At 40.7% G+C, this 66,885-nt stretch overlaps 1 protein-coding gene and 2 pseudogenes across 1 annotated transcript; all 3 read right to left on the bottom strand.

Moving 5' to 3' along the window:
* Positions 1 to 3,348: 3,348 nt before the first annotated feature.
* Positions 3,349 to 4,301, bottom strand: LOC113900784 (annotated as a pseudogene).
* Positions 4,302 to 31,034: 26,733 nt separating this feature from the next.
* Positions 31,035 to 31,971, bottom strand: LOC113900867 (annotated as a pseudogene).
* A 9,024-nt stretch (positions 31,972 to 40,995) lies between these two features.
* Positions 40,996 to 65,678, bottom strand: LOC113900783 (olfactory receptor 1J4-like). The gene is made up of 2 exons (XM_027554424.1): positions 65,182 to 65,678; positions 40,996 to 41,935 (listed from the first exon to the last, which is right to left on the bottom strand). The coding sequence occupies exons 1-2, from the start codon at positions 65,676 to 65,678 to the stop codon at positions 40,996 to 40,998; spliced, it is 1,437 nt and encodes a 478-aa protein (XP_027410225.1).
* Between the last annotated feature and the right edge of the window lie 1,207 nt (positions 65,679 to 66,885).

Raw genomic sequence — 66,885 nt, 5'->3', positions numbered from 1 at the left:
TCGATGGACATGAGTCTGAGTGAACTCTGGGAGTTGGTGATGGACAGGGAGGCCTGGCGTGCTGGGATTCATGGGGTCGCAGAGTCGGACACAACTGAGCGACTGAACTGAACTTACTTGAGCTCCTAAACAAGAGCTCCTAAACGATATAATTCAGTTCTACAGTATTCAGTCTGAAATATAACTTGGGGTTATGAATCGTACCTTCCTCAAGAGGTTGTTGTGAACATAAATGAGATAATACACATTAGCATTCTTATCGCAGTGCCTGGTACATGAAAAAGTGCAGTAATTGTTAGGGGATATCAGCAATAATTTTTAAATCTCAGGACATTTAATTAACTTCCTGTATTCATTTGTTCTTTCTGATATATATTGACTAAAGACTTTATAAAGGTGACAAGCTAGGCTATGGAACACAGAGTGAATAAAATACAAACATACTGGAGTGAGTAGCCTTTCCCTTCTCCAGGGCATCTTACCAATCTAGGGACTGAACACAGGTCTCCTGCATTGCAGGCAGATTCTTTACCAACTGAGCCACCAGGGAAGTCCATGTTATCTGGTATAGCTTACAGTTTAAGGTGAGGAAACAAACAAAAGCCAGAAACAAAACAAGTCTACACAGTAAAACAAGAACACAAAAAATCAAAATAATACACTTTATGAATTGGCAGTTGGTAAAAAGCATCATGGTGTTAACAGATCAGGATAGGGATATGAGAAGTGATTATAAATACACTTAAGCAAAGTGGTCAGAGTAGGCGTCCTGAGAAAGTTAGATATGCATAAAAAATTGTTGATTCAAATGAGAATGTTTTCATAACCTTTAAGGAAAGGAAGAGGAAACTTCTTTCTGAGGAGGAAACTTCACACTACAACAAATAATTTATTAAATCTGTAGAGAATAGACTAATATACTAAATCTACATTTTGCCTTGCCATTCTCAATCAACCTACAGTCACAGTTGCCACCAACATAATCATTGGGATGGCTGCCTCCAGTGTTCTCCATCTCTCAAAAATGCATGATTTTCTAGGTCCTGCTCAAGGCCGTGTATCAATTTAAAAAGCTTCCCAAATCATCAGCCTTGAGGCACACATATTTGTCTCCAAATACAATGAGGTTCATTTACTCTGACCATAAAAAGTTGTATTTATGCCAAAGACCCTTTGGTTGATGTTTTCCTTTGTCCAACTGCCTAACACAGGCCTGCCCACATAGAAGGGGCTCAGTAATTGTTATAATCAGTAGATCAGCTCCCTTTCTTCAGACAAAGGAGTAACAAAGCTAAATCAAAATCCCAAACACTGACAATGCTAAACGCTGGTGAGGATGTGAAGCAACAAGAACCCTGGTTCAGTGCTAGTAGGAACACAAATTGGTACATCCACTTTGGTAGACCCCTCTTTGTCAGAGGTCTAGAGGCTAGGAAGTAAAAGATCAGGGTGCCATCTGTTCATGTGTATGTAAAAATATCTTCAATTGAACTTTTAAAAACTGTATGTCAATTACACCCCAATAAAACTGTAAATGAAAATGAAGAAATAAGAAATAAGCCAGAGTCCCCAAACAACAGAAATATTTTCCATTGAAACCTCCCCCTGCCATTATCTTAATTAACATAATTTTCACACTAGGGAATACTTTCCACACAAAGACATTTCACAAAAATATTAAACATGGAAATATATTTTTATCCATCTTCATTTTTCAAAGCAGATTCCTTTGGAAGCCTGTCTTTTGCACTCAGCCGTCTAGTCAAAGCTATGGTTTTCCCAGTAGTCATGTATGGATGTGAGAGTTGGACCATAAAGAAAGTTGAGCGCTGAAGAATTGATGCTGTGGTGTTGGAGAAGACTCTTAAGAGTCCCTTGGACTGCAAGGAGATCCAACCAGTCCATCCTAAAGGAAATCAGTCCTGAATATTCATTGAAAGGACTGATGCTAAAGCTGAAACTCCAATACTTTGGCCACCTGATGCAAAGAACTAACTCACTGGAAAAGACCCTGATGCTGGGAAAGATTGAAGGTGGGAAGAGAAGGGGACGACAGAGGATGAGATGGTTGGATGGCAACACCGACTCAATGGACATGAGTTTGAGTAAACTCTGGGAGTTGGTAATGGACAGGGAAGCCTGGTGTGCTGCAGTCCATGGGGTGGCAAAGAGTTGAACATGACTGAGTGACTGAACTGAACTGAACTATCTAAAGAGTTCAGAGTTATATCTGCTGTATTGTAATGCCTCATCAAGCAATGATTCTTTGTGTTTGGTTTTGGTCAACATTTCATTATCTACAAGGCTCCCAAGGACAAGATGTTCTTTCAGCTGTGGCAAAACTTTGGCAAAAATTTTCTCCTGGATTCTACCATATAAATTCTCTACAGAATTCCCAGTGTAATTATAGACATTTATTTTTAGAATATGCATCTTGATTCAGTTCCCTGTGCTTTTCTTAATCACTTTAGTCCAAGTGTCATCTTGGCTGTGCATTAGAATAAGCTGCCAAAAGTGTGTTATTGTTAAGATTTTGAAAAACCATAAGAAGCATTTCTCTGTCATCTTCTCCATTAGATTAGCCAGCATTTTGAATATCCTTACCTTAAACTTTGAAATTGAAATTTATAGCTCTAGAAAAAAATTATTATAAACTTTGAGAGTGAAACTAAGGAGTGATGGCTAAAATATATATTATTACTAACTATAAAACCATTCTAGTACTTCTGTCTAGTTCTGACAATTCTAGTATTCTTGATATATGCATCAGAAACTTTGAGAAGATACAGCTTTAAAAAATGTTATTTTAAAAATAATATGAAAATTTAAAAATTGTTATTTGCTCTAACACATTCAAAGAGCAAATAAATTTGCAGTCAAATTTTCTTTTTTTTAAAAGAAGGAACATATGTATCAAAGTAAGGGATCTTTTTGCCTATTCATAACTATAACTCAATAGTATAATTGTAAAAGATGACACTTCCTACTCATGACTTAAAAGACCTTTGGTGCTTTGAAGACAACTAAGATGATGGTGCTCTAGTGTATTGCCAAATTCTAAGGCTTATGAAACAGAAAGAGACATAAAATAAAGCTAAAGCAAAAAGAAGTTCGTTCAAAAAACACAGATGGTTACAACAAATAGCACTTGCTGTGTCCATGTCTGGAACTCACTGGTTTCAGGAAAAGCAAACAGAAAAAAAACAAGCAAAGCAAGTGGCTGGAAACAGGGAAGTGTGGTGGGTACCAGCAACAGGCAAGGTCTTTGGCACAGATTTCCACAGGGGAATCTCTGACACTGGTGCCATTTGGTTCTTCGGAGTGAGAAACTGAAAAGGTGAGGTATTGTTACTTAGAGAAGAAGGTCTCCCTCCTGGAAAATCTCCCAAGAGCCCCCTTCATGTCTCTGTTCCTCAGACTATAGATGAAAGGGTTCAGCATGGGCGTGACCACTGTGTACATCACTGAAGCAATTATGTCTTTGTCATTGGAGTTGTTTGATGATGGGAAAATGTACAGAACCATAATTGTCCCATAGAATAGGAAAACCACAGAGAGGAAAACCACCTGTGGGAGCCACAGGTGGACAAGGCTTTGTAAATCCCTTTGGTGGAAGGGACTCTTAGGATGGAGACCCCGATGCGGACATAAGAGACTAGGATGCCAATTAGTGGTATGATGATTCCCAGTGCCCCCACAGTGAAGATGACCAACTCATTGAGGGAGGTGTCTGAGCAGGAGAGCTTAAGCAGGGCAGCAAGATCACAAAAGAAATGAAGGATTGTGTTATCAGCACAGAAGGACAGCCGGGCCAGGCTGAGAGTGTGGGACATTGCACTGCTACAGGAGAAGATCCAGGACACAGCCACTAGTGAAATACACAGGTTTCCTCACATGATGGTGGTGTAGTGGAGAGGGTGACAGATGGCCACATACCTATCATAGGCCATCACTGCAAGAAGAAGATTGTCAACACAACCCAAAAATATGAAAAAATACATCTGTGTTACACACCCTGCATAGGGGATCGATTGATCCCGAGTATGCATGTTTATCAGCATCTTAGGGACAGTGACAGATGAGAAGGAGATGTCAGTGAGGGCCAAGTGGCTGAGGAAAAAGTACATGGGGGTGTGGAGGCGAGGGTCCAGCCTGATGAGCAGGATGATGAGCAGGTTGCCCAGCACTGTGGTCAGGTACATGCCCAGGAACAGGGCGAAGAACACGCCCTGCTGCTCTGGCCGGATGGGGAGCCCCAGGAGGAGGAACTCGGACACGCTGCTCTGGTTCTCCCTCCTCATGCTCCTCTCCTGTCTGCTGCGGATGAAGGAGAGGGGGAAAATGTCAGAAGCTTTGACCACACTAGGATCTCTAATTTATTCTCGGAGAAAAAGAATTTTCTCCTAAATTCCTTTTATCACCTAACGTTGCCAGAGCAAGCGACACATCCTCAATCATCAATATGATTCCTTTTGATGAAAACCAGAGTAAATTTATTCTTAAGTTTTCTCTTTAATTAACCATGTTTCTGGCTTTAAGCTTTTGACTGGAGATATAGGAATAAACAGGTCACACAGGACCTCTTCTCTTTGGATACTAACCCTCTAGGGAACACCTGCCAAAGGACTGACTAACATTATGGACCTGAAGCCAGATTCCTCATGTTGTGATCCTGGCCGCACCTCTTTTTAGATATATGACTTGGGATACTAAATCTCTCTTGGCCTCACATGTGCCTCTATAATGCAAAGACACCAACATCACACATTCATAGAGTTAATAAGAGCATTCTGCTGCTGCTGCTGCTGCTAAGTTGCTTCAGTCGTGTCCAACTCTGTGCAACCCCATAGACGGCAGCCCACCAGGCTACCCTATCCCTGGGATTCTCCAGGCAAGAGCACTGGAGTGGGTTGCCATTTCCTTCTCCAGTGCATGAAAATGGAAAGTGAAAGTGAAGTCGCTCAGTCGTGTCCAACTCTTTGCGACCCCATGGACTGCAGCCCACCAGGCTCCTCCATCCATGGGATTTTCCAGACAAGAGTACTGGAGTGGGGTGCCATTGCCTAAAAGAGCATTCTAATTCAAGGCATATTAATATCTAAGAACAATGTCCTACATAAAATACATACAAAATTTCCTCAATTATTTTTTATGACAGGACAAGTATCCAAAAAACTCAATATTAAATTCAAGGATTTAATAAAACAGTATTATGAGATGGTCGGCACAAAGGTCCAGGAAACTGGCCTAAAATTTGCATCTATCTGAGTGCTCACACAATAAGGTGAACTGAGTTCAGATATCACTGAGGTCAATTCTCTGGTAGAACTTGTCTTAATGCATGTTTATCTTCTGGCCAAGAAACAAACCTTCTTTCTATACATGTATTTCCATCCATTTCTGGTTTTTCATGTTGTCTCAGATCTGGATGTTCATAGGTAGGAAGACACCTGAGATCTGAGATCTGGGGTCTGAGAGCTGAGAGATACTGAAGGATGGAGAGTCTATTAGAATTCAGTTACCTGACTGACCGTTCACTATTTCCCAATATTGATCCTCACACTGGATAATTACTGACATTTAATGAACAATATGTCAGACTAATACATTTTTGGAAAATAGCCTCACTAAATTTTGTCAACAGTCCTAAGAAGTAGGTATTATTAAACTTCATTGTAAACATACTGAGAAGCAGTAGGAAGCTAGCATGATCATATAGTAACTTCTATAGTCACAATTCTCTCTTGTGTTTTTTAAAATTTATTGGAATCTCTGCTCTTGTGACTCTACTATTTCTCTTTCTCTCTAGTTAGAATAGGCAGGATCTTAAGAAATGTTATTTCAGGATTTGAAGGATTATTTCTGCTTAGATAACTGTCAACATTCATATTCCTGCAGCCCTTTAGTTTGTAAATGGCTTTTATTTGCCTTCAATTTTGTTCAGTCCATCAATGTTTATTTGTATCTGGAAAATAGAGAAGACAGTAATTTTTCCCATCATTTTACTAACAAGAGTAGTGAAATAAATTAAATAATCTCACATAGATACTGTATAGTGGAGCCTGGTCTCAAAGGTTGATTTTCTGATAATCTTTTCACTAGAGTGAGAACCCACTCATTTATTTTTATGGGTGGTAGAGAGGCAACATTTAAATGTGAAATGTGAAAAGTTAAAGTAAAAAGGTAACATATGCTTGGGAGAGAAAGATAAACATTAACATCGTGTAAGAATCTCTCACTAGATGCTTGCTCCAGACCAGGAAGTTACTTGAGGTCATTAATTGATTCAGTTCATAGGGCAGAAGAAGGGTCCAGGCTCTGGACCATTCTGCCAAGGACTGCCTTTTCCCTGAAAGTTGCTAGGTCGGACTTAACCCAGGATCACAAAGATCTCCTGGAGGAGAACCAGAGCACATAATGAAAACAAGGAGCTGGGAACAATACAGAGGTGGTGCTATGATTCCATCAACACCACGTGGAAAGAGGTGGCCAGGGAATTGCTCAGTAATAAAGAGAGAAGTGGCAATCTGGGGGATTGCAGTCTGGAGAGGATTGGGAGAGAGCCTATGGATGGGTCTAATTTTCCTGTCTTCATACCAAATTTTTTTCCTGAGAAGTAGAGAAATGGAGGGTCAGCTGTCTCAGCCTCCATGAGTCTACAACTTACTATTGAAAAAGAGCTTGCAATGTGTCTAGAATGTCTGAAGCACCTTACACACAAGATCTTTCAGCAATCATCAAGATTCCATTGACAGTAGAGGATGCTGAGCATCACCAAGGCCAAATCCAAAGCTATTAAGTGGGGAAAAGACAAAGATTTGAGTGTATACATATGTGACGCCAGAAATGAGCATTTTGTTTCTAAAATGTATTACCAAAATTGAAGAAGTGTGTCAAAAGTATTTGGTTTCCAGTACTGTTGGAATATTTACATCACTGACAAATGGATGCCAGGAGTTCCTCAAAGTGGGCTTCCTTTGGAGCTGCTTGTGTGATTCTGGTCTCATCCAAATGGAGAGCTAAAATATGAGACCATTATGCACACACACACACACACACACACGCACACACCTGTATCTTCTGTGTGAAGTAAGTCAAGATGTGGGTGTTGTTGCTTTTTTTTTTTTTTTTTTTTGCACAAAGGCACTCACACAGTATCACAGACAAATACCTGCCAAATGGATTTTATTTTTCTCTAACTTGGGCTTCCCAGGTATCACAATGGTAAAGTATCTGCCTGCCAATTCAGGAGACCCGGGAGACCCAGGTTCAATCCCTGGGTTGGGAAAATCCCCTAAAGTAGGAAATGGCAACCCACTTCAGTATTCTTGCCTGGAAAATTCCATGGGCAGAAGAGCCTGGTGGGCTATAGTTCATAGGGTCACAAAACAGTAAAAAATGACTTTGCACACACATGCACACACACACGCTCAAACTGTTAATAGGTGAATACAGTCAGGATGTGAGTCAGCTTCAAATCTATGCAAAACTCACAAACTAAATGCACATGTACAGTACAGCTACACACAGAAAACTCTCAACCATCCTATACCACAGTCATTGTAGACCAAGAAGTCATACGTATTCAATTCATGAGTTATGCACAAGGCCTTACATTCAGCACACAAGCAACGAATGGAAGTAAAAGGAGCACACACTGATAGGAAATTTCCAGCTTCTCTGGAATTCCAATTACACATACACACGTAGTCATACAACACAACACACACACAGATACATGCAATGTCTCTCATAGTCACATGTGCACACATTTACACACAGACACACATGCATGACTTGGAGATTTCTGAGCTTCTTCTGAGCTATAATGGTGCTATAAGTTCAGATACCTTCTGCTTCTTTCTGTCACCTGAATCTTCACTTTCTGCTCAAAAGACCCAGCATCCAAAGAAAAAGAGCAAACCTTGGTGGCCCGAGGACCTTTACAGACTCTCATGTCTGTTCAGCAGCCTCAAAACAACAGGCAAGAAGGTCTCCTTTGACTCATCAGAAAGAAACCCCAGAGGGAAACAGCCACCAATACCTGACTAGAGAAGCAGTCAACTGGGGCTAATTGCCCACCTTCCTCCTGGCCCCTTGATGGGGAGTATGTTTAGGATCCAGAGGGACTGAGCTATACCTGGGGCCACAGGAGATATTGTCCCTAAAGTCAGTGGTACTGGGCTTCTGGTAAAATCTATGGGTGGGAAGTGGAAGTTCCCTTATTGCGCACAGCTTCTGCGCCATGAGTTCAGGTTCTCTGTACAGCAGTATATGGTACAGACAGTGTAAGGAACTCAGCAAGCTTCTGCAGGCTTCCCAACACCTACACAGGCTTCCATTAAAACACAAAGCCCCTTAAAATATACAGAGCTTTTTGATAGCAGCCATTCTGACAGGATTGAGATGGTACCTCATTGTGGTTTTAATTTGCATTTCTCTGATAATGAGTGATATTGAGCATAAATGCTGGAAAGGGTGCAGAGAAAAGGGAACTCTCTTACACTGCTGGTGGGAATGCAAACTAGTACAGCCACTATGGAGAACAGTGTGGAGATTCCTTAAAAAACTGGAAATAGAACTGTCATATGACCCAGCAATCCCACTGCTGGACATACACACTGAGGAAACCAGAATTGAAAGAGACACATGTACTTCAATGTTCATCGCAGCACTGTTTATAATAGCCAGGACATGGAGGCAATCTAGATGTCCATCAGCAGATGAATGGATAAGAAAGCCATGGTACATATACAGAGTGAAATATTACTCAGCTATTAAAAAGAATGCATTTGAATCAGTTTTAATGAGGTAGATGAAACTAGAGCCTCTTATACAGTGCAAAGTAAGTCAGAAAGAAAAACACCAGTGCAGTATGTTAATGCATATATATGGAATTTAGAAAGATGGTAACAATGACCCTATATGAGAGACAGCAAAGGAGATGCAAATGTAAAGAACAGACTTTTGGACTCTGTGGGAGAAGGTGAGGGTGGGATGATTTGAGAGAATAGCATTGAAACATGTATATTACTGAAAGGTTGTTGCTGAACCATGAAAAGACCCTGGGATTCTTGGCCTCCAGAGGAGAAGAATTCAATCCGGGGCCAGAGACAAGGCTTGATCGCTCAGAGCTTTTGTGTAATAAAGTTTTATTAAAGTATAAAGGAGATAGAGAAATCTTCTGACATAGGCATCAGAAGGGGGCAGAAAGAGTACCCCCATGCTAGTGTTAGCAATGGAGTTATATACTCTCCAATGGATACCCTTCATCCAAGGTAAGGAGCAGCGGCTGCGCTTTGCTGGAGCAGCCGTGAAGAGACACCCCATGCCCAAGTTAAGAGAAACCCAAGTAAGATGGTAGGTGTTGCAACAGGGCATCAGAGGGCAGACACACTGAAACCATACTCACAGAAAACTAGTCAATCTAATCACACTAGAACCACAGCCTTGTCTGACTCAATGAAACTAAGCCATGCCTGCGGGGCAACCCAAGATGGGTGGGTCATGGTGGAGAGATCTGACAGAATGTGGTCCACTGGAGAAGGGACTGGCAAACCACTTCAGTATTCTTGCCTTGAGAACCCCACGAACAATATGAAAAGGCAAAATGATAGGATACTGAAAGACAAACTCCCCAGGTCAGTAGGGGCCCAATATGCTACTGGAGATGAGTGGAGAAATAACTCCACAAAGAATGAAGGGATGGAGCCAAAGCAAAAACAATACCCAGCTGTGGATGTGACTGGCGATAGAAGCAAGGTCTGATGCTGTAAAGAGCAATGTTGCATAGGAACTTGGAATGTCAGTTCCATGAATCAAGGCAAATTGAAAGTGGTCAAACAAGAGATGGCAAGAGTGAATGTCGACATTCTAGGAATCAGAGAACTGAAATGGACTGGAATGGGTGAATTTCACTCAGATGACCATTATATCTACTACTGTGGGCAGGAGTCCCTCAGAAGAAATGGAGTAGCCATCATGGTCAACAAAAGAGTCCGAAATGCAGTACTTGGATGCAATCTCAAAAACGACAGAATGATCTCTGTTCATTTCCAAGGCAAACCACTCAATATTACAGTAATCCAAGTCTATGCACCAACCAGTAACGCTGAAGAAGCTGAAGTTGAATGGTTCTATGAAGACCTACAAGACCTTATAGAACTAACACCCAAAAAAGATGTCCTTTTCATTATAGGGGACTGGAATGCAAAAGTAGGAAGTCAAGAAACACCTGGAGTAACAGGCAAATTTGGCCTTGGAATACAGAATGAAGCAGGGCAAAGACTAATAGAGTTTTGCCAAGAAAATGCACAGGTCATAGCAAACACCCTCTTCCAACAACACAAGAGAAGACTCTATACATGGACATCACCAGATTGTTAACATCAAAATCAGATTGATTATGTTCTTTGCAGCCAAAGATGGAGAAGCTCTATACAGTCAGCAAAAACAAGACCAGGAGCTGACTGTGGCTCAGATCATGAAGTCCTTATTGCCAAATTCAGACTCAAATTGAAGAAAGTAGGGAAAACCACGAGACCATTCAGGTATGACCTAAATCAAATCCCTTATGATTATACAGTGGAAGTGAGAAATAGATTTAAGGGCCTAGATCTGATAGATAGAGTGCCTGATGAACTATGGACGGAGGTTCGTGACATTGTACAGGAGACAGGGATCAAGACCATCCCCATGGAAAAGAAATGCAAAAAAGCAAAATGGCTGTCTTGGGAGGCCTTACAAGTAGCTGTGAAAAGAAGAGAAGCAAAAAGCAAAGGAGAAAAAGAAAGATATAAGCATCTAAATGCAGAGTTCCAAAGAATAGCAAGAAGAGATAAGAAAGTCTTCCTCAGTGATCAGTGCAAAGAAATAGAGGAAAACAACAGAATGGGAAAGACTAGAGATCTCTTCAAGAAAATTAGAGATACCAAGGGAACATTTCACGCAAAGATAGGCTCAATAAAGGACTGAAATGCTATGGACCTAACAGAAGCAGAAGATGTTAAGAAGAGGTGGCAAGAATACACACAAGAAGTGTAAAAAAAAGATCTTCACGATCCAGATACTCACAATGGTGTGACCACTCACCTAGAGCCAGACATCCTGGAATGTGAAGTCAAGTGGGCCTTAGAAAGCATAACTATGGACAAAGCTAGTGGAGGTGATGGAATTCCAGTTGAGCTCTTTCAAATCCTGAAAGATGATGCTGTGAAAGTGCTGCACTCAATATGCCAGCAAATTTGGAAAACTCAGCAGTGGCCACAGGACTGGAAAAGATCAGTTTTCATTCCAATCCCAAAGAAAGGCAATGCCAAAGAATGCTCAAACGACCACACACTTGCACTCATCTCACATGCTAGTAAAGTAATGCTCAAAATTCTCCAAGCCAGGCTTCAGCAATACGTGAACCGTGAACTTCCTGATGTTCAAGCTGGTTTTAGAAAAGGCAGAGGAACCAGAGACCAAATTGCCAACATCCGATGGATCATGGAAAAAGCAAGAGAGTTCCAGAAAAACATCTATTTCTGCTTTATTGACTATGCCAAAGCCTTTGACTGTGTGGATCACAAGAAACTGTGGAAAATTCTTCAAGAGGTGGGAATACCAGACCACCTGACCTGCTTCTTGAGAAATCTATATGCAGGTCAGGAAGCAACAGTTAGAACTGGACATGGAACAACAGACTGGTTCCAAATAGGAAAAGGAGTACGTCAAGGCTGTATATTGTCACCTTGCTTATTTAACTTCTCTGCGGAGTACATCATGAGAAACTCTGGACAGGAAGAAACACAAGCTGGAATCAAGACTGCAGGGAGAAATATCAATCATCTCAGATATGCAGATGACACCACCCTTATGGCAGAAAGTGAAGAGGAACTCAAAAGCCTCTTGATGAAAGTGAAAGTGGAAAGTGAAAAAGTTGGCTTAAAGCTCAACATTCAGAAAACGAAGATAATGGCATCCGGTCCCATCACTTCATGGGAAATAGATGGGGAAACAGTGGAAACAGTGTCAGACTTTATTTTTCTGGGCTCCAAAATCACTGCAGATGGTGACTGCAGCCATGAAATTAAAAGACGCTTACTCCTTGGAAGGCAAGTTATGACCAACCTAGATAGCATATTCAAAGGCAGAGACATTACTTTGCCAACAAAGGTCCGTCTAGTCAAGGCTATGGTTTTCCCTGTGGTCATGTATGGATGTGAGTTGGACTGTGAAGAAGGCTGATGCCGAAGAATTGATGCTTTTGAACTGTGGTGTTGGAGAAGACTCTTGAGAGTCCCTTGGACTGCAAGGAGATCCAACCAGTCCATTCTGAAGAAGATCAGCCCTGGGATTTTTTTGGAAGGAATGATGCTAAAGCTGAAACCCCAGTACTTTGGCCACCTCGTGCGAAGAGTTGACTCATTGGAAAAGACTCTGATGCTGGGAGGGATTGAGGGAAGGAGGAGCAGGGGACGACAGAGGATGAGATGGCTGGATGGCATCACTGACTAGATGGACGTGAGTTTGAGTGAACTTCGGGAGTTGGTGATGGACAGGGAGGCCTGGCGTGCTGCGATTCATGGAATCGCAGAGTCGGACACGATGAGGGACTGAACTGAACTGAACTGAATTAGTTATTACAGTGAATCAAAAGAATGTCTGGAGGTTGTAAAGACCTCACAAGACCTACTCCCATAATTTACATTTTAAGATAACAGGATTAGCCAGAAGGTTTTTTCTAGAGACTGTCCTCAAGCAGGATACATTATTGTTATATAATCCTAAGGAATGTAGAGGGGAAAAAAAGTTTGTCCTTTCTTCCTCCTTGAGAATTCCAGATCCTTCTCTTCTTAGGGACCCTTGGACTTCTTATCAACCTGCCTAGGAAATGACTCTCTCATTATCATATGTGAAATAGATTGTCAGTCCAGGTTTGATGCATGAGACAGTGCTCTCAGGGCTGGTGCACTGGGATGACCCTGAGGGATGGGATGGGGAGGGAGGTGGGAGTGGGGTTCAGGATGGGGAACACATGAGCACCTGTGGCTGATTCATGTCAATGTATGGCAAAAACCACTACAATATTGTAAAATAATTAGCCTGCAATTAAAGTTAATGAATTAATTTAAAAAATGTACAGGGTTCTGTACATACTTCAATTGAAGTAGGGCTTCCCCTGTGGCTCAGCTGGTAAAGAATTAACCTGCAATGTGCGAGAGTGGGGCTTGATACCTGTGTTGGGAAGATTCCCTGGAGAAGGGAGAGGCTACAATCCTGTATTCTGGCCTGGAGAATTTCAAGGACTGTATGGTCCCTGGGGTTGCAGAGTCGGACACAACTGAGCGACTTTCACATTCACTTTCATTGAATCTATAACTCTGGAAAAAAAGACTCAGGGCTCTCCCTCTAGTAAGAGAGCACACCTGAGCAAGTTATCGAAGAGCTCAGATTTAGTTTCTTCAACTTGGAAACAATGATCATATTCTTCATTTGAGTTTGAAGGATGCTTGCGTGAGCACATAATGAAAGCTTAACAAATGGTAGGGTTTGTTGTCAATGTCTTTGTATCACTAAGGATCAGCTATGGCTCACAATAGACAATTCTGATTTGTAATTGTTGAATGAATTCATCTGTTCATTTATTCATTCATTCGTTCACTTAAATAATCATTCAGACTCTCTTTAAAGAAAACACTGTTTTATGCTCTGGAGACAAAACAGCAAATAATATCAGCAGAAATAAATCCCTTTTGTAGAACACATACTCAAGTGGGAGGAGGCGTAGAAAAAAAAAATGTTAATGCAAAATGAATGGCAGGTAAATGGTGAAAAGTTCCGGGGTCTGATAAAAAATCAGGCACGGAGCTAGGGAGAATCAAGAATCTCAGAAAATAGCCAGTGTTACAAGATTACTTTTTCTCAGAAACCCAGACATTTGTCCAATAAAGTGGCTCCAGGTCTGTAAACTGGTTTGTACTACTTTACACCCATTAGAATGGCTAAAACGGAAAGGACTGCTGATATAAAATGTTGTTGAAGCTATGACAAACTGGAACTCATATAAACTGCTTGCAGGACAATAAAACAGTTTGGAAATTTATTTATATATACCAAAATATATACCAACTTAAATATATACCAAATAAATATATACCAAAAAAGATAACTAATAAGGACCTACTGCATAGTACAGGGAACTCTACTCAGTACTCTGTGATGACCTATATGGGTAAAGAATCTTAAAAAGTGGATATGTGTATATGTATAACTGATTCACTTTGCTGAACAGCAGAAATTAACACAACATTGAACATAAACTATATTCCAATAAATATTTTAAAAATAGAAGTAGTGAAAAGAGGGGAAAGTTCAATATATACTACCTAGCATGATTAGGTATCTGTCCAGAGAAAATGAATGCATACATAGACTTACACAAGAATTTTCATAACAGCTTTATTTAATAGCCAGAAACTGGGAACAGCCCACATACCCATCAAAAAAATCTGTGGTATGTCCATACAATGGAATACTATTCACCAATTTTTAAAAATGAAGTACTGATGCACAGTACAACACGAATGAATCTCAAAGTGCTTATGCTGAGTGAAAGAAAGCAGCAAGAAGAGAACACACACTGTAATAAACGAAAATAAGCTTCTTAAATTAACTTATAGAAGATGCAAACTAAACCATACGACAGAAACAGATTAGTGTTTTCCCTGCGGACAGATGGGAGGAGTAAAGAGAGAGCAGTAGGGTAGGCATTATGAAAATTCGTAATCGTTAAGAGCTATACAAATGTCAAAACTAGGCAAGTAGTGTACTTTAGATATGCAAAGTTTATTGTATGCCAATTATAACCCTCCGAATCCAGGTGCTTTTAAAGAAACAATAACAAAATCAAGTATGACCATGTTTTTCCTCTATTGAATCCCTTTCAGTGGGTTCCCAAAATCTCAGAATGAAAACCAAAAGGTCTACTAGAATAGTTAATTGTATGTGTTAACTTGGCTAGGCTGCAAGACTCAGCTATTTGGTCAAACACAACTCTAAATGTTTCCATGAAGGTATTTTTGTGTGTGTTTTTCATTGTTGTTGTTTTTAATTTAATTTTATTTAACTTTACAATATTGTATTGGTTTTGCCATATATCAAAATGAATCTGCCACAGGTATACATGTGTTCCCCATTCTGAACCCTCCTCCCTCCTCCCTCCCCATACCATCCCTCTGGGTCGTCCCAGTGTACTAGCCCCAAGCATCCAGTATCGTGCATCGAACCTCGACTGGTGACTCATTCCATATATGATATTATACGTATTTCAATGCCATTCTCCCAAATCATCCCACCCTCTCCCTCTCCCACAGAGTCCAAAAGACTGTTCTATACATCAGTGTCTATTTTGCTGTCTTGTATACAGGGTTACTGTTACCATCTTTCTGAATTCCATATATATGCATTAGTATACTGTATTGGTGTTTTTCTTTCTGGCTTACTTCACTGTGTATAATAGGCTCCAGTTTCATCCACCTCATTAGGACTGATTCAAATGTATTCTTTTTAATGGCTGAGTAATACTCCATTGTGTATATGTACCACAGCTTTCTTATCCATTCATCTGCTGATGGACATCTAGGTTGCTTCCATGTCCTGGCTATTATAAACAGTGCTGCGATGAACATTGGGGTACACGTGTCTCTTTCCCTTCTGGTTTCCTCAGTGTGTATGCCCAGCAGTGGGATTGCTGGATCATAAGGCAGTTCTATTTCCAGTTTTTTAAGGAATCTCCACACTGTTCTCCATAGTGGCTGTACTAGTTTGCATTCCCACCAACAGTGTAAGAGCGTTCCCTTTTCTCCACACCCTCTTCAGCATTTATTGCTTGTAGACTTTTGGATCGCAGTCATTCTGACTGGCGTGAAATAGTACCTCATAGTGGTTTTGATTTGCATTTCTCTGATAATGAGTGATGTTGAGCATCTTTTCATGTGTTTGTTAGCCATCTGTATGTCTTCTTTGGAGAAATGTCTATTTAGTTCTTTGGCCCATTTTGTGATTGGGTCATTTATTTTTCTGGAATTGAGCTGTAGGAGTTGCTTGTATATTTTTGAGATTAGTTGTCAGTTGCTTCATTTGCTATTATTTTCTCCCATTCTGAAGGCTCTCTTTTCACCTTGCTTATAGTTTCCTTTGTTGTGCAGAAGCTTTTAAGTTTAATTAGGTCCCATTTGTTTATTTTTGCTTTTATTTCCAATATTCTGGGAGGTGGGTCATAGAAGATCCTGCTGTGATGTATGTCGGAGAGTGTTTTGCCTATGTTCTCCTCTAGGAGTTTTATAGTTTCTGGTCTTACATTTAGATCTTTAATCCATTTTGAGTTTATTTTTGTATATGATGTTAGAAAGTGCTCTAGTTTCATTCTTTTACAAGTGGTTGACCAGTTTTCCCAGCACCACTTGTTAAAGAGATTGTCTTTAATCCATTGTATATTCTTGGCGCCTTTGTCAAAGATAAGGTGTCCATATGTGCGTGGATTTATCTCTGGGCTTTCTATTTTGTTCCATTGATCTATATTTCTGTCTTTGTGCCAGTACCATACTGTCTTGATGACTGTGGCTTTGTAATAGAGCCTGAAGTCAGGCAGGTTGATTCCTCCAGTTCCATTCCTCTTTCTCAAGATAGCTTTGGCTATTTGAGGTTTTTTTTTATTTCCATACAAATTGTGAAATTATTTGTTCTAGCTCTGTGAAGAATACCGTTGGTAGCTTGATAGGGATTGCGTTGAATCTATAGATTGCTTTGGGTAGTATACTCATTTTCACTATATTGATTCTTCCAATCCATGAACATGGTATATTTCTCCATCTATTAGTGCCCTCTTTGATTTCTTTCACCAGTGTTTTATAGTTTTCTGGATATAGCTCTTTAGTTTCTTTAGGTAGATATATTCCTAAGTATTTTATTCTTTCCGTTGCAATGGTGAATGGAATTGTTTCCTTAATTTCTCTTTCTATTTTCTCATTATTAGTGTATAGGAATGCAAGGGATTTCTGTGTGTTGATTTTATGTCCTGCAACTTTACTATATTCATTGATTAGTTCTAGTAATTTTCTGGTGGAGTCTTTAGGGTTTTCTATATAGAGGATCATGTCATCTGCAAATAGTGAGAGTTTTACTTCTTCTTTTCCAATTTGGATTCCTTTTATTTCTTTTTCTGCTCTGATTGCTGTTGCCAAAACTTCCAAAACCATGTTGAATAGTAAAGGTGAAAGTGGGCACCCTTGTCTTGTTCCTGACTTTAGAGGAAATGCTTTCAATTTTTCACCATTGAGGATAATGTTTGCTGTGGGTTTGTCATATGTAGCTTTTATTATGTTGAGGTATGTTCCTTCTATTCCTGCTTTCTGGAGAGTTTCTTTTTATCATAAATGGATGTTGAATTTTGTAAAAGGCATTCTCTGTGTCTATTGAGATAATCATATGGCTTTTATTTTTCAATTTGTTAATGTGGTGTATTACATTGATTGATTTGTGGATATTGAATCCTTGCATCCCTAGGATAAAGCCCACTTGGTCATGGTGTATGATCTTTTTAATGTGTTGTTGGATTCTGATTGCTAGAATTTTGTTAAGGTTTTTGCATCTATATTCATCAGTGATATTGGCCTGTAGTTTTCTTTTTTTGTGGCATCCTTGTCAGGTTTTGGTATTAGGGTGATTGTGGCCTCATAGAATGAGTTTGGAAGTTTACCTTCCTTTGCAATTTTCTGGAAGAGTTTGAGTAGGATAGGTGTTAGCTCTTCTCTAAATTTTTGGTAGAATTCAGCTGTGAAGCCGTCTGGACCTGGGCTTTTGTTTGCGGGAAGACTTCTGATTACAGTTTCAATTTTCGTGCTTGTGATGGGTCTGTTAAGATTTTCTATTTCTTCCTGGTCCAGTTTTGGAAAGTTGTACTTTTCTAAGAATTTGTCCATTTCTTCCACGTTGTCCATTTTTTGGCATATAATTGCTGATAGTAGTCTCTTATGATCCTTTGTATTTCTGTGTTGTCTGTTGTGATCTCTCCATTTTCATTTCTAATTTTATTGATTTGATTTTTCTCCCTTTGTTTCTTGATGAGTCTGGCTAATGGTTTGTCAATTTTATTTATCCTTTCAAAGAACCAGCTTTTGGCTTTGTTGATTTATGCTATGGTCTCTTTTGTTTCTTTTGCATTTATTTCTGCCTTAATTTTTAAGATTTCTTTCCTTCTACTAACCCTGGGGTTCTTCATTTCTTCCTTTTCTAGTTGCTTTAGGTGTAGAGTTAGGTTATTTATTTTACTTTTTTCTTGTTTCTTGAGGTATGCCTGTATTGCTATGAACTTTCCCCTTAGGACTGCTTTTAAAGTGTCCCACAAGTTTTGGGTTGTTGTGTTTTCATTTTCATTCGTTTCTATGCAAATTTTGATTTCTTTTTTGATTTCTTCTGTGATTTGTTGGTTATTTAGCAGCGTGTTGTTCAGCCTCCATATGTTGGAATTTTTAATAGTTTTTCTCCTGTAATTGAGATCTAATCTTACTGCATTGTGGTCAGAAAAGATGCTTGGAATTATTTCAATTTTTCTGAATTTACCAAGGCTAGATTTATGGCCCAGGATGTGATCTATCCTGGAGAAGGTTCCGTGTGCACTTGAGAAAAAGGTGAAAAAAAATTCATTGTTTTGGGATGAAATGTCCTATAGATATCAATTAGGTCTAGCTGGTCTATTGTATCGTTTAATGTTTGTGTTTCCTTGTTAATTTTCTGTTTAGTTGATCTATCCATAGGTGTGAGTGGGGTATTAAAGTCTCCCACTATTATTGTGTTATTGTTAATTTCTCCTTTCATACTTGTTAGTATTTGTCTTACATATTGCGGTGCTCCTATGTTGGGTGCATATATATTTATAATTGTTATATCTTCTTCTTGGATTGATCCTTTGATCATTATGTAGTGACCTTCTTTGTCTCTTTTCATAGCCTTTGTTTTAATGTCTATTTTATCTGATATGAGTATTGCTACTCCTGCTTTCTTTTGGTCCCTATTTGCATGGAAAACCTTTTTCCAGCCCTTCACTTTCAGTCTGTATGTGTCCCCTGTTTTGAGGTGGGTCTCTTGTAGACAACATATGTAGGGGTCTTGTTTTTGTATCCATTCAGCCAGTCTTTGTCTTTTGGTTGGGGCATTCAACCCATTTACATTTAAGGTAATTATTGATAAGTATGATCCCGTTGCCATTTACTTTATTGTTTTGGGTTTGAGTTTATACATCCTTTTTGTGTTTCCTGTCTAGAGAATATCCTTTAGTATTTGTTGGAGAGCTGGTTTGGTGGTGCTGAATTCTCTCAGCTTTTGCTTGTCTGTAAAGCTTTTGATTTCTCCTTCATATTTGAATGAGATCCTTGCTGGGTACAATAATCTGGGCTGTAGGTTATTTTCTTTCATCACTTTAAGTATGTCCTGCCATTCCCTCATCGCCTAAAGAGTTTCTATTGAAAGATCAGCTGTTACCCTTATGGGAATTCTCTTGTGTGTTATTCGTTATTTTCCCCTTGCTGCTTTAAATATTTGTTTTTTGTGTTTGATCTTTGTTAATTTGATTAATATGTGTCTTGGGGTGTTTTGCCTTGGGTGTATCCTGTTTGAGACTCTCTGGGTTTCTTGGACTTGAGTGATTATTTCTTTCCCCATTTTAGGGAAGTTTTCAACTATTATCTCCTCAAGTATTTTCTCATGGTCTTTCTTTTGGTCTTCTTCTTCTGGGACCCCTATGATTCGAATGTTGTAGCATTTAACACTGTCCTGGAGGTCTCTGAGATTGTCCTCATTTCTTTTAATTCATTTTTATTTTTTCCTCTCTGATTCATTTATTTCTACCACTCTATCTTCTAATTCACTAATCCTATCTTCTGCCTGTTATTCTACTATTTGTTGCCTCCAGAGTGTTTTTGATCTCATTTATTGCATTATTCATTATATATTGACTCTTTATTTCTTCTAGGTCCTTGTTAAACCTTTCTTGCATTTTCTCAATCCTTGTCTCCAGGCTATTTATCTGTGATTCCATTTTGATTTCAAGATTTTGGATCAATTTCGCTATCATTATTTGGAATTCTTTATCAGGTAGATTCTGTATCTCTTCCTCTTTTGTTTGGTTTGGTGGGCATTTATCCTGTTCCTTTACCTGCTGGGTATTCCTCTGTCTCTTCATCTTGTTTAAATTGCTGAGTTCGGGGTGTCCTTTCTGTATTCTGGCAGTTTGTGGAGTTCTCTTTATTGCGGCATTTCCTCACTGTGTGTGGGTTTGTACAGGTGGCTTGTCAAGGTTTCTTGGTTAGGGAAGCTTGTGTCAGTGTTCTGGTGGGTGGAGCTGGATTTCTTCTCTCTGGAGTGCGATGAAGTGTCCAGTAATGAGTTATGAGATGTCTATGGTCTTGGGGTGACTTTGGGAAGCCTGTATATTGGAGCTCAGGGCTGTGTTCCTGTGTTGCTGGAGAATTTGCATGGTATGTCTTGTCCTGGAGCTTGTTGGCCCTTGTGTGGTGCTTGGTTTCAGTGTAGATATGGAGGCATTTGATGAGCTCCTGTCAATTAATGTTCCCTGGAGTCAGGGTTTGGACTTAAGCCTCCTGTTTCCAGTTATTGGTCTTATTTTACAGTAGTCTCAAAACTTCTCCTTCTATACAGCACCATTGATAAAACATCTAGGTTAAAGATGAAAAGTTTCTCCACAGTGAGGGTCACCCAGAGAGGTTCACAGTGTTACATGGAGAATAGAAGAGGGAGGAGGGAGTTAGAGGTGACCTGAATGAGATGAGGTGGAATCAATAGAGAAGAGAGCAGGCTAACCAGTAATCACTTCCTTATGTGCACTCCACAACTGGACTGCTCAGAGATGTTCACAGAGTTATACAGAGAAGAGAAGAGGGAGGAAGGAGACAGAGGTGGCCAGGAGGATAAAAGGAGGGAATGAAGAGGAGAGAGACAGATCCAGCCAGTAATCAGTTCCCTAAGTGTTCTCCACCGTCTGGAACACACAGAAATTCACAGAGTTGGGTAGAGTAGAGAAGGGTTAGGGATGAGACACAGGCGACCTGGTGGAAAAAAAGGAGGGTCCAAAGGGGGAGAGAGCAGTCAAGCCAGTAATCTCGCTCCCTAGTAAAAAATGGGTACTGAAGATTGGGTTCTTAAAGGTACAAAACTGGTAACAAATACCTAAAAGCAAAAATTAAAAATCTAGAGTAGAGTTTGGAATTTCAAAAATACAATGTTAAAGAAAAGAAGAAGGAAAAGAAAGAGAGAAAAAGAAAAAAAAAAGCCACAAAAATTATAAAGAAAATATAGGTACAAAGTTGATAACAAATACCAAAAAGCAAAAGTTAAAAAATCTAGAGTAGAGTTTGGAATTTCAAAAATACAAAGTTAAAGAAAAGAAGAAGAAAAAGAAAGAGAGAGAGAGAAAAAAAAAACAAAGTCACAAAAATTATAAAGAAGATATAGATACAAAATTGATAACAAATACCAAAAAGCATAAATTAACAATCTAGAGTAGAGTTTGGAATTTCAGGAATGCAATGTTAAAGAAAAGATGAAGAGAAAGAAAAAGAGAAAAAAAAAGTCACAAAAGTTATAAAAAAAAAATATAGGTACAAAATTGATAACAAATACCAAAAAGCTAAAATTAAAAATCTAGAGCAGAGTTTGTAATTTCAAAAATACAATGTTAAAGAAAAGAAGAAGAAAAAAAAAAAAACGAGGTCACAAAATTATAAAATATATATATGAAGTTTGCTTTTTTTTAAAAAAAAAAAGGGTCTTTGCTTTTTTTTTAAAAAAAAGGGGTCTTTTTTTTTTGCAAAGTAATAATAGGTTATAAAAGTGAAAATTAAAGGAGTAATTGAGGACTTAAAATTTTTTAAAAAAATTTAAAAAAAAAAGAAAGAAAGAATGATCGTAAAAATATATACAGAACTTTCTCCGATATTGTTGTGGGTATTGTGGGTTCAGTTCATTTTTGGCTAGTTCCTTGTTCTGGCTTATATTTCTCAAGATCTACAGGCCCCTTCCTATGTAGTCGGTACTAACCATGGGATTTTAATCTATTGCCTGTCGCTTCCAAGGCGGTTCCCTCTGTTATAGCTTCTTCTGTTTGCTGGTCTCTTCAGTGTCTGATTTCCGCCCTGATACAAAGGGGGCGGTGGTAGACACTTTTTTTTTTTTTTTTTTAAGGCTCACTTGTTCAGTTGTGCTGTGGGGAGGGAGGGACACTGCAAATAAATAAGACTGGCGTGTGTTCGCAGTGCCTCAGCCACACAGGGCCTGCCCCCGCTCATGGCACGTGTAGCCTCCCTGCCCACACTGCTCAGGCTCTAGATTGCTCCACTGGAAACCATCCATGGCCAGCCCTGGGCTGCAAGCCGCTCAGGTTCAGGCACTCAGGTAGTCCTCAGAGGCACAGACTAGACTGGGCCTGCATTTTGTGCCCTTCCCAGGTCCGAGCAGCTCAGACAAGAAAAGACAAGACATATACTTGTCTTTCAATGATGAGGTGTTTGGCGAGCGTGGTTGCTGTGACTTATCGCCTCCCCGCTGCTCGGTTATCTGGGTGTACAACCGGCGCACCTTCTCAGGCGGATGTTGACTGTCCAGAACCCCAAGAAGTTTTAGTTAGCAAAGAAGCCTGCTTACAGTTTTGTAGATAATGTCTCTCTGGGGCTGTGATTGCCCCCTTCTGGCTCTGGCTGCCTGTCACCAGAAGGGGACGGTCTGCAGCTGGCTATCTCTGTACAGTCCTTTGTTCCGTGCGCGGGCCTGGCGGTGTCTTAGGTTAGGGCTGGCTTTTCGCATGGTAGATATCCCACAGTCTGGTTTGCTAGCCCAAATTATTTCGCTTGGGTAGTGCTCGGGGTATTCAGGCCAGATCCTTACTCTAAGCGATGCAGCCCATGCTGCACCTCCCTGCCCAGCCCCCGCTTGCTAATGGCGGATGCAGGGAGTTACCCTAGGGCTCGTAATCTGTGGGTTTTAATTGTTTATTTACTTTTCCTCCCTGTTATGTTGCCCTCTGTGCTTCCAAGGCTTGGCACAGACTCAGTAGTGAGAATGTTTCCTGGTGTTTGGAAACTTCTCTCTTTTTAAGACTCCCTTCCCGGGATGGAGCCCCGTCCCTCCCTCTTTTGTCTCTTTTTTTTTGTCTTTTATATTTTTTCCTACCTCCTTTAGAAGACAATGGGTTGCTTTTCTGGGTTCCTGATGTCCTCTGCCGGCTTTCAGAAGTTGTTTTGTGGAATTTACTTGGCGTTTAAATGTTCTTTTGATGAATTTGTGGGGGAGAAAGTGTTCTCCCCGTCCTATTCCTCTGCCGTCTTAGCTCCTCCCTCCCATGAAGGTATTTTTGGATGAGATTAACATTGCAATCCTGAGAAGGCAATGGCACCCCACTCCAGTACTCTTGCCTGGAAAATCCCATGGATGGAGGAGCCTGGTGGGCTACAGTCCATGGGGTCGCTGAGAGTCGGACACGACTGAGCGACTTCACTTTCACTTTTCACTCATATGCATTGGAGAAGGAAATGGCAACCCACTCCAGTGTTCTTGCCTGGAGAATCCCAGGGACGGGGGGAGCCTGGTGGGCTGCCGTCTATGGGGTCGCACAGAGTTGGACACGACTGAAGCGACTTAGCAGCAGCAGCAGCAACATTGCAATCTGGACTCTGATTAAAGCAGATTGTCCCCCATAATGTAGGTGGGCCTTATTCAATCAGTTGAAGGAAGTGTTAGTCACTCAGTCGTGTCTGATTCCGTGTGACCCTATGGACTGTAGCCCATCAGGCTCCTCTGTCCACAGAATTTTCTAGGCAAGAATACTTGAGTGGGTTGCCATTCCCTTCTCCAGGGGATCTTCCTGACCGAGGAATTGAACCCAAATCTCCCACATTGCAGGCAGACTCTTTACTGACTGAGCCACCAGAAGAAGAACGATTCCCCTAAAGAAGGGGCACTTTTGTCCCCAGACTACTTTCAGACTCAAACTGCAATTTGCCCATGGGTTCCAGGCTGCCAACCCACGCTGCCAAATTTGGATTTGCTAGTATCTGCAATTATGCAAGCCAATTCCAGTGAATCTCTCTCTCTCTTTCACACACACACACACACACACACACACACACACACACAGCCTATTCATTCTATTTCTCTAGAGAACCTTGACTAATACACCTGCTATGACCTTAAGTACCCTACAGATCTGGTTCTCTGATATCTCTAAACTTACCACCTGCCATCCCTCCCCAACTTGTCCCTGTCCAGCTATAGAGGCCCCTCAGTGTCCCTGGAACAGGACAGGCACCATCTCACCTCAGAGAAGTTCTAGGTACTAATTTCCATGCTTCAAATACTTTTGCCCAAATACCTCCATGGTTCACTTACCTGTCCTCACTAACAACCTTGGATGTTATCTTTTCAATAAACTCTACCTGGACCACGTGGAATCAAATTATGAATCTCACCCCTAGCACTCTTGAACCCCCTTTTTGTTAAATTTGGGCTTCCCTGGTGGCGTAGACCGTAAAACATCTGCCTGCAAAGTGGGAGACCTGGGTTTGATCCCTGGGCTGGGGAGATTGTCTGGAGAAGAGATCAGCTACCCACTCTAGTATTCTGGCCTGGAGAATTCCATGGGCAGAGGATCCTGGCAGGCTATGGTCCATGGGGCTGCAAAGAGTCAGACCTCACCCCTGGCACTCTTGATCCCCCTTTTTCAGTTCAGTTCAGTTCAGTTCAGTCACTCAGTCGTGTCTGACTCTTTGCGACCCCATGAATCGCAGCACACCAGGCCTCCCTGTCCATCACCAACTCCCGGAGTTCACTCAGACTCACGTCCATCGAGTCAGTGATGCCATCCAGTCATCTCATCCTCTGTCGTCCCCTGCTCCTCCTGCCCCCAATCCCTCCCAGCATCAGAGTCTTTTCCAATGAGTCAACTCTTTGCACGAGGTGGCCGAAATATTGGGGTTTCAGCTTTAGCATCATTCCTTCCAAAGAAATACCAGGGCTGATCTCCTTCAGATTGGACTGGTTGAATCTCCTTGCAGTCCAAGGGACTCTCAAGAGTCTTCTCCAACACCACAGTTCAAAAGCATCAATTCTTCGGTGCTCAGCCTTCTTCACAGTCCAACTCTCACATCCATACATGACCACAGGAAAACCCATAGCCTTGACTAGACGAACCTTTGTTGGCAAAGTAATGTCTCTGCTTTTGCATATGCTATCTAGGTTGGTCATAATTTCCTTCCAAGCAGTTAGCATCTTTTAATTTCATGGCTGCAGTCACCATCTGCAGTGTTTTTGGAGCCCCGAAAAATAAAGTCTGACACTGTTTCCCCATCTATTTCCCATGAAGTGATGGGACCAGATGCCATAATCTTTGTTTTCTGAATGTTGAGCTTTAAGCCAACTTTTTCACTCTCCACTTTCACTTTCATCAAGAGGCTTTTGAGTTCCTCTTCACTTTCTGCCATAAGGGTGGTGTCATCTGCATATCTGAGGTTATTGATATTTCTCCCGGCAATTTTGATTCCAGCTTGTCCTTCTTCCAGCCCAGTGTTTCTCATGATGTACTCTGCATATAAGTTAAATAAACAGGGTGACAATATACAGCCTTGACGAATTCCTTTTCCTGTTTGGAACCAGTCTGTTGTTCCATGTCCAGTTCTAACTGCTGCTTCCTGACCCGCATATAGGTTTCTCAAGAGGCAGGTCAGGTGGTCTGGTATTCCCATCTCTTTCAGAATTTTCCACAGTTTATTGTGATCCACACAGTGAAAGGCTTTGGCATAGTCATTCATAGAAGTTTTTACCTACCAACAAACCTAGAATTTATCTATATCAGACAAAAACTCATCTTCTGTAGAGCTTACTTTCCAGTAAAGTAACAATGACAAAAAATAAGTAAAAAGCTTATGGTGTGTTGGAAGGTTCAAAACTACTACCGAAAAAAAAAAAAGGAGCATAATGAGCAGGATCAGGCATGCTGGAATGTAAACTCTACAAGGGGATCAAAATTTTTTTAAACTTGTATTCCTAGAATGTAGAAAATTGCCTGACACATAGTAGTCATGCAGTAAATATTTTTGTGTGCATTAACTGTAAGTTCATGCATTTAGTTTTTTCCTATTAAAAGTGTGATATCTGGGTAAAAGACAACCCTTATTTTCCCATACTAAAATTAATTAGACAGCAGAAGGCTGTTCTCAACACAAAAATCCAATTTAGATGGAAAAATTTTAGTTTTCCTAGAATGGAGAAATTTGGTAATCAGATTGACTACTCTGTGGTCCACTACTGTCACAGGTACAATCAAATTAGAGTCTATTTCAGTTTTAGCAAACCATCAAAAGTACTTTATTAGCTAGATTCTGCAGTAAGAAGCTGGCATTCTGGACTTAATTAAAAGTAAAAATTAGAAACTTAACTGAATATTTGTGTCTGGAAAACACTAGACAAGAAATGAGAAATAAAGGACTTATTTCTAAAGGGTTATATCTAATTTATTTCAGCAGACAGAAACTCTAAGTTATAATGAAAAGTTATATCACCTATTACTAAGGAGGGTTCTATAACTTATCAAAAGAATATTCCATAAAACTTAATTTGACTCTACCTGAGATTCCAAAATGCTCATTTCATTATAGAAAGTGAAGTGCTGTAACACATTGGAGAATTCTGACCATCTACCACCTGAGTGGTAGATGGTCAGAAACACCTCGAGTAACAGGCAAATTTGGCCTTGGAATACAGAATGAAGCAGGGCAAAGACTAACAGAGTTTTGCCAAGAAAATGCACTGGTCATAACAAACACCCTCTTCCAACAACACAAGAGAAGACTCTATACATGGACATCACCAGATGGTCAACACCAAAATCAGATTGATTATGTTCTTTGCAGCCAAAGGTGGAGAAGCTCTATACAGTCAGCAAAAACAAGACCAGGAGCTGACTGTGGCTCAGATCATGAACTTCTTATTGCCAAATTCAGACTCAAATTGAAGAAAGTAGGGAAAACCACGAGACCATTCAGGTATGACCTAAATCAAATCCCTTATGATTATACAGTGGAAGTGGGAAATAGATTTAAGGGCCTAGATCTGATAGAGTGCCTGATGAACTATGGACTGAGGTTCGTGACATTGTACAGGAGACAGGGATCAAGACCATTCCCATGGAAAAGAAATGCAAAAAGGCAAAATGGCTGTCTGGGGAGGCCTTACAAATAGCTGTGAAAAGAAGAGAAGTGAAAAACAAAGGAGAAAAGGAAAGGTATAAGCATCTGAATGCAGAGTTCCAAAGAATAGCAAGGAGAGATAAGAAAGTCTTCTTCAGCAATCAATGCAAAGAAATAGAGGAAAACAACAGAATGGGAAAGACTAGATATCTCTTCAAGAAAATTAGAGATACCAAGGGAGCATTTCATGCAAAGATGGGCTCGATAAAAGACAGAAATGGAATGGACCTAACAGAAGCAGAAGATATTAAGAAGAGATGGCAAGAATACACACAAGAAGTGTACAAAAAAGATCTTCATGACCCAGATAATCACGATGGTGTGATCACTGACCTAGAGCCAGACATCCTGGAATGTGAAGTCAAGTGGGCCTTAGAAAGCATCACTACAAACAAAGCTAGTGGAGGTGATAGAATTCCAGTTGAGCTATCCCAAATCCTGAAAGATGATGCTGTGAAAGTGCTGCACTCAATATGCCAGCAAATTTGGAAAACTCAGCAGTGGCCACAGGACTGGAAAAGGGCAGTTTTCATTCCAATCCCAAAGAAAGGCAATGCCAAAGAATGCTCAAACTACTGCACAATTGCACTGATCTCACACACTAGTAAAGTAATGCTCAAAATTCTCCAAGCCAGGCTTCAGCAATATGTGAACTGTGAACTTCCTGATGTTCAAGCTGGTTTTAGAAAAGGCAGAGGAACCAGAGATCAAATTGCCAACATCCGCTGGATCATGGAAAAAGCAAGAGAGTTCCAGAAAAACATCTATTTCTGCTTTATTGACTATGCCATAGCCTTTGTGTGGATCACAAGAAACTGTGGAAAATTCTGAAAGAGATGGGAATACCAGACCACCTGATCTGCCTCTTGAGAAATTTGTATGCAGGTCAGGAAGCCACAGTTAGAACTGGACATGGAACAACAGACTGGTTCCAAATAGGAAAAGGAGTTCGTCAAGGCTGTATATTGTCACCCTACTTATTTAACTTGTATGCAGAGTACATCATGAGAAACGCTGGACTGGAAGAAACACAAGCTGGAATCAAGATTGCCGGGAGAAATATCAATAACCTCAGATATGCAGATGACACCACCCTTATGGCAGAAAGTGAAGAGGAACTCAAAAGCCTCTTGATGAAAGTGAAAGTGGAGAGTGAAAAAGTTGGCTTAAAGCTCAACATTCAGAAAACGAAGATTATGGCATCTGGTCCCATCACTTCATGGGAAATAGATGGGGAAACAGTGGAAACCGTGTCAGACTTTATTTTTCGGGGCTCCAAAAACACTGCAGATGGTGACTGCAGCCATGAAATTAAAAGATGCTAACTGCTTGGAAGGAAATTATGACCAACCTAGATAGCATATGCAAAAGCAGAGACATTACTTTGCCAACAAAGGTTCGTCTAGTCAAGGCTATGGGTTTTCCTGTGGTCATGTATGGATGTGAGAGTTGGACTGTGAAGAAGGCTGAGCACCGAAGAATTGATGCTTTTGAACTGTGGTGTTGGAGAAGACTCTTGAGAGTCCCTTGGACTGCAAGGAGATTCAACCAGTCCAATCTGAAGGAGATCAACCCTGGGATTTCTTTGGAAGGAATGATGCTAAAGCTGAAACTCCAGTTCTTTGGCCACCTCATGCGAAGAGTTGACTCATTGGAAAAGACTCTGATGCTGGGAGGGATTGGGGGAAGGAGGAGCAGGGGACGACAGAGGATGAGATGGCTGGATGGCATCACTGACTCGATGGACGTGAGTCTCAGTAAACTCCGGGAGTTGGTGATGGACAGGGAGGCCTGGCGTGCTGTGACTCATGGGGTTGCAAAGAGTCGTACACAACTGAGTGACTGATCTGATCTGACCACCTGAGTATCAGAAATCCAGGATATGAGAAGGTACATGCATGCATGCTACTAAGTGGCTTCAGTCCGACTGTTTGTGACCCCATGGACTGTAGCCCGCCAGGCTCCTCTGTCCATGGAATTCTCCAGGCAAGAATACTGGAGTGGGTTGCCATGTTCTACTCCAGAGTATCTTCCTGACCCAGGGATCTAACCCTCATCTCCTGCATTGGCAGGCAGTTTCTTTACCACCAGGGAAGCCCATGAAGGTACAGCTTGTTCCAATATACAACCATATTTCACACCTCTAATCTTAGCCTAAATTTAAAACAAGCCTGGCTTCATCATTAAAAGGGAAGCACAAATGCCACTGTCATGTTTTCCTTTTAAGAGAGGTGGTTGATGTGTGGTGTTGTTTTAGCAAGTCTTTCTCTCTTCAGGAAGTTAAAACAATAGGGCAACATATTCATGAAACCTTCCTGGCGGTCCAGGGGTTAAGAATTTTCCTTGCAAGCAGGGGCCACAGGTTTGACCTCCAGTTGGGAAACTAAGATCCTACATGCCATGGAGCAGCTAAGCCTGCGTGCAGCAATTTCTGATCCCCTGGTCCACAACCAGAGAGTCCATGTGCTGCAAAGAAAGATCCCACATGATGCGACAAAGATCCTGTGTACTGCAGCTAAAACACACTCAAATAAATAAATACTAAAAAAAAAATAGCACAATGTATTTAGAATGATCAATCACATATCTCACTAATATGGAGTTTGGTGCTTTGAAGACTACAAGTTGCATGTGTGTTGTGGGGCAATGGAAGAATGAATGGAAAACAGATATGACTAAAATAAAAGGAATTGGCCAAGTAACATAGTGACCATTTAAGTCTACAAGCAATAAATGCTGGAGAGGGTGTGGAGAAAAGGGAACGCTCTTACACTGTTAGTGGGAATGCAAACAAGTACAGCCACTATGAAGTACAGTGTGGAGATTCCTTAAAAAACTGGAAATAGAACTGCCTTATGACCCAGCAATCCCACTGCTGGGCATACACACTGAGGAAACCAGACTTGAAAGAGACACATGTACCCCAATGTTCATCGCAGCACTGTTTATAACAGTCAGGACATGGAAGCAACCTAGATGTCCATCAGCAGATGAATGGATAAGAAAGCTGTGGTACATATGCACAATGGAGTATTACTCAGCCATTAAAAAGAATACATTTGAATCAGTTCTAATGAGGTGGATGAAACTGGAGCCTATTATACAGAGTGAAATAAGCCAGAAAGAAAAACACCAATACAGTATACTAATGCATATATATGGAATTTAGAAAGATGGTAATGATAACCCTGTATGGGAGACAGCAAAAGAGACAAAGATGTATAGAACAGTCTTTTGGACTCTGTGGGAGAGGGAGAGGGTGGGATGAATTTGGGGGAATGGCATTGAAACATGTATAATATCATATAAGATACAAATCACCAGACCAGGTTTGATACAGGATGCTTGGGGCTGGTGCACTGGGATGACCCGGAGGGGTGGCACAGGGAGGGAGGTGGGAGGGGGGTTCAGGATGCGGAACACGTGTACACCCATGGTGGATTCATGTTGATGTGTGGCAGAACCAATACAATATTGTAAAGTAATTAGCCTCCAATTAAAATAAATATTTAAATAAAAAGTTAAAAAAATAGTAACCAATAATATATAATTCTCAGTAACAAAATTATTCATCTAATCAAGCTTCATAATGTTCTAAATAAATAAACAAATATAAAGTTAAAAAAATAAAGAATAACTGGGATGATGCTAGAGACATGGATGGTCAACACGCAACTTTTTAAGAGAGCGTTTCTGACAAAGTCGGTGGGTTTAAATAAGAACATAGTTAGGTGATTCTCACTTGATGAGAAAGTTATTTCTTCTGAAAAGAAATCCCAGAGCCAATTTCATGTCTCTGTTCCTTAGGCTGTAGATGAAGGGGTTCAGCATGGGGGTCACCAGTGTGTACATCAGTGAGGCAATCATGTCTTTGTCTTTGGACTTGCCTGATGAGGTGGAAAAGTACAGTGCCATAATGATTCCATAGAATAGACATCACAGAGAGGTGGGAGCCACAGGTGGACAGGGCTTTGCAGATCCCCTTCGTAGAAGGGACCCTCAGGATGGAGACCCCAGTGAGACCATAAGAGACCAGGATGCCACTCAGTGGAAGAATGACAACTGCAGTCCCTGCAGTGAATATGACCAGCTCATTGACAGAGGTGTCTGAGCAGGAGAGCTTGAGCAGGGCAGCAAGGTCACAGAAGAAATGTGGGATGATGTTGTCTTCACAGAAGGACAGCTGAGCCAGGAGGATGGTGTGGGACAGGGCAATGACACAAGAGAGGAGCCAGGATCCAGCCAGCAGAAACATACACAGCCCCTCCCTCATGATGGTGGTGTAGTGGAGAGGATGACAGATGGCCACGTACCTGTCATAAGCCATCGCTACAAGAAGGTTATCAATGCAGCCAAAAAGTAGGAAAAAATACATCTGTGCTATGCACCCTGCATAAGGGATGGATTGATCCTGGGTTTGCATGTTTATCAGCATCTTAGGGACGGTGACAGATGAAAAGGAGATGTCAGTGAAGGCCAAGTGGCTGAGGAAGAAGTACATGGGGGTGTGGAGGCGAGCATCCAGCCTGATGAGCAGGAGGATGAGCAGGTTGCCCAGCACTGTGGTCAGGTACATGCTCAGGAACAGAGCGAAGAACATGCCCTGCTGCTCTGGACAGATGGGGAGTCCCAGGAAGAGGAACTCAGACATGTGGCTCTGATTCTCAGGCCTCATGCTCTTCTTATCTCTTCTGGGGATGAACGGAAATGGGAAATGTCAGGAACTTAGACATATTTAACATAGCAATTACCATATGGTTACATACTTTCTCCCAGTGGCTGTGTCATTGTACAGACAAATATCACTGAATTTCACTCACACATTGATGCCTCATCCAGTGTGGTGAGAACAATGAAAATGTGATCTGTCTGAACACTGACACAGTCACTTGGAGACACCAATAACACATTAATGAATGAACATCAGTCAAACTCTTCAATGGAAATCAGGAAGACCTCATTCTTTTTTAAACGTAGTGGAGACACGACAATAGAAAAAATCACTGAAGATGGTGATTGCAGCCATGAAATTAAAAGACGCTTACTCCTTGGAGGGAAAGTTATGACCAACCTAGATAGCATATTCAAAAGCAGAGACATTACTTTGCCAACAAAGTCTGTCTAGTCAAGGCTATTTTTTTTCCAGTGGTCATGTATGGATGTGAAAGTTGGACTGTGAAGAAAGCTGAGTGTCAAAGAATTGGTGCTTTTGAACTGTGGTGTTGGAGAAGACTCTTGAGAGTCCCTTAGACTGCAAGGAGATCCAACCAGTCCATTCTGAAGGAGATCAGCCCTGGGTCTTCATTGGAAGGAATGATGCTAAAGCTGAAACTCCAATACTTTGGCCACCTCATGCAAAGAGTTGACTCATTGGAAAAGACCCTGATGCTGGGAGGGATTGGGGGCAGGAGAAGGGGACGGCAGAGGATGAGATGGCTGGATGGCATCACCAACTCAATGGACATGAGTTTGAGTGAACTCCGAGAGTTGGTGATGGACAGGGAGGCCTGGCGTGCTGCAATTCATGGGGTCACAAAGAGTTGGACACAACTGAGCAACTGAACTGAACTGAACTGAATAAATAAGATACAGTCCCTTTCATGGCTTTACAACCAGACTGCTTATGTGCTTGTGTCTGTCTTGCGCGCACACAGACACAAACACACACACACACACACACACAGATACCACTTAAGGCGTTATTGTAAAAGTAATACACCATGTACAAAATAAGCACTCAACCCATAAACTCACCTCTTATCATTAGAATGACATAGAAAGGAAAGAATGGAGGGAGGGAGAGAGGAAGGGAGAAAGGAAGTAAGGAAACATTATGTCATTTCCTCAAAAAATTAAGCATAGAATTACCATATGATTCAGAAATTTCAGGACTTCCCTGGTGGCTCAGCAGTTAAGTATCTGCCTGCAATGCAGGACACTCAGGTTCAATCCCTGGGTTGGGAAGATTGCCTGGAGAAGGGAAAGGCAACCCACTCTAGTATTCTTGTCTGTAGAATTCCATGGACAGTGGAGCCTGGTGGGCTATAGTCCATGGGGTCACAAAAGAGTAGGACATAACTAAGTGACTAACACCTCAGAATTTCACTTCTGATAATATATCCCAAAGAACTGAAAGCAAGGGCTTAAAAGATTTGCATAACCATGTTTGAAGGGAAGTGAAGTAAAAGTTGCTCAGTCGTGTCCAACTGTTTGCGACCCCGTGGGCTATACAGTTCATGGAATTCTCTAGACCAGAGTACTAGAGTGGGTAGCCTTTCCCTTCTCCAGGGGATCTTCCCAACCCAGGGATTGAACCCAGGTCTCCCACACTGCAGGTGGATTCTTTACACCAGCTGAGCCACAAGAGAATAGCCATGTTTAAAGCAGCATCATTCACGATAGCCAAAAGATGAAAAGAATCTGTATCCATAGACAAATGAATGGATAAACAAAATGTCTCTACATGCAATGGAATATTACTCATCCTTAAAAAGAAAAGAAATCCTGACACATGCTACAACATCGATAAACCTTGAGGGCATTATGTTAAGTAAAATCAGCTAGTCACAAATATGTAAATACTGCATGACTCCACTTACATGAGATTCCTAGAATGGTCAAATTCATAGAGACAAAAAATAGAATGGTGGTTGCTGGGCCTTGCATGGGGGAGGAAATTGAGAAGTTATTATTCAGTGGATGCAGTGTTTCAGTTTGGGAAGATAAAAATGTTCTGGAGTGGATGGTGGTGATGGCTGTACAACAATATGAATGTACTTAATGCCACAGAACTGTACACTTAAATATCATTGAAATGGTAACATTTATGTTATATGTATTTTAGCACAATAAAAATTTGTTAATTTAGAAATATGTCACAAGGGTTAATAAGCATTGACTAAAAAGAAGCAGTCAAAAGGAGAGTGACCCAAAAACTAAATAAATCAATGCATTATTTAGGCAGAGTGAGTGACCAAGATTCCAGATCAGAAACTAAATATAACAAAGATATGAGGTGACCATCAAGCAAGATCAAGAAGCTTCCTGAAAATGTGTGTTGACTTCTGGGGTCTCCCCTCACATCCAGGGCCCAGACTATGGTCCCTAAAGATGAGCACATCCATAGCCCTTGACTCACTGAACTTTTAATAAATTTGGAATAAATATTAGTAACTGCCTTCATAAATCTGCCTGACAATATAGGTGATGTAGGAGATGCCAGTTCCATTCCTGGCTCATGAAGATTCCCTGGAGGAGGAAAGGGCAACCCACTCCAGTGGGTTCTTGTCAGGAGAATCCCATGGACATAGGAGCCTGGCGGGCTACAGTCCATAGAGTTATAAAGCTCGGACATGACTGAGTGACTGACCATGACACATGTAATTGCCTTCTTGTATGCCACTGCCTCTCTCTTCCTTTCCATCTCTAGTGTTTTAAAATGGCTGAGTGAGTTCTGAGCATACTCGCAAAATGAGTGACATGAGAATTTACCCAATGATGTGTGTGGTCAGAGAGCCAGGACATTACAGATGCTGTAGGACCAAAAAATTGTATCAGAATTAACAGTCATTGGATTAACTAGACAAGGTTCACCAGAATTGACTCCACCATGTCCCCCAAAGTGTGGAAATAATTAAATGTTGATAAAAAAAAGTCCTAGAGAACTTCAGTAACCTTCAAGCCACCAGAACAAATTGCCACCAACTTGGCATATAGAGGACTTTGTTTAGAGCTTCCTTTCATGTCTAGAGCTGAGACAAGAGAAGAGTCAGGCTGCGAAGCTGTCTCCCCAGGTCAAATGCATACACATGTTTCTAAGTCACTCACTTAGCCCACTCTGCTCTACACCCATTCAAAGAGAGAATTAGATTGTGAGGATGTTGTACACAAAAACAGACACAGAGAGTAACAAAGTGCTTCTTTTAGCTTTTTATGGATTCAGACCAACTTACACACACCTTTAAAATGAAGTACTTTGTCATTACACAACTTAAAAATCACGCAAACAAAAACCCTTCTATACTGTTGATGTGGATGTAAATGGTGCAGCTGCTGTGAAAAGCAGTATGGAGTTTCCCCAAAACATTCTAAACAGAACTACCATCTGATCTGGCAATCCCATTTCTGGGTATATATCAGAAAGAATAGAAATCAGGATCTCAAAGATGTATCTACTCTCACGTGTATTGCAGTACTATTCACAATAGCTAAGTTATGGAAACAACCAAAATGTCCATTGTCAGATGAATGGATAAAGAAAATATGGCATAGATATACAGTGGAATATCATTTTGCCTTTAAAAAAAGGAAATTCTGACATATGTGACATGGGGATGAACCTGGAGGATATTATGCTAAGTGAAATAAACCAGTCTTTTAAGGAAAAATACTTTTTTTATTTCAGTTTTCAGTTTAATAAATTCATAAAAGCAGAGAATAAATGAAGATTATCAAGGGCTGGAGAGAAGAAGGGGGGGAAATATAGTGTTATTCAATCAATATAAAGTTTCAGTTATGCAAAATGAATTAATTCTAGAGTCCTGCTATACAGCATATTGCCTAGAGTCAAAAATTCTATATTGTGCATTTAAAATCTCCTTAAAAGAGTGAAGTCCTTGTTAAGTTTCCTACCACAATAAAGGGACACAAGGAAATTTTTAGAAGAGATAGACATGTCGATGACTTGATTGTGGTAATGGCTTCACATGTGTGTGTCCAAACTCCTCAAACTGTATACATTAGATATGTAAAGTCTTTTATAATAATCACACTGCAAAAGCAAATTTAAAAAAATATGCCAAGACCACATCCATTCACCAAGACAGTTCACAAACAGTACACACACATAGAGAAACTCCACTACACACACTGAATCACACATAGTCAAACCCAACACATAAATAACTAACATACACTCACATAAGCACACATCCATGCAGCGCATGAGAATTCCAGCCCTCCATGGTCTGTATCACCCCATTATAGGACTGTCTACAAAGGTGGATATATTCTACATCTGCTTTGTCCAATACAGTAGCACTAACCTCATGTGACTACTAAAGATTTGAAATATAGCTAGTGCAAACAAGAAACCAAATTTTTAACTGTAGTTAATTTTAACTCATTTTAATTTTATGGCCACTTGTGTGGCTGGTAGCACCACTGAGTCAGTGTGTGCACCAGTGAACACATAGTTGTACAAGTAACATAAACACACCTTTTCTCTCTCTTTCTCCTAGTCAGTGCACACATCCAGGAAAAGAGAGGGTCTCCCACCTTGCTCAGATCATTGTTGATTCTTGCTGGTCCAGGCTGCTCCCTAAACACCCATCTCTTGGATCTCTATGACCTAAGAATCTTTAGCACCTTCCATGTCTGACTACAAGAACTAGAACAATGAGCAGAAAGATTCATTTTTACCAATAGGACTAAGGCCCCAGGGAACTCAGCCTCAAGCCTCTGATTAGAGAAGAAACAAGCTGAGCTAATTGGCCAATTTCTTGCCTTCCTCTTGAGATGGATCCTTGCAGAGGCCAAAGGGCTGAACCACAGGAGTCCCAGGAAAAGGTGTCCCTAATGTCACTAACATGTTAGCCACCCCTCTGCCTGCTCATGAGGAGGAGGAGAGGTGAATGCCTTTGACCCTTGAAGAATTCAGCAGTGAACTCAGCAATGCTTCCTCATGTATCACAGTAAGGTCCAGACAGAGCAGTATTAACCTTTGAGAGTCCCACACCACTGATCTCAAATTGTATTAGAGCACACATTCCACTGTTACCATTTATTCCATCCATATAGAACCACAAAGACCCACAAAATCCAGAACAACCTTGATAAAAATGAACTAGGGTCTAATGAACTAAAGGAATAGGAGATAGGTCAGGAGTGGGACAGAAAGAGTGTGGGATGGGAACCAATATTCTTATGGATTATAAAATTTCAGCATGTTTAGATATATTAAAACTCATGAGCTCAAGTTGATGTATATCCAGTTCTAGCTTGACACCAAAGAGTTCTTTCCAGCCTCTCCTTTTCCATGTACATGGCATCTTTCCCCAACTGATGAATTACTCCCTTTTCCAGAATAAGTTTATTTATTTGCTAAAGCTTTGAATATAAGTAATTTCAGAATCTTGAACTCAAACCACTGTTAATGACAAACTAACTTCCCCTCAAACACTTACTTAGTGTTTATATACAAAATTCTGTGTTTGATAATTACTTATTTTATTTTCCAATTTAGTCTGATTTTGGTATTAATTTGAAATATAGTTAAGCTCATTTTTTGGTTTATTTTACTTTGCTCTATTCTCCATTATCTTCTATTTAGTTTTTAGTAGGTAAAAGATAACATAGTCAAATTATACAAATGGATATACTCATCTCCCCATCTTTTTCTATCCCATTCCCACCCACATCCTGTAGGTAAACAGGCTCATTAGTTTCTGATTTATTCTTTGTGTGCTTCTTGCTCAGTGAGAAGTTACATGTATATATTGGGTTGGCCAAGAAATTCATTTGGTTTTTCCACACGATTTAATAGAAAAACACAAACAAATATTTTGGCCAACCCGATATTAGCTTCCCTTCATTTTCACATGAGAAGTAGCATTCTATAGATGCTCTTTTACATTTCTTTTTTCCATTTAATAATATAGCTTGGAAATCCCTCCACATTGATTCATAGGTATCTTTGTCATTACTTTTTCATAGCTGCGAAGTATTCAATTGCACTGATGTTCCACAGAGTTTTCTTTTGAAGCCCTAGAATGGGATAGCAGTGATAAATGTACCAAATGCCATCTAACTGTGTACTTCAAATGGTTAAAATGGTACATTTCATGTTGTGTTATTATACTACAATGGGATTTCCAGGTGGTTCAGTGGTAAAGAATCCGCCTGCAAATAAATGCAGGACTCAGGGGCTGCAGGTTCAATCTGTGGCTCACAAAGATCCCCTGGAGAAGGAAATGGCACCCATTCCAATATTCTTGCCTAGGAAATCCCATGGACGGAGGAGTCTGGAAAGCTACAGTCCATGGGGTTGAAAAGAGTTGGATACAACTGAGTGACTGAGCACACACACACACATTATACTACAATGAAAAAAATTTAAGGGAAAAGTAAGACATAATTTCTACATAATGTAAAGCAGAGAAAAGGAATTGTAAAATAATAATAATATATGATTAATTGTTCAATAGAGGAGGGAATGAAATAAAATATATGTTTAATTAATCAAAAGGGAGTAAGAAGAGACAATAAATAGGAAATCAGATGTCTTAATTAGAAAGCTTGTAGAAATACAGAGACTTCCTTGGCAGTCCAGTGGTTAGGACTCTGCTCCCAATGTGGGGGACATGGGCTTGATCCCTGGTTGGGGAAATAGGATCCTACTTTGACACACGATGCAGCAAAAAAGAAAAAAAGAAAAAAAAGAAAAACATATAGAAATAACAGGCAATATAAATTCAAATACATTCTATCATTTATTATTAGATGTTAAGAGATAAATTTTTTCAGTAGTCATGTATGGATGTGAGAGTTGAACTGTAAAGAAAGCTGAGCACTGAAGAATTGATATTTTTGAACTGTGGTGTTGGAGAAGACTCTTGAGAGTCCCTTGGATTGCAAGGAGATCCAACCAGTCCATCCTAAAGGAGGCCAGTCCTGGGTGTTCATTGGAGGGACTGATGGTGAAGCTGAAACTCCAATACTGTGGCCACCTGATGCGAAGAGCTGACTCATTTGAAAAGACCCTGATGCTGGGAAAGATTGAAGGTGGGAGGAGAAGGGGATGACAGAAGATGAGATGGTTGGATGGCATCACCTACTCAGTAGACATGAATTTGGGTAGACTCTGGGAGTTGGCGATGGACAGGGAGGCCTGGTGTGCTGCAGTCCATGGGGTCACAAAGAGTCAGACACGACAAGCAACTGAACTGAAGAGATAAATTCTCCAGAAATACAATGATTGTCAATCCATGTAAAAAAAGCAAAACTCAACTTTACACTACTAGCAACTAACACTTTACAGATAAAGACATAAAAAAAGAGGCAAAAGAACTAAACAGACATTTCTCCAAAGAAGACATACAGATGGCTAACAAACACATGGAAAAATGCTCAACATCACTCATTATCAGAGAAATGCAAATCAAAACCACTATGAGGTACCATCTCACGTCGGTCAGAATGGCTGCTATCAAGAAGTCTACAAACAATAAATGCTGGAGAGGGTGCAGAGAAATGAGAACCCTCTTACACTGTTGGTGGGAATGCAAACTAGTACAGCCACTATGGAGAACAGTGTAGAGATTCCTTAAAAAACTGGAAATAGAACTGTCATATGACCCAGCAATCCCACTGCTGGGCATACACACCAAGGAAACCAGAATTGGAAGAGATAGGTGTACCCCAATGTTCATTGCAACACTGTTATGATAGCTAGGACATGGAAGCAAACTAGACGTCCATCAGCAGATGAATGGATAAGAAAGCTGTGGTACATATACATGGTGGAATATTACTCAGCTATTAAAAAGAATGCATTTGATTCAGTTCTAATGAGGTGGAGGAAACTAGAGCCTATTATACAGAGTGAAGTAAGTCAGAAAGAAAAACACCAATATAGTACATTAATGCATATATATGGAATTTAGAAAGACGGTAATGATGACCCTATATGCGAGACAGTAAGAGACACAGATACAAAGAACAGAGAAGGTGAGGGTGGGATGATTTGAGAGAGTACCATTGAAACATGTATATTACCATATGTGAATTAGATTGCCAGTCCAGGTTTGATGCATGAGACAGGGCACTCAGGGCTGGTGCACTGGGATGACCCTGAGGAATGGGATGGGAAGGGAGGTGGGAGGGGGGTTCAGGATGGGGTCACATGTACACCCATGGCTGATTCATGTGAATGTATGGCAAAAACCACTACAATATTGTAAAGTAATTAGCCTCCATTTAAAATAAATAAATTAATTTTTTTTAAAGTTTCAAGCAAAGTGATGGAAAAAAATACCATGTAAACACTAACCAAAAGAAAGCTGGGAGTGGTTTAGTCATTAAGTCGTATCTGACTCTTGCAACACCATGAACTATAGCCAGCCAGGGTCCTCTGTCCATGGGATTCTCTAGGCAAGAGTAGAGGAGTGGGGTAGTTTTTCCAGTAGTCACATATGGATGTGAGAGTTGGACTGTAAAGAATGAGTGTTGAAGAACTGATATTTTTGAACTGTGGTGTTAAAGAAGACTCTTGAGAGTCCCTTGGACAGCAAGGAGATCAAACCAGTCAATCCTAAAGGAAATCAACCCTAAATATTCACTGGAATGACTGATGCTGAGGCTCCAATAATTTGGCCACCTGATGCAAAGATCCAACTCATTGGAAAAGACTCCGATGCTAGGAAAGATTGAGGAGAAGGGACAACAGAGAATGAGATGGTAGGATGGCAGAACTGACTCAATGGACATGAGTTTGAGCAAACTCTGGGAGATAGTGAAGGACAGGGAAGCCTGGCATGCTGGTCTTCATGGGGTTGCAAAGATTGGACACAACTGAATGACTAAAAAACATGAAAGCAGAATGCATATTCATTTGAAGTTAAGCAGAGTTGCCAACCATAGAATAATTTTAGAAGATATGTATCACTGTGCTCAAGACTGCAAACAGAGGATTTAGTTATTCTCATCTGAAGAAGTTACCCCTAAAGACAAATATTTCTAGGGCTTGTTTTATATCTCTGTTTCTGAGGCTATAGATAAAGGGATTCAGCATAGGAGTAACCACTGTATACATGACTGAAGCAATTACGTCTTTGTCATTGGAGTCCCATAATAAGGAGAAAAAGTAAGCACCAGCAAGTGTCCCATAGTACAAAGATACCACAAAGAGGTGGGAGCCACAGGTGGAGAAGGCTTTAAAGAGTCTCTTAATGGAGGGGACCCTCAGGATGATGGTCCCTATATGAACATATGAGCCCAAGATGATACTCAGAGGCAAGATGAACAGCATTCCTCCTTCAGTAAAGATGACCAGCTCATTGATGGAAATGTCTGAGCAGCTCATCTTCAGGAGGGAAGGGAGATCACAGAAGAAGTTGGGGATAGTATTTTCAGCACAGAAAGACAGTTGGACCAAGAGGAGGGTGTGCAACAGGGCATGGATACAACAGAAGAACCAGGACACAGCTACCAATGAGATACACAGCTCCTGTCTCATGACAGTGGTGTAGTGAAGTGGCTGGCATATGGCCACGTACCTGTCATATGCCATCACTGCAAGAAGGAAGTTGTCAAAACAGCCAAAAAGTATGAAAAAATACATCTGGGAAATGCACTCCACATAGGGGATGGATTGTTGTTGAGTATGCATGTTCATCAGCATCTTTGGAACTGTGATAGTGGAAAGGGAAATGTCAGAGAAGGCCAAGTGGCTGAGGAAGAAGTACATGGCAGTGTGCAGGTGAGGGTCCAGCCTGATGAGCAGGATGATGAGCAGGTTTCCCAGCACCGTGGTCAGGTACACACCCAGGAACAAGGCGAAGAACACACCCTGCTGCTCTGGCCTGATGGGGAGCCCCAGAAGGAGGAACTCGGACACGCTGCTCTGGTTCTCCTTCCTCATGCTTTGCTCATGTCTCCTGGGGGTGAAGGAGAGGGGAAAATGTCAGAAGCTTTGATATTGTAATTAAGGCTGCCACACTAAGGTCTCTCTGGCTTCCCTGGTGGCTCAGACAATAAAGAGTCTGCCTGCAATGCGAGAGACCTGGGTTCAGTCTCCAGGTTGGAAAGATACCCTAGAAAAGGAAATGGCAATCCACTCCAGTATTCTTGCCTGGGAAATCCCATGGATGGAGGATCCTGGCAAGCTACAGTCCATGGCATTGCAAAGAGTCAGACACAACTGAGTGACTAACACACACACACACACACTAAGGTCTCTAACGTACTCATATAGAAGAAGAATTTTCTCCTAAATTTCTTTTATCACCTAGTACTATTAGAGCAAGTGACAAATCCTCAATGCTCAATAGATTAATTTGGATAGAGACCACAGTACATTCATTCTTTGGTTTTCTTTTTAATTAACCATGTTTCTGGAACTAAGCTTTTGACTAGAAAGTGAAAATTTCTCAGTCGAGTCTGACTCTTTGTGGCCCCATGGACTATACAGTTCATGGAATGCTCCAGGCCAGAATACTGGAGTGGGTAGCTGTTCCCTTCTCCAAGTGATCTTTCCAACCCAGAGATCGAACCCAGGTCTCCCACTTGTCAGGTGGATTCTTTATCAGCTGACTCAAGATATAGGAATAAACAAGGCACACAGGGCCTCTTCTGTCTGAATACTAACCTTCTAAGGAACACCTGCCAAAGGACTGACTAACGTTATGGATCTGAAGCCAGATTCCTCATGCTGCAATCCTGGCCCCACTGTTTTCTAGCTGTATGATTTGGGATGCTAAATCTCTCTTAGCCTCTTGTTGTGCCTCTGTAACGCTGAGATACCAATATCACACATCACACATTCATAGAGTTAATCAGAGGGTTCTAATTCAATGTGCATTAATTAGTTAATTAATTATCTAAGAGCAGAATCCTGCATAAAACACATACAAAATTTTATTGATTACTTTTATGATAGGATAAGTATCCAAAAACCCAGTATCAAATTCAGGGACTTAATAAAACAATATTATGAGATGATCAGCACAAGGACCAAGAAACTGGGCTAAAATTTGCATCTATCTGAGCTCTCACACTCTTAAGGTGAACTTCTGAGTTTGGATCCTATTAGTGGGATAAATTCCCTAGGGGAACATATCTTTGTTGTTGTTCAGTCACTCAGTCATGTCCGACTCTTTGTGACCCCATGGACTGCAGTACACCAGGCTTCCCTATCCTTCACTATCTCCCAGAGTTTGCTCAAACTCATATCCACTGAGTTGGTGATGCCATCCAAATATCTCATCCTCTGTCACCCCCTTCACCTCCTGCCCTCAATCTTTTCCAGCATCAGAGTCTTTTCCAATGAGTTGGATCTTTGCATCAGGTGGCCAAAGTATTGGAGCTTCAACATCAGTCCTTCCAGTGAATATTCAGGGTTGATTTCTTTTAGGATTGACTGGTTTGATCTCCTTGCTGTCCAAGGGACTCTCAAGAGTCTTCTTAGGCACCACAGTTTGAAAGTTCAATTCTTTGGCACTCAGGCTTCTTTATGGGTCAACTCTTACATCCATACAAGACTACTGGAAAAATGATAGCTTTGACTATACATACCTTTGTCAGCAAAGTGATGCCTCTCCTTTTAATACATTGTCTAGGTTTGTCATAGCTTTTCTTCCAAGGAGCAAGTGTCTTTTAATTTTGTGGCTTCAGTCACTGTCCACAGTAATTTTGGAGCCCAAGAAAATAAAGTCATCACTGTTTGCATTGTTTCCCCATCTGTTTGCCATGAAGTGATGGGACCAGATGCCATGATCTTTGTTTTTTGAATGTTGAGGTTTAAGCCAGCTTTTTGTCACTCTCCTCTTTCACTTTCATCAAGAGGCTTTTTAGTTCCTTTTTGCTTTCTGCCATTAGGGTGGTGTCATCTGCCTATCTGTGGTTATTGATATTTCTCCTGGCAATCCTGATTCCAGCTTGTGCTTCATCCAGCCTGGCATTTCACATGATGTACTCTGCATAAAAGTTAAATAAGAAGAGTGACAATATACAGCCTTGACATACTCCTTTCCCAATTTGGAACCAGTCTATTGTTCCATGTCTAGTTCTAACTGTTGCTTCTTGACCTGCATATAGGTTTCTCAGGAGGCAGGTAATATGGTCTGGTATTCCCACCTCTCTTAGAATTTTCCATAGCTTGTTGTGATCCACACAGTCAAAGGCTTAAGTGTAAGCAATGAAGGAGCAGTAGATGTTTTTGTGGAATTCTCTTGCTTTTTCTATGATCCAACGGATGTTGGCAATTTGATCTCTGGTTCCTCTGCCTTTTCTAAATCCAAATGAACATGTACTTGGTTCATGTACTGTTGAAACCTAGTTTGGAGGATTTTGAGCATGACTTTGCAAGCATATGAAATGAGTGCAATTCTGCAGTAGTTTGAATATTACTTGGCATTATCCTTCTTTGGTATTGGAATGAAAACTGGCCTTTTCTAGTGCCTTGACCACTGCTGAGTTTTGCAAATTTGTTCACATATTGAGTGCAGCATTTTAACAGCATCATCTTTTGGGATTTGAAATGTTTCAGCCAGAATTCTATCATCCCTGCTAGCTGTGTTCAGAGTAATGCTTCCTAAACCCCACTTGACTTCAACTCCAGGATGTCTGGCTCTAGGTGAGTGATCACACCATCATGGTTATCTGGGTTATTAAGACATTTTTTGTACAGTTCTTCTGTGTATTCTTTCCATCTCTTCTTAGTATCTTCTGTTTCTGTTTGGTCGATACTGTTTCTGTTATTTTTTGAGCCCATCTTTGCCTGAAATGTTCCTTTTATATCATTAATTGTCTTGTTTATCTTCTTGTCAAGAAATAAACCATCCTTCTGTAAGTGTATCTCCAACATTTCTGGTGCTTCATGTTGACTCAGATCTGGATGTTCATAGGTAGGAAGACACCTGAGATCTGGGATCTGAGAGCTAGGAGATACTGAAGGATTGGAAGGGTTTATTAGAATTTAGTTGCCTGATTGATCATTCATGATTCCCCAACATTGATCTTCACACTGGATAATTATTGACATGTAATGAACACTATGTCAGACTAATAAATTTTTGGATAATAGCTTCACTAATTTTTTTCAACAGTCCTAAGAGGTAGGTGTTATTATTCACTGTCAACATACTCAGAAAGAGTAGGAAGCTAGCATGTTCATACAGTAGCTTCTATAGTCACATTCATCTCTTGTGTTTTTTTTTAATTTATTGGAATGTCTATTCCTATGACTCTACTCTTTCTCTGTCTCTCTTTTGTTAGAGAAAATAGTCAGGACCTTAAGATGTGTTATTTCAAGATCCGATGGAGTCTTCTACTCAGATAACTGTCAACACTCATATTCCTGAAGTCCTTTAGTCTGTAAATGGCTTTTATTTGCCTTCAATTTTGTTCAGTCCATCAGTGTTTATTTATATCTGGAAAGCAGAGAAAACTTTCTTGCCTTGAAAATCCTATGAACAGAGGAGCCTGGTAGGCTACAGTCCATGGGGTTGCAAACAGTCGGACATGACTGAGCACAATTGTACACACACACACACATACACACATACTCAAACTATTAATAGGTGAATACAGTCAGGATGTGTGTCAGCAAAACTCACAAACAAAATGTACGTGTACAATTCAACTACACACAGAGAACGCTCAAGCATCCTCTACACAGATACTGCAGTCCAAGAGGTTATTCATATCTGAATCATGAGCCATGCAGAAGGTATTACACACAGCACACAAGCAAAGAATGCAAGTCAAGTGAGCACACACTGATAGGAAATTTCCAGCTTCTCTGGAAATCCAGTTACAAAAACACATATAGTTGTACAACACAATGCACACACAAATACATTCAATGTCCCTCATGGTCACAGATGCACACGTTTACACACGACACACATGCATGATTTCTGGGCTCCTCCTGAGCTATAACAGTGATATGAGTTCAGATACCTTCCTCTTCTTTCTGTTACCTGAATCCTCACTTTCTGCCCAAAAGACCCAGCATCCAAAGAAAAAAAGCAAACCTTGGTGGCCTGAGGACCTTTACAGACTCTCATGTCTGTTCAGCAACCTAAAAACAACAGGCAAGAAGGTCTCCTTTGACTCATGAGAAAGAAACCCCAGAGAGAAACAGCCCCCAGTCCCTGACTAGAGAAGCAGTCAACTGGGGCTAATTGCCCAGCTTCCTCCTGGCCCCTCAGGAAGGAGTATACTTGGAGTGCAGTGGGGCTGAGCTATACCTGCAGCCACAGGAGAAATTGTCCCTAAAGTCAGTGGTACCTTGGGCTTCTGGTCAAGACTCAGCTGGGAGGCAGAGGTTCCCCCATTCCCTGTGGCCTCTGCATCGTGCGTTCAGCTTCTCTCTACCGATGTATGGTACACACAGTCCTTATGATCTCAGCAAGCTTCTTTCTGCAGGCTTCCTAACATCTACACAGGCTTATGTTAGAACACAAAGTCCCTTAAAATGTACAGGTCTTCTCACTTTTCTGTGAGGTTCTCTAGGGTAAGGTCTGTGCCTTGTTCAGGAGTAGGGGAACTGAATCTATAACTTTGAAAAAGACTCAGGGCTCTCCCCCTAGTAAGAGAGCATGACTGAGCAAGTTATCAGAGAGCTCGGATTCAGTTTCTTCAAAGTAGAAGTAATAATCATTTCCTTCATGTCAATTTGAAGGATGTGTAAATGAGTTTTATTGAAAGCTTGACAAATGTTAAGGTTTATTGTCAATGTCTTTATCACTGAGTTCATGCATACTAGTCGTTTTAGTCATGTCCAATTATTTGCAACTCTATGGACCATAGCCCACCAGTCTCCTCTGTCCATGGTATTCTCAAGGCAAGAATATTGGAGCAGATTGCATGCCCTCCTGCAGGGGATCTTCCCCACCGAGGGATCCAACCTACATTTCTTAAGTCTTCTGCATTGGCCCGCAGGTTCTTTATCACTAGTGCTACCTGTGAAATCCCTTTTTGTCACTAGGGATCAGCTATGGCTCACAATAGACACCTTGTCATTACTGAATTGGAGATATGAATGGCAACCCAAACCAGTGTTCTTGCCTGGAGAATCCCATGGACAGAGGAGCCTGGCGGACCACAGTCCATGAGGTAGCAATGAGTCCAGGACAAGACTGAGCGCCTGATACACACACACACACACAATCACTGAATGAATTCATCTTTTCATTCATGTGCTTAAATGATCATTAAGGCTCTCATAAAAGTAAACACTAATGTATGCTCTGGAGACATAACAGTGAATAATATCAACAGATATCCCTTTTGTGAAATACACACCCAAGTAGGAGTGGTGCAGAAAAAAAACCAATGCAAAATGAATAGCAGATAAATGGTCAAAAGTGCTGGGGCATGATAAAAATCAGGCACAGAGTTAGGGAGAATGAAGAAGTTCAGAAAAGACCTAGTGTTACATGTCTTTTCAGTGTTACAGGGTTATTTTTCACAGAAGCCCAGATATCCCTTCAATCAAGTGACTCCAGATCTGTAAACTCGTTTACACCATCGCACACCTACTAGAATGGCTACAATGGAAATGGCTAAATGGAAAGGACCACTGCTATCAAGTGTCACTGAAGGTATGACAGAATTGTAACTCTCATACACTGCTAATGGGAGTATGAAACAGTTTGAAATTTTCTTTAAAAGCTAAACATAGGAGGAGGAGCCAAGATGGCGGAGGAGTAGGATGGGGAGAACACTTTCCCCCCTACAAATTCATCAAAAGAACATTTAAACGCTGAGTAAATTCCACAAAACAACTTCTGAAGGCTGGCAGAGGACATCAGGCACCCAGAAAAGCAACCCAAGTCTTCGAAAGGAGATAGGAAAAAATATAAAAGACAAAAAAAAAAAAAGAGACAAAAGAGGGAGGGACGGAGTTCCGTCCCGGGTAGGGAGTCTTAAAAAGAGAGAAGTTTCCAAACACCAGGAAACCTTCTCACTGCCGAATCTGTGCCGAGCTTTGGAAGCACAAAGGGCAACATAACAGGGAGAAAAAATAAATAAACAATTAAAACCCGCAGATTGTGAGCCCTACGGTAACTCCCCAGGCGGAGAAAGAGCGCAGACACCTGCACACACCATTAGCAAGCAGGGGCTGGGCAGGGAGGCGCGGCGCGGGCTGCATCGCTTAGAGTGAGGACCTGGCCTGAATACCCTGAGCGCTATCTGACCGAAATAATTTGGGCTAGCAAACCAGACTGTGGGATATCTACCATGCGAAAAGCCAGCCCTAACCTAAGACACCGCCAGGCCCCTGCACGGAACAAAGGACTGAACAGAGATAGCTGGCTGCAGACAATCCCCCTCCAGTGACAGGCAGCCAGGACCGGAAGGGGGCAATCGCAGCCCCAGAGCAACACTATCTATAAAACTGTAAGCAGGCTTCTTTGCTAACTAAAACTTCTTGGGGGTCTGGACGGTCAACATCTGCCTGAGAAGGTGCGCCGGTTGTACACCTAGATAACCGAACGGTGGGGAGGCGATAAGTTGCAGCAATCGTGCTCACCAAACACCTCATCACCTGAGCTGCTCGGACCTGGGAAGGGCACAAAGCGCAGGCCCAACCGAGTCTGTGCCTCTGAGGACTACCCAAGTGCCTGAACCTGAGCGGCTTGGACCTGGGAGGTGCAGGCAGCCCAGGACCGGCCACAGATGGTTCCCTGCAGAACAACCTAGAGCCTGAGCAGTGTGGGCAGGGAGGCTACAGGCGCCGTGAGCGGGGGCAGACCCAGTGTGGCTGAGGCACTGTGAGCACACGCCAGTGTTATTTGTTTGCAGCATCCCTCCCTCCCTCCCCACAGCGCAACTGAACAAGTGAGCCCAAAAAGAAAAAAAAAAAAAAAAAAGTGCCCTCCACCGTCCCCTGTGTGTCAGGGTGGAAATCAGACACTGAAGAGACCAGCAAAAAGAAGAAGCTATAACAGAGGGAACCGCCTTGGAAGCTACAGGCAATAGATTAAAACCCTACCTACTACCCTAGGTAGTAGGTAGTTACTACCGACTACCTAGGAAGGGGCCTATAGATCTTGAGAAATATAAGTCAGACCAAGGAACTAGCCAAAAATGAACTGAATCCACAATACTCACAAAAAAAACAGAGAAAGTCCTAGATATATTTTTACTATTTTTACAATCATTCTTTCTTTCTTTTTTTAAATTAAAAAAAAAAATTCTAAGTCCTCTGTTATTCCTTTAATTTTCACTTTTATAACCTATTACTTTGCAAAAAAAAAAAGACTTTTTTTTTTACAGCAAACTTCATATATATATTTTTTTATAATTTTTTGACCTTGTTTTTTTTTTCTTTTTTTCTTCTTTTCTTTAACATTGTATTTTTGAAATTCCAAACTCTACTCTAGATTTTTAATTTTAGCTTTTTGGTATTTGTTATCAATTTTGTACCTGTATTTTCTTTATAATTTTTGCGACTTTGTTTGTTTTTGTTTTTTTCTCTCTTTCTTCTTCTTCTTTTTTTTTTAAATTGTATTTTTGAAATTCCAAACTCTACTCTAGATTCTTAACTTTTGCTTTTTGGTATTAGTTATCAATTTTGTACCTATATTTTCTTTATAATTTTCACAACCTTGTTTGTTCATTTTTTCTTTCTTTTCCTTCTTCTTTTCTTTAACATCTTATTTTTGAAATTCCAAACTCTACTCTAGATTTTTAATTTTTGCTTTTATGTATTTGTTACCAATTTTGTATCTTTAAGAATCCAATCTTCAGTACCCATTTTTCACTACGGAGCGAGATTATTGGCTTGACTGCTCTCTCTCCCTTTAGACCCTCCTTTTTCTCTACCAGGTCACCTGTGTCTCCTCCCTAACCCCTCTCTACTCTACCCAACTCTGTGAATTTCTGTGAGTTCCAGATGGTAGAGAAAACTTAGGGAACTGATTACTGGCTGGATCTGTCTCCCTCCTTTTCATTCCCCCCTTTTATCCTCCTGGCCACCTCTGTCTCCTTCCTCCCTCTTCTCTTCTCTGTATAACTCCGTGAACATCTCTGAGTGGTCCAGTTGTGGTGTGCACATGAGGAAGTGATTACTGGCTAGCCCACTCTCTCCTCTATTGATTCCACCTCATCTAATTCGGGTCACCTCTAACTCCCTCCTCCCTCTTCCCTTCTCCATGTAATGCTGTGAACCTCTCTGGGTGACCCTCACAGTAGAGAAACTTTTCATCTTTAACGTAGATGTTTTATCAACGGTGCTGTATAGAAGGAGAAGTTTTGAAACTACTGTAAAAATAAGACCAATAACTGGAAGCAGGAGGCTTAAGTCCAAACCCTGTCTCCAGGGAACTCCTGACTCCAAGGAACATTAATTGACAGGAGCTCATCAAACGCCTCCATACCTACACTGAAACTAAGCACCACACAAGGGCCAACAAGTTCCAGGGCAAGACATACCAAGCAAATTCTCCAGCAACAAAGGAACACAGCCCTGAGCTCCAAGATACAGGCTGCCCAAAGTCACCCCAAAACCATAGACATCTCATAACTCATTACTGGACACTTCATTGCACTCCAGAGAGAAGAAATACAGCTCCACCCACCAGAACACCAACACAAGCTTCCCTAACCAGGAAATCTTGACAAGCCACCTGTACAAACCCACACACAATGAGGAAACGCCACAATAAAAAGAATTCCACAAACTGCCAGAATACAGAAAGGACACCCCAAACTCAGCAATTTAAACAAGATGAAGAGACAGAGGAATACCCAGCAGATAAAGGAACAGGATAAATGCCCACCAAACCAAACAAAAGAGGAAGAATAGGGAATCTACCTGATAAAGAATTACGAATAATGATAGTGAAATTGATCCAAAACCTTGAAATCAAAATGGAATCACAGATAAATAGCCTAGAGACAAGGATTGAGAAAATGCAAGAAAGGTTTAACAAGGACCTAGAAGAAATAAAAAAGAGTCAATATATAATGAATAATGCAATAAATGAAATTAAAAACACTCTGGAGGCAACAAATAGTAGAATAACAGAGGCAGAAGATAGGATTAGTGAATTAGAAGATAGAATGGTAGAAATAAATGAACCAGACAGAATAAAAGAAAAACAAATTAAAAGAAATGAGGACAATCTCAGAGACCTCCAGGACAATATTAAATGCTAAAACATTCGAATCATAGGGGTCCCAGAAGAAGAAGACCAAAAGAAAGACCATGAGAAAATACTTGAGGAGATAATAGTTGAAAACTTCCCTAAAATGGGGAAGGAAATAATCACCCAAGTCCAAGAAACCCAGAGAGTCCCAAACAGGATAAACCCAAGGCGAAACACCCTAAGACACATATTAATCAAATTAACAAAGATCAAACACAAAGAACAAATATTAAAAGCAGCAAGGGAAAAACAACAAATAACACACAAGAGAATTCCCATAAGGATAACAGCTGATCCTTCAATAAAAATGCTTCAAGCCAGGAGGGAATGGCAAAACATACTTAAAATGATGAAAGAAAATAACCTACAGCCCAGATTATTGTACCCAGCAAGGATCTCATTCAAATATGAAGGAGAAATCAAAAGCTTTACAGACAAGCAAAAGCTGAGAGAATTCTGCACCACCAAACCAGCTCTCCAACAAATACTAAAAGATATTCTCTAGACAGGAAACACAAAAACAGTGTATAAATTCGAACCCAAAACAATAAATTAAATGGCAACAGGATCATACTTATCAGTAACTACCTTAAATGTAAATGGGTTGATTGCCCCAACCAAAAGACAAAGACTGGCTGAATGGATACAAAAATAAGACCCCTACATATGTTGTCTACAAGAGACCCACCTCAAAACAGGGGACACATACAGACTGAAAGTGAAGGGCTGGAAAAAGATATTCCATGCAAATAGAGACCAAAAGAAAGCAGGAGTAGCAATACTCATATCAGATAAAATAGACTTTAACACAAAGGCTGTGAAAAGAGACAAAGACGGACACGACATAATGATCAAAGGATCAATCCAAGAAGAAGATATAACAATTATAAATATATATGCACCCAACACGGGAGCACCACAGTATGTAAGACAAATGCTAACAAGTATGAAAGGAGAAATTAACAATAACACAATAATAGTGGGAGACTTTAATACCCCACTCACACCTATGGATAGATCAACTAAACACAAAATTAACAAGGAAACACAAACTTTAAATGATACAATAGACCAGTTAGACCTAATTGATATCTATAGGACGTTTCATCCCAAAACAATGAATTTCACCTTTTTCTCAAGCGCACATGGAACCTTCTCCAGGATAGATCACATCCTGGGCCATAAATCTAGCCTTCATAAATTCAAAAAAATAGAAATCATTCCAAGCATCTTTTCTGACCACAATGCAGTAAGATTAGATCTCAATTACAGGAGAAAAACTATTAAAAATTCCAACATATGGAGGCTGAACAACACACTGCTGGATAACCAACAAATCACAGAAGAAATCAAAAAAGAAATCAAAATTTGCATAGAAATGAATGAAAATGAAATCACAACAACCCAAAACCTGTGGGACATTGTAAAAGCAGTCCTAAGAGGAAAGTTCATAGCAATATAGGCATACCTCAAGAAACAAGAAAAAAGTCAAATCAATAACCTAACTCTACACCTAAAGCAACTAGAAAAGGAAGAAATGAAGAACCCCAGGGCTAGTAGAAGGAAAGAAATCTTAAAAATTAGAGCAGAAATAAATGCAAAAGAAACAAAGGAGAACATAGCAAAAATCAACAAAACCAAAAGCTGGTTCTTTGAAAGGATAAATAAAATTGACAAACCATTAGCCAGACTCATCAAGAAACAAAGGGAGAATAATCAAATCAATAAAATTAGAAATGAAAATGGGGAGATCACAACAGACAACACAGAAATACAAAGGATCATAAGAGACTACCATCAACAATTATATGCCAATAAAATGGACAACGTGGAAGAAATGGACAAATTCTTAGAAAAGTACAACTTTCCAAAACTGGACCAGGAAGAAATAGAAAATCTTAACAGACCCATCACAAGCACGGAAATTGAAATGTAATAAAAAATCTTCCAGCAAACAAAAGCCCAGGTCCAGACGGCTTCACAGCTGAATTCTACCAAAAATTTAGAGAAGAGCTAACACCTATCCTGCTCAAACTCTTCCAGAAAATTGCAGGGGAAGGTAAACTTCCAAACTCATTCTATGAAGCCACCATCAGCCTAATACCAAAACCTGACAAAGATGCCACAAAAAAAGAAAACTACAGGCCAATATCACTGATGAACATAGATGCAAAAATCCTTAACAAAATTCTAGCAATCAGAATCCAACAACACATTAAAAAAATCATACACCATGACCAAGTGGGCTTTATCCCAGGGATGCAAGGATTCTTCAATATCTGCAAATCAATCAATGTAATACACCACATTAACAAATTGAAAAATAAAAGCCATATGATTATCTCAATAGATGCAGAGAAAGCCTTTGACAAAATTCAACATCCATTTATGATAAAAACTCTCCAGAAAGCAGGAATAGAAGGAACATACCTCAACATAATAAAAGCTATATATGACAAACCCACAGAAAACATTATCCTCAATGGTGAAAAATTGAAAGCATTTCCTCTAAAGTCAGGAACAAGACAAGGGTGCCCACTTTCACCTTTACTATTCAACATAGTTTTGGAAGTTTTGGCAACAGCAATCAGAGCAGAAAAAGAAATAAAAGGAATCCAAATTGGAAAAGAAGAAGTAAAACTCTCACTATTTGCAGATGACATGATCCTCTATATAGAAAACCCTAAAGACTCCACCAGAAAATTACTAGAACTAATCAATGATTATAGTAAAGTTGCAGGACATAAAATCAACACACAGAAATCCCTTGCATTCCTATACGCTAATAATGAGAAAACAGAAAGAGAAATTAAGGAAACAATTCCATTCACCATTGCAACGGAAAGAATAAAATACTTAGGAATATATCTACCTAAAGAAACTAAAGGCCTATATATAGAAAACTATAAAACACTGGTGAAAGAAATCAAAGAGGACACTAATAGATGGAGAAATATACCATGTTCATGGATTGGAAGAATCAATATAGTGAAAATGAGTATACTACCCAAAGCAATCTATAGATTCAACGCAATCCCTATCAAGCTACCAATGGTATTCTTCACAGAGCTAGAACAAATAATTTCACAATTTGTATGGAAATACAAAAAACCTCAAATAGCCAAAGCGATCCTGAGAAAGAAGAATGGAACTGGAGGAATCAACCTGCCTGACTTCAGGCTCTACTACAAAGCCACAGTCATCAAGACAGTATGGTACTGGCACAAAGACAGAAATATAGATCAATGGAACAAAATAGAAAGCCCAGAGATAAATCCACACACATATGGACACCTTATCTTTGACAAAGGAGGCAAGAATATACAATGGATTAAAGACAATCTCTTTAACAAGTGGTGCTGGGAAAACTGGTCAACCACTTGTAAAAGAATGAAACTAGAACACTTTCTAACACCATACACAAAAATAAACTCAAAATGGATTAAAGATCTAAACGTAAGACCAGAAACTATAAAACTCCTAGAGGAGAATATAGGCAAAACACTCTCTGACATACATCACAGCAGGATCCTCTATGATCCACCTTCCAGAATATTGGAAATAAAAGCAAAAATAAACAAATGGGACCTAATTAAACTTAAAAGCTTCTGCACATCAAAGGAAACTACTAGCAAGGTGAAAAGGCAGCCTTCAGAATGGGAGAAAATAATAGCAAATGAAGCAACTGACAAACAACTAATCTCAAAAATATACAAGCAACTCCTACAGTTCAACTCCAGAAAAATAAATGACCCCATCAAAAAATGGGCCAAAGAACTAAATAGACATTTCTCCAAAGAAGACATACAGATGGCTAACAAACACATGAAAAGATGCTCAACATCACTCATTATCAGAGAAATGCAAATCAAAACCACTATGAGGTACCATTTCACACCAATCAGAATGACTGCAATCCAAAAGTCTACAAATAATAAATGCTGGAGAGGGTGTGGAGAAAAGGGAACCCTCTTACCCTGTTGGTGGGAATGCAAACTAGTACAGCCACTATGGAGAACAGTGTGGAGATTCCTTAAAAAAACTGGAAATAGAACTGCCTTATGATCCAGCAATCCCACTGCTGGGCATACACACCGAGGAAACCAGAATTGAAAGAGACACGTGTACCCCAATGTTCATTGCAGCACTGTTTATAATAGCCAGGACATGGAAGCAACCTAGATGTCCATCAGGAGATGAATGGATAAGAAAGCTGTGGTACATATACACAATGGAGTATTACTCAGCCATTAAAAAGAATACATTTGAATCAGTTCTAATGAGGTGGTTAAAACTGGAGCCTCTTATACAGAGTGAAGTAAACCAGAAGAAAACACCAATACAGTATACTAATGCATATTTATGGAATTTAGAAAGATGGTAACAATAACCCTGTGTATGAGACAGCAAAAGAGACACTGATGTATAGAACAGTCTTATGGAGTCTGTGGGAGAGGGAGAGGGTGGGAAGATTTGGGAGAATGGCATTGAAACATGTATAATATGTATGAAACGAGTTGCCAGTCCAGGTTCGATGCACAATACTGGATGCTTGAGGCTGGTGCACTGGGACAACCCAGAGGGATGGTATGGGGAGGGAGGAGGGAGGAGGGTTCAGGATGGGGAACAAATGTATACCTGTGGTGGATTCATTTCGATATTTGGCAAAACTAATACAATATTGTAAAGTTTAAAAAAAAAAAAAGCTAAACATATACCAAAATAGATAACTAATAAGGACCTACTGCATAGCACAGAGAACTCTACTCAATACTCTGTGATGGCCTATATGGGAAAAGAATCTAAAGCAATGGATATACGTATAACTGATTCACTTTGTTATGCAGCAGGAACTAATATAGCATTGTTAATCAACTATACTCCAATAAAAATTAAAAAAATAAAAGTAGTGAAGTGGGGAAAAAAGTTAAAATATACAGTAAGTTACTTACATATGAACAAGTTCTGTTCTGAGAGTGCCTTTATTAGTTCAATTTGCTCACGAGTCCAACAGAGTTAGCTTAGATACCCAACTAACACAATCAGCTGTAGAGTACAATACTATAATAGGTTTATAATACTTTTCACACAAATAATACATAAAAGACAAACACAAAAAAGCAAAGAAAACATTTTTAATCTTCTAGAACAGTACCTTGAAAAGGGCAATACTACAAATAACAACTTGCACAAAGGGACACATTTGCATCTTTGGAAGTTTGCAATTGAGGTTATTGTACCCAGCATGGGACTAGGTATTTTTCCAGAGAAAAAGAATGTATACATCTATACATAGATTTATACAAGAATGGTCACAACAACTTTATTTAATAGCTAAAACTGGAAATAGCCCATATATCCATCAAAAAAAGCTGTGGTATATCCATGCAATGGAATACTATTTACCAATTTTTATAAATGAACTGTTGATAAACAGTACCACATGAATGAATCTCAAAATACTTACACTGAGGGAAAGAAGGCAGCAAGAAATAAATACAAGCTGTATGATTCCACTTAAATTAATTTCTTTTTTTTTTTCTTTCTTTTTTCTTTAAGTCATTCAATCATGTCCTACTCTTTGTGACCCCATGGACTATACTGTTCCTGGAATTCTCCAGGCCAGAATACTGGAGTGGATAGCCCTTCCCTTCTCTAGGGGATCTTCCCAAGCCAGGGATCGAATCTCGGTCTCCTGCATTGCAGACTTATTCTTTATCAGGTTAGCCACAAGGGAAGCCCAAGAATACTGGAATGGGTAGTCTATCCCTTCTCCAGCAGATCTTCCCAACCCAGGGATTGAACCGGGGTCTCCTGCATTGCAGGCAGATTCTCTACCAACCTAGCTATCAGGGAAGCCCAGAAGATGCAAACTAATCCATGTGACAGAAAAAGATCAGTGTTTCCCCTGAGTACAGATGAGACAAGCAGAGAGAAAAGTAGGGTAGCTGCCAGAATTCATGATCTTCATGATCTGCAGTGATAGTTTTAAAACTAGTCAAATAGTGTACATTAGATATACAAAGTTTATTGTTTATCACTTACTGCAGCTGCTGCTAAGTCACTTCAGTTGTGTCCGACTCTGTGTGACCCCAGAGACAGCAGCCCACCCGTCCCTGTGATTCTCCAGGCAAGAACACCCCCTCCTCAAATCTGGGTGTTTTTAAAGAAACAATTTTTAAAAAGTGTGGCCCTGTTATTTCTCTATTGAATCCCTTTTTATAAGGGTTCTCAAATCCTCAGACTGAAAACCAGAAAGTCTACTATAAAGGTTAATTTTATGTGTCAACTTGGCTAGGCTGCAGGACTTGGATATTTGGTCAAATACAACTTTAGATGTTTCCATGAAGCTATTTTTTGGATGAGGTTAACATTTCAGTGCTCAGACACTGATAAAGCAGATTGTCCTTCATAATGTAGGTGGGTCTCATCCAATCAGCTGATGGCCTTAAGAGAAAAACTGACCCCCCACCCCCCCAAAAAAAAGAGGCAAGTCTATTCTCAGACTACTTTCAGACTCAAACTGTAACTTTTCCATGGGTTTCCAGACTGCCAACCGACCCTGCAAACTTTGGACTTGCTAGTGTCTACAATTACATGAAAGTGAAAGTGAAGTTGCTCAGTCTTGTTCGACTCTTTACGACCCCATGGACTGTAGCCTACCAGGCTCCTCCCTCCATGGGATTCTCCAGGCAAGAATACTGGAGGGGGTTGCCATTTAGTTCTCCAGGGGATCTTCCCGACCCAGGGATTGAACCCGGGTCTCCCACATTCCAGGCAGACGCTTTAACCTCTGAGCCAATTCCATGAACGAATTCCAATAACACTCTTTCTACACACACACACACACACACACACACCATTCATTCTATTTCCCTAGTGAACCTTGACTAATACACTTGCTATAACCTTAAGTGCCCTACAAATCTGACCCTCTGATATCTCTAAGCTTATTGCCTACCACCTCTACCCAACTCAGCCTGTCCAGCTGCACAGGTCCCTTAATGTCCCTGGAACAGGCCAGGCACCCTCTTACCTCAGAGTATTTCTAGGTCCTGATGTCCATGCTTGGAATACATTTAACCAGATACCCCCATGGCTGGCTTACCTGTCCTCACTAATGTCTTGTTTGCTTGTTATCTTTCCAAGAAGCTCTACCTCCTGGACCATACAATGTTAAATTAAGAACCCCATCCCCAGCATGCTTGCCCTCCCTTTTTATGCCTCCATTATTCACAGAAGTTTTTGCCTACAAGCAAAACTTAGGATTTATTTCAGATGCAAAAACCACCTTCCATAGAGCTCACATTCCAGTAAAGAAGCAATAACAGTTAAAAAATAAGTAAAGCTTATGGTGTGTTAATTCAAAACTGCTGTGGAAAAAAAAACGAGTGTGATGAGCAGAATCAGGAGGGCTGGGATAAAAGGTCTAAAAGGGGATCAATTTTTTAAAATCTGTATTCCCAGAAAGTAGAAAATTGCCTGGTATATAGTACCATGCAGTAAATATTTTTGTGTGCAAAAATTGTAAATTTATGCATTTAATTTTTTCCTATTAGAAGTGAGACCTCTGTTTGGGAAAAAGACAACACTCATTTTCCCAGACTAAACTTAATCAGACAGCTGAAGGCTGTTCTCAACACAAAAATTCAATTTAGAGGGAAAAAATTATAGTCTTCCTAGAATGGGGAAATATGGTATTTTGATGGACTACTCTGTGGTTCCCTATTGTCAGAAGCACAGTAAAATTAAAGTTTACTTCAGTTTTAGCAAACCATCAAAAGTAATTTATAACAAGATACTGCATTGAGAAGGTAAGCATTCTGGACTTTACTAAAACTGAACGTGAGAAACATTATATTTGTAGCTCCGGAAAACACTAGAAAAGAAAGAAGAAATATGAAGGTGGTTTATATCTCATTTATTTCAACAGATAGAAACAGCAGATTATAAAGAAACGTTACATCACCTATTACTAAGGAAGGTTCTTTAACCTAGCAAAAGAATATTACACAAAACTTAACTGGTTCTACTTGAGATTCCAAATGTTCACCATAGAAAAGTAAAGTGCCCGAGGCCAGGGGCGGCAGCCGGGAGGAGCAATCCCACATCCAAGGAGCCGTGGCTGCATGGGTGCAGGAGGGCCTAGAGGAGCTATCCCACGTTGAAGGTCAGAAAGGGCGGTGGTGAGGAGATACACCTCGTCCAAGGTAAGGAGCAATGGCTGCGCTTTGCTGGAGCAGCTGTGAAGAGATACCCCAAGCCCAAGGTAAGAGAAACCCAAGTAAGATGGTAGGTGTTGCAAGAGGGCATCAGAGGGCAGACACACTGAAACCATACTCACAGAAAACTAGTCAATCAAATCACACTAGGACCACAGCCTTGTCTAACTCAATGAAGCTAAGCCATGCCCATGGGGCAGCCCAAGATAGGCGGGTCATGGTGGAGAGATCTGACAGAATGTGGTCCACTGGAGAAGGGAATGGCAAACCACTTCAGTATTCTTGCCTCGAGAACCCCATGAACAGTATGAAAAGGCAAAATGATAGGATACTGAAAGAGAAACTCAGGTCTGTAGGGGCCCAATATGCTATTGGAGATCAGTGGAGAAATAACTCCACAAAGAATGAAGGGATGGAGCCAAAGCAAAAATAATACCCAGTTGTGGATGTGACTGGTGATAGAAGCAAGGTCCGATGCCGTAAAGAGCAATATTGCATAGGAACCTGGAATGTCAGGTTCATGAATCAAGGCAAATTGGAAGTGGTCAAACAAGAGATGGCAAGAGTGAATGTCGACATTCTAGGAATCAGAGAACTGAAATGGACTGGAATGGGTGAATTTAACTCAGATGACCATTATATCTACTACTGCGGGCAGGAATCCCTCAGAAGAAATGGAGTGACCATCATGGACAACAAAAGAGTCTGAAATGCAGTACTTGGATGCAATCTCAAAAACGACAGAATGATCTCTGTTCGTTTCCAAGGCAAACCATTCAATATCACAGTAATCCAAGTCTACGCCCCAACCAGTAACGCTGAAGAAGCTGAAGTTGAACGGTTCTATGAAGACCTACAAGACCTTTTAGAACTAACACCCAAAAAGGATGTCCTTTTCATTATAGGGGACTGGAATGCAAAAGTAGGAAGTCAAGAAACACCTGGAGTAACAGGCAAATTTGGCCTTGGAATACAGAATGAAGCAGGGCAAGGACTAATAGAGTTTTCCAAGAAAATGCACTGGTCATAGCAAACACCCTCTTCCAACAGCACAAGAGAAGACTCTACACATGGACATCACCAGATGGTTAACATCAAAATCAGATTGATTCTATTCTTTGCAGCCAAAGATGGAGAAGCTCTATACAGTCAGCAAAAACAAGACCAGGAGCTGACTGTGGCTCAGATCATGAACTCCTTATTGCCAAATTCAGACTGAAATTGAAGAAAGTAGGGAAAACTAGCCCATTCAGGTATGACCTAAATCAAATCCCTTATGATTATACAGTGGAAGTGAGAAATAGATTTAAGGGCCTAGATCTGATAGATAGAGTGCCTGATGAACTATGGGATGAGGTTCGTGACATTGTACAGGAGACAGGGATCAAGACCATCCCCATGGAAAAGAAATGCAAAAAAAGCAAAATGGCTGTCTAGGGAGGCCTTACAAATAGCTGTGAAAAGAAGAGAAGCGAAAAGCAAAGGAGAAAAGGAAAGATATGTACATCTGAATGCAGAGTTCCAAAGAATAGCAAGAAGAGATAAGAAAGCCTTCTTCAGGGATCAATGCAAAGAAATAGAGGAAAACAACAGAATGGGAAAGACTAGGGATCTCTTCAAGAAAATCAGAGATACCAAAGGAACATTTCATGCAAAGATGGGCTCGATAAAGGACAGAAATGGTATGGACCTAACAGAAGCAGAAGATATTAAGAAGAGATGGCAAGAATACACAAAAGAACTGTACAAAAAAGATTTTCACAACCCAGATAATCACGATGGTGTGATCGCTGACCTAGAGCCAGACATCCTGGAATGTGAAGTCAAGTGGGCCTTAGAAAGTATCACTATGAACAAAGCGAGTGGGGGTGATAGAATTCCAGTTGAGCTTTTCCAAATCCTGAAAGATGATGCTGTGAAAGTGCTGCACTCAATATGCCAGCAAATTTGGAAAACTCAGCAGTGGCCACAGGACTGGAAAAGGTAAGTTTTCATTCCAATCCCAAAGAAAGGCAATGCCAAAGAATGCTCAAACTACCACACAATTGCACTCATCTCACATGCTAGTAAAATAATGCTCAAAATTCTCCAAGCCAGGCTTCAGCAATATGTGAACTGTGAACTTCCTGATGTTCAAGCTGGTTTTAGAAGAGGCAGAGGAACCAGAGATCAAATTGCCAACATGAGCTGGATCATGGAAAAAGCAAGAGAGTTCCAGAAAAACATCTATTTCTGCTTTATTGACTATGCCAAAGCCTTTGACTTTGTGGATCACAAGAAACTGTGGAAAATTCTGAAAGAGATGGGAATACCAGACCACCTGACCTGCCTTTGAGAAACCTATATGCAGGTCAGGAAGCAACAGTTAGAACTGGACATGGAACAACAGACTGGTTCCAAATAGGAAAAGGAGTACATCAAGGCTATATATTGTCACCCTGCTTATTTAACTTGTATGCAGAGTACATCATGAGAAATGCTGGACTGGAAGAAGCACAAGCTGGAATCAAGATTGCCGGGAGAAATATCAATAACCTCAGATATGCAGATGACACCACCCTTATAGCAGAAAGTGAAGAGGAACTAAAAAGCCTCTTGATGAAAGTGAAAGAGGAGAGTGAAAAAGTTGGCTTAAAGCTCAACATTCAGAAAATGAAGATCATGGCATCTGGTCCCATCACTTCATGGGAAATAGATGGGGAAACAGTGGAAACAGTGTCAGACTTTATTTTTCGGGACTCCAAAATCACTGCAGATGGTGACTGCAGCCATGAAATTAAAAGATGCTTACTCCTTGGAAGGAAAGTTATGACCAACCTAAATAGCATATTCAAAAGCAGAGACATTACTTTGCCAACAAATGTCCGTCTTGTCAAGGCTATGGTTTTTCCTGTGTTCATGTATGGATGTGAGAGTTGGACTGTTAAGAAGGCTGAGTGCCAAAGAATTGATGCTTTTGAACTGTGGTGTTGGAGAAGACTCTTGAGAGTCCCTTGGATTGCAAGGAGATCCAGCCAGTCCATTCTGAAGGAGATCTGTCCTGGGATTTCTTTGGAAGGAATGATGCTAAAGCTGAAACTCCAGTACTTGGGCCACCTCATGCAAAGTGTTGACTCATTGGAAAAGACTCTGATGCTGGGAGGGACTGGGCGCAGGAGGAGAAGGAGACGACAGAGGATGAGATGGCTGGAGGGAATCACTGACTCGATGGACGTGAGTCTGAGTGAACTCCGGGAGTTGGTGATGGACAGGGAGGCCTGGCGTGCTGCAATTCATGGGCCGCAAAGAGTTGGACATGACTGAGAGACTAATCTGATCTGATCTAATAACATATTTGAGAATCCTGACCATCTACCACCTCCGGGTCAGAAACTCAGGACATGAAAACGTATACTACTACTAAGTCGCTTCAGTTGTGTCCACTCTCTGCAACCCCACAGACGGCAGCCCACCAGGGTCCCCGGTCCATGGGATTCTCCAGGCAAGAACAGTGGAGTGGGTTGCCATTTCCTTCTCCAATGCATGAAAGTGAAAAGTGAAAGTGAAGTCACTCAGTTGTGCCCGACTCTTAGAGATCCCATGGACTGCAGCCCACCAGGCTCCTCCATCCATGGGATTTTCCAGGCAAGAGTACTGGAGTGGGGTGCCTTCGCCTTCTTCTTGAAAATGTATAGCTTGGCCCAAAATAGAATTGTGTTTCATGCCTCTTAGTTTAGTTTAGTTCAGTCACTCAGTCGTGTCCGACTCTTTGCGACCCCATGAACTGCAACACAACAGGCCTCCCTGTCCATCACCAACTCCCAGAGTTCACTCAGACTCACATCCATAGAGTCGGTGATACCATCCAGCCATCTCATCCTCTGTCGTCCCCTTCTCCTCCTGCCCCCAATCCCTCCCAGCATCAGAATCTTTGCCAATGAGTCAACTCTTTGCATGAGGTGGCCAAAGCACTGGAGTTTCAGCTTTAGCATCATTCCTTCCAAAGAAATCCCAGGACTGATCTCCTTTAGAATGGATTGGTTGGATCTCCTTGCAGTCCAAGGGACTCTCAAGAGTCTTCTCCAACACCACAGTTCAAAAGCATCAATTCTTTGGCACTCAGCCTTCTTAACAGTCCAACTCTCACATCCATACATGAACACAGGAAAAACCATAGCCTTGACAAGACGGACATTTGTTGGCAAAGTAATGTCTCTGCTTTTGAATATGCTATTTAGGTTGGTCATAACTTTCCTTCCAAGGAGTAAGCATCTTTTAATTTCATGGCTGCAGTCACCATCTGCAGTGATTTTGGAGTCCCGAAAAATAAAGTCTGACACTGTTTCCACTGTTTCCCCATCTATTTCCCATGAAGTGATGGGACCAGATGCCATGATCTTCATTTTCTGAATGTTGAGCTTTAAGCCAACTTTTTCACTCTCCTCTTTCACTTTCATCAAGAGGCTTTTTAGTTCCTCTTCACTTTCTGCTATAAGGGTGGTGTCATCTGCATATCTGAGATGATTGATATTTCTCCCGGCAATCTTGATTCCAGCTTGTGCTTCTTCCAGCCCTAAGTTTTTCATGATGTACTCTGCATACAAGTTAAATAAGCAGGGTGACAATATATAGCCTTGATGTACTCCTTTTCCTATTTGGAACCAGTCTGTTGTTCCATGTCCAGTTCTAATTGTTGCTTCTTGACCTGCATATAGGTTTCTCAAGAGGCAGGTCAGGTGGTCTGGTATTCCCATCTCTTTCAGAATTTTCCACAGTTTCTTGTGATCCACAACGTCAAAGGCTTTGGCATAGTCAATAAAGCAGAAATAGGTGTTTTTCTGGAACTCTCTTCCTTTTCCAATGATCCAGCGGATGTTGGCAATTTGATCACTGGTTCCTCTGCCTTTCCTAAAACCTTCTCGAACATCTGGAAGTTCACAGTTCATGTATCATGCCTCTAATCTTAGCCTAAAACAAACCTGGTTTCATCGTTAAAATAGAAGTATAAAATATCAGCATCATGTTTTCCTTTTGAGAGTGATGGTTGGTGTGTGTTGTTATCTTCAGTCTTTTTTCAGGAAGATAAAACAACAGTGCAGCATATTCAGAACAATAATTCACATATGTAACTATTAAGGAGTTGGGGGCTTTGAAGACCACACGTTGCATGTGTGCTGTAGGCAATGCCATGAATAAATGTGCAATAGATATGACTAAAGTGAAAGGAATTCATCCAATAACATTGTGACCACTTAGAGGACAGTTGGGAAGATGCTAGAGACATGTGTGGTCAACACACAACTTTTCAAGAGGGTATATCTGACAAGGTCAGTGGGTGACATAAGAACATGTTTAGGTGATTCTCACTGGATGAGAAAGTTATTTCTTCTGAAAAGAAATCCCAGAGCCAATTTCATGTCTCTGTTCCTTAGGCTGTAGATGAAGGGGTTTAGCATTGGTGTCACCAGTGTGTACATCAGTGAGGCAATCATGTCTTTGTCTTTGGACTTGCCTGATGAAGTGGAAAAGTACAGTGCCATAATGGTTCCATAGAATAGAGACACCACAGAGAGGTGGGAGCCACAGGTGGACAGGGCTTTGCAGATCCCCTTCGTAGAAGGGACCCTCAGGATGGAGACCCCAATGAGACCATAAGAGACCAGGATGCCACTCAGTGGAAGAATAACAACTGCAGTCCCTGCAGTGAATATGACCAGCTCATTGACAGAGGTGTCTGAGCAGGAGAGCTTGAGCAGGGCAGCAAGGTCACAGAAGAAATGTGGGATGATGTTGTCTTCACAGAAGGACAGCTGCGCCAGGAGGATGGTGTGGGACAGGGCAATGACACAAGAGAGGAGCCAAGATCCAGCCAGCAGAAACATACACAGCCCCTCCCTCATGATGGTGGTGTAGTGGAGAGGGTGACAGATGGCCACGTACCTGTCATAAGCCATCACTACAAGAAGAAGGTTATCAATGCAGCCAAAAAGTAGGAAAAAATGCATCTGTGCTATGCACTCTGCATAGGGGATGGATTGATCCTGGGTTTGCATGTTTATCAGCATCTTAGGGATGGTGACAGATGAGAAGGAGATGTCAGTGAAGGCCAAGTGGCTGAGGAAGAAGTACATGGGTGTGTGGAGGCGAGGGTCCAGCCTGATGAGCAGGAGGATGAGCAGGTTGCCCAGCACCATGGTCAGGTACACGCCCAGGAACAGGGCGAAGAACACGCCCTGCTGCTTTGGCTGGATGGGGAGCCCCAGGAGGAGGAACTCGGACACATGGCTCTGATTCTCAAGTCTCATGCTCTTCTTATCTCTGCTGGGAATGAATGAAAGTAGGAAATGTCAGGAACTTAGACATACTGAGCATAGCAATTACCATACATTACAAATTTCTCCCAGTGGCTGTGTCAATATACAGACAAATCTCACTGTATTTTGCTCACACATTGAGGCTCATCCAGTCTGGGGAGAACAATGAAAATGTGATGTATCTGAACACTGACACATTCACTTCGAGACATCAATCAAACATCAATAAAGCAAACATCAATCAAACTCTTCAATGGAAATCAGGAGAGTTTATTTTTTTAACATAGTGGAGACACAGTGAGAGACATTAGGAGAATAATAAATAAGACACAGTCTCTTCTATAACTTTATAGCCAGACTGTTGCTTATGTGTTTGTGTCTGTCTTGCACACAAATGCATAGCACACAGACATACATATTATAGCAGTTCCTCAGAAACTTAAAACATAGAATATGATCCAGAAACTTCACTTCTAATAATATAGCCAAAAGAATTGAAAGCAGAGGCCAAAGAGATATTAGTACACATATGCATAAAACAGCATTACTCACAGTAGCTGAAAGATGGAAACAATCTGTGTTCATTGACAAATGAATGGATAAACAAAATGTGGCCTTTACATACAATGGAATATTATTCAGCCTTAAAAAGGAAAGAAATCCTGACACATGCTACAACAAGACGTTGATGACGTTATGCTAAGTAAAATCAGCCAGTCACAAAAGTGTAAATACTATATGATTCCACTTATATGAGACCTTAGAATAGTCATATTCATAGAGACAAAAAGTAGAGTGGTGGTTGGTGGTTGCCAGGGACTTGTGTGGGAGAGAAAAGTGAGGAATTATTATTCAGTGGAAACAGAGATTCAGTTTAGAAAGTTAAAAAAGTTCTAGATTTGCATTTCTCTGATAATGAGTGATGTTGAGCATCTTTTCATGTGTTTGTTAGCCTTCTGTATGTCTTCTTTGGAGAAATGTCTATTTAGTTCTTTGGCCCATTTTTTGATTGGGTCATTTATTTTTCTGGAATTGAGCTGTAGGAGTTGCTTGTATATTTTTGAGATTAGTTGTTTGTCAGTTGCTTCATTTGCTATTATTTTCTCCCATTCTGAAGGCTGTCTTTTCACCTTGCTTATAGTTTCCTTTGTTGTGCAGAAGCTTTTAAGTTTAATTAGGTCCCATTTATTTATTTTTG

This window comes from Bos indicus x Bos taurus, chromosome 11 (assembly GCF_003369695.1).
Source record: "Bos indicus x Bos taurus breed Angus x Brahman F1 hybrid chromosome 11, Bos_hybrid_MaternalHap_v2.0, whole genome shotgun sequence".
Lineage (NCBI taxonomy): Eukaryota > Metazoa > Chordata > Mammalia > Artiodactyla > Bovidae > Bos > Bos indicus x Bos taurus.
The sequence above is the reverse complement of the archived record's forward strand: the minus strand, read 5'-3'. Positions and strand labels throughout refer to the sequence as shown.

What these genes read in the sequence shown, in the direction of transcription:
- LOC113900783 (XM_027554424.1), bottom strand. Translation starts at nt 65,678, where the DNA reads ATGAGACTTGAGAATCAGAGCCATGTGTCCGAGTTCCTCCTCCTGGGG. An exon ending in ACCATCCTCCTGGCGCAGCT is followed by an intron (nt 41,936 to 65,181) that starts GTCCTTCTGTGA and finishes ACATGAGCAAAG; the next exon opens with CATGAGGAAGGAGAACCAGA.